Consider the following 72,089-nt stretch of genomic DNA (forward strand, 5'->3'; position numbering starts at 1 on the left):
TATATCCAATTTCTCTTAAGACTAAACTTCGTGATTGTCTTATATATTTATATTTTTTATTTGAAAATGTATTTACTAACCCATACGGATCATTACATTCATTTAAAAAAATAATATATACATTATTTATTCATACTCTGTTGTTCAAAATAATATTTTTTATATCTTTTGAAAAGTTTGTCTGAGTCTTTTGTTTAGTTTTGTCTGATAATTTATTGTATAATTTCAGTCCCTGGTTTATTAGTCTCGACTGTCCTTGTCTTGTTTTCGAAAGTTGTTTATGATATTTTTCTGATATTCTCGTATTATGTCCACGGTTATGCTACAATTTTTTAGAAGTTTCAGTTCTTTGTCTACAATTACATTAGTGGCTAATTTATGGATAAATTTTAATGATTCTAGTTGAAAGAGTTTAATTATATTTAATGCTTAGTTTGTTTAAAAAGTTCTCTAGTTGATAGTTCTCTAGTGAGATAGAAAAGGTCATATACTAACTTCAATATTTTATTTTGTTGTCTTTGAGTCTGTTTATATCATTTTGATATCCTGTAAAATAATATAATTTTTCATTGAGTACACTCCTTTCAAATAGGTATATTATATTTCTTACTATTGTGTGCTCGTGGAAATATTAGAATTAGGATTTTTCATTACTCGATGACACCATTATGGAGACGTCTTTCCCGTTGAGGAATGTAATAAAGCGATTCCTTCCAACCTTTCCCGCCAAATTCCTGAAATTTCTATGGAATTCTTGCATTTCTCCACGTTCCTATTGTTCTGTGTTCTGTACCTTGGTGTGAGTGTGTGAGAACTGAGAACCCAATTCAAATACGTGTGGTTGTAAATCTTGCTATCTTATAAAATGTTAGATAATAAAAAAAAAAATATTATGCAGGTCATGGCGCACACGTATATACTTCATATTGTATAGTTTTGTTTGACATAAGATCAAGTTTTTCATGCTGTTTTTCAAGGTTACGGAAAAATGAAAATCGAATTTGACAAACCGCCATCTTCTGCATTTTTTTGCTCTGCAGAGAGTTTGGCGTTTATGAAAGAAGAAGATAAGTATTTTTTTTTTCAAACCATTTTTTTCGCTTTATTTTTATGTTCTTATTTAAACCATTTTTTTATGTATATTATATTAGCATCGAATTATAATAGTCCAGAAACCGCGTACGCACATCAAACTGAAGCTGACTAAACTACTCATAAATGAGTAGTTTTACGTTTTGGACATTAGTTACTTTGTAGACGCCGCTAAGTAGGTACATAACTGCCGATTTAAATTCAATTACGCCGTATTGTGTCGTCAAAATACTGCTGGGATTAAAATGAAATTGGGTGGGATCACATTTCATGTGTAAGTAGCGAATTCACAATTAATATTAGTTAAGAATTCGATTATTTTACTGTCTGTCAGATCGTTCAACAAAACAAGGCGGACATTTTGTTAGTATTGCCCGGGTAGTCGATTTTTTTACACGGCTTTCTATTAATAAGGGTTAGTTTAATATTAAAGTGTATTAATTTGACTTAATTACTGAATGATTATTTTTTATACGTTCGCCTAATAAAAGAACCTGTTTTTTTATAGTCCAGTCAGTAAAATATTTTTTGTGGTAAAACTTATTTTTGTGTTATAATATATTGTTCGCGGCTTGGCAACATTACGCGGCCACTTCACGCTTGCGCGCATATCGTGCAGAGGGGTAATTTTTAGGGAATTTTCGGACACAGTGCGATGTATGCAAACTTGATTCTACGCGCCTTCTGGTATATAAGGTATTTTTCAAACCGGCGCAGCGCGGCGAAACGGGGCGGGGCATTTATGACGTTTTGCAAATGATTTTTTCTCGATTGATCTGGGTATTGTGATGTATAATTCATATGAAAAAGATAAGAATGCATCTTTTCCCAGAATTCTAAATTATTATAAGATGTATTTTCCGAAATCGATTTAAATCATATTTCCTCGCTCTAAACAACTATAAAGAAAATACTAGAACCTTAATTGCAAATAATAATTATAATTTAATCTAAATGTACCTACCTAATATTTTGTTTTTTCATAAACTTTGATATTGTAATTATTTTCTCTTCTTTGAAAGAAAGGAGGGAAGGCTGATCTGGGGTTACTCCGTGTGAATTCGCCGGCGAAAGGATTTTTTAAGACCGAGTAAACAAAAAACTTTTTCTTAATTTTTTTTTTTTTTTACGGGTGGAATGATGCGGAGTGGCTTCTTAAATATACGCTTTTTCTCTTTTTTTGACATTGTATTTAGTAATATATAGAAAACTATAATTTGCCTATAATTTTCGTTTATTTGTAAATATATAAATAAAAATGCATTGCCGATGCTGCTGTAGCTCAATCGTCTTCATCAAATCATGTCATAAAAAAATGGGAGTCATCTACACGAAAATCACCAATGCTCTAAGACAAACCACAATCTAGAGAGAGAATCTGAGATAATTTCATGATTTTTCATTTGATTGGGGTTCCAGTTAAAGCCAAGTAACTCTTGTATTCCTATTTTATGATGTCTTAAAAACATTTATTGTTTTTATATTTTCATATTTCAATTTTAGCTTTAGGGTTATGGGTTAGTGTTAGACTTTTTGGGCGTTGAATAATTAAATAAAGGTGATTAGTTTTTTTCTAAGAATGTTTCCATTAAATTATTAGATATGTTTGTTTTCATATGTTAAATTTTTACCTTGTATTCTAAGAAAACACAATTTAATTTCTCATTAAAAACCCCTAAAATCGACAAAAATTAGTATGGCAGTATTGTAATTAATACTATAATTTTAAAAAAATATTCTATTTATGAAACTAATACTTTTTTTAATTTAAATGTTTTTTCATTTTATTTATGTTTTATTAAAAATAATTTATGTTGTATTAAAAATAATTATTTCGTCAAACGTATTACCACCAATGCTACTCTAATTCCTACTTTTGTAAATCTGACTACAGTTTGTATCAAAACTTTATATACCAATTACTCGAAAAATAATAGTCTTATTTTGGTCCAAATCATATTATTGGCTTTCCAATACTCCAAACTATACGAAAAACATATAAAAAACTGAATTCCAAAAGGTTTTTTCTATGTTCTCCTCGATACCCAAATATGCACATTTCAAAGAATCACCCTTCTATAAAATAAATAATAAGGCATTGATTTGCTACCTCGATCATTTGTTAGATGAAGAGTAGTTTAGGACATCATCATTCCCTATACGCACCAATTGTATCCGCACCCAATAAAAGTTTTATGATGAAACATGTAATTGTATATGATTAATTGTGATATTGTTGACAGGATTGGAAATAGTATGCAATCATCTCTATTCGCTTTCTCCCCACTGTGCATTGTACTTTTTCAGATTGAAAGAACGAAGGCAGAATACAGAAGTATGGCTTAGATGTAAAATAAAAGAAACTTTATTTAAATATATTTTATTATTTTATTGGTTCACAACCTAGAAAATAAAAAATAAATAAAATGGAAAACTTATTTGAAAATATTAATTCGCCATTCACATCAACTTGAGGGACTCCATAGCGGCGTGTAATCTCTCCAGTTCTCCTTTGGACTGATTCACCTTCTCAATATTGGAGTTCTGCACTTCTGCAGGAACTTTGGTAGCGTAGTCCGGAACCTTCATAGCTTGCTCCAGTTTACTGATAGTTTGGTTAAGCTGTTCGCAACTCTTCTGCATCTTAGCTATTTCCTTAATCGGATCAATGAGTCCCTGTAACAAATATTAGGTAATTTTTTTAATATATGTATTTGATTATTTATTTATATGTAGGCTAGCGGCTATCACCGATAGTTACCTACTAGTTCATTTAAATTTTGTAAAAAAATATAACGGGGGTTGCTGGTTGACAGCTACATTTAATGTGGCTCCAACTTATCCCCATTCGCCATAGCGCGCATTAAAAAAAGATCTTTAAACCAGCGGCCCCTGTTATATTTTTCATTACAAAAACAAATTTATTAGCTTAAAATACTTTTTATTTTAAAACATCATAAAATATATTTTTTAACATCTGTTCTTTATTATTATACACATTCAAACAATACTAAAATAATTCAACAATGTTTCTAATATGCCCAAATGTTTGCAGACAGGCTGAATTTCCTCACTAGGGAGTTATTTAGATCTAAATAAAGAGTTGATGAAATGTGGATGTTTAAGCATAGGCATAATAGTGAATGTTACACAATGTGTAAAGTGGCCACTTAAACCAGACAATGACGGGTTATAAGTCCTGTAAATGCCTAGACTTCCATATTCCCTTTTAAAAAATGTTTTCCCTCTCTGTTGCAACAAATTTAGACTTAAATAATTATTTTCAGGAATTTAACTTTGAATGAGCTTTGATGTAAAACCAAACCAAACCAAAGCCGCAAATTGTTGGCTTTGTGTCAAAATGCATCAACACTTCTGCGGTTACGCTAACTGTTCATTAATTTATTCATTATTCCCTTTCCCCACCCAGTGGTGCATAGGGCACTGCATTGGTACACCAATCGCAGCGTATCTTGATAATTATTTTGTTACATGAAGGTAAGATGATCAGTCTTGCGCTTCAGGTACCAAGTCCAGGGAATATGAAATATTTTAGTGTGAAAACACCCTTTTATATAAATATTTCATATCAATGTCGGGAATCGGACCCAACACCTCTTGCATGGTAGGCAAACGCGCTGATCATTACACCACGAGGCCGATTACAGCCGTCTAAATCGTGTCTCTCATTCAGGAAATGATTGCTATAGCCGTCAGTCCAAAAGATATTGGTGGTGGAAAGACGGCAATAGCGTATGTGAAACTGGAGTAATTATATGTTAGGAGATATTATGCCTCTGTCAAAAACAATCAGCAAGAAAAATGTCTCAGTATGTTGGTCAAATAAGATTTACTTCAAACCATCAACTACGGTCCAATCAGAAATAAAATATTCCAACAAATACAAAAGCTATGACATTACTTGTCCATATAAGTGGATCCAAAGTGTCCATGAACGTGTTAAATCAAAATGTTGTCACTTCTGTCTCACCTGTAAGACGAGATGGACATCGATTTTATCTGAAATAGTCAGGATAGCGCATCCTGCAGGCGGGTTTTCCTTGCTCAGGTCACTATAGGCGAGGGAGGCCAGTCCTGACATGAGGCCGACCAGCTCAGCACTCTCTCCGCTGGAGAACTTGATATGTGCCACGGTCCTCTGCTTATTGGTGAGGTTATACATGGAGCGAGTTGATCTGATGGAGTGCACCATCTTCAGGACAACTTCTACGTCTCGCTCTAGCGGCTCGTTGCGCCATTTGCAGTCTTGCTCCTGTAGAATAAAAAAGACTCAATTTCTCAATTTTTTAAATTAAATAATGTGATTTTCCAAAAAAATAATAAGGATATTTTTAAAAGCACACCATAAAAAATGGTCCTCTGAAGTTTTGCAGTATGGCCCTGAAAAACCGTGTTTATATTGAAACATAGTAATTATTTTTTAAGTGATCACTTTAGACACTGTGACATTCAGCATTCTACTTAAGTTTAATCATCGATATTTCTTTAATCATTTCATCTATATACTTTTGCGAAGTATATTCACGCCAAAAAATAAATAAAATTTTTAGCTCTTTCACAAAAAAAATATTAGAATTAAGCGGTAGGTAGAGATCGAACATGAAATTAGAGTCCGCAACACTAAAATGGTACCGTATCTGTATTTAAAATTAAATGACGTAATATTATAATAATTCTTTTACACATCCGCTCCTAAGTGGAGCATTTGAGCATCACAGACGCCTCCAGGAGACCCTATCGCCAGCTAGCCTCCTTCCGCTTCAATCCTGTGTCCCGTTCACAGACAAAAAACTGTGCAGCTGTGAAGAAGAGGCAAAAGTTAAAGCTCTCCTGAGGCAGGTGGGCTGGGTCCACCGCCTCACCCTTAAGATGCTTGTTGTAAGAGGCTGCTGCGTCCATTCTAGAACTTCAATGTTGGTTATAAAATCAAACTATTTTATATATACCTAATATTTAACTCAAGCACTTTCTCTCAAAACTGAACTGAAAAGTTTAGTGTATTGAGTTTTGTGAAATAAAAATATTACTTACTTCTGGGTACGGTGCCACACATATTGAAGGTATGGAGGTGTCCTTTCTGGGAAGCCTCTGGTACAGTTCTTCAGTGATGAAAGGCATAAAGGGACTAAGGATTCGAAGGCCAAAGTCTAAACTTGTAAACAAAGTTCTCTTGGCATTCTTGATTTCCACTTCGTTACCACTAGCAAACACGGGTTTGAGATACTCCTGAGAACAAGCATTTACTTATTTATTTAAAAGGTATTTACAGAGTGGTATACATTATATAGTTCTTGTGATTCCGTAAGCGATGCTGTGACGACTGACTGATCTTCACTAGGCCAAAGAGAAAATGAAGGAGCTGAGCTTGTAAATATATATATAATTTTTTTTTGCACCACAACAGACCAGGAGGCCCAATTACAGTGGTGAATTACATCACAGAACACCCAGGCTTGATGAAAATCACGTTTAATTTATGTGTTCTCACCGGGAATCGAATCCGGAACCTTCCGTGTGTGAGTCAAGCGTCTTGACCACTACACCACGGAGGCCGCCAATATACTGTGTTACTTATATATACTAATAGAACCCTAATCGTGAACAATAATTGAGTTACCCATATATACTAAAAAAACCCACCTAAGGTAATAATACCTTGGTGTGGTAATCACAAAAAATAACTCAATTGTAATTAAGAACTCTACATATACTTAGTAAATCTAAAAAAATACAATGCAGTCAAAAAATAAAATAATTAAACTGTGATACAAAAGTATAGCTTTCATGTTCAAACCATTACAAAATCACAGTCTTCCAAAAAAGGGTGATCTACTGTCGGCACCCTAAGCCTACTTGTTTTCTTTAATCTGACAAACGGAACTAAGTTTCTGGAGATACTGCGTACATAAATATAATATATTATAAAATACGGATGCAATAAAATATGCAAGTTCTTACCAGATACACATCGCAGAGTTCGTAAAGCCACAAATTGTAGCAAGCGGTGGTTACAGAGGGGAAATCGTAAGTCTTAAACCCATTTCCAGCTATGGACACAGCATTGGCTACACGAGACAACATCCACTTATCCATAGCGGACAGACTGCTCGGCACTGTGGGCTCAATCACCTACAAAGAAATACCTTATCAATAACACATGATAAGTTAGGTAGTCACTTGATTCTTTATTTGCAGGGTTAAATGGTCAAAATGTTCATTTATTAAATATTTATTTAAAACATATAAATAAAGTTTTTACTATTACGTAAATAGTAACCCACGTGATGTGTTCGTTTTTATTTCTTATTTATAAATAAATATCATATGTGCATATTATTTCAAGCAGCATAAAAAACAATAGTATGAAGCATAGTAAAGAGATGGAGAACATTATAGAGAAGGAAGTCTAGGCATTTACTAGTTTGTTTAATATTTGGCTAGTTTAAAAAATAAAAATAAAACACATTAAAATTATTTAACAAAACATACATCATTATTGAGGGAAGTAAAATAATATTGAAATATATTTTTTTATTTTTTTTAAATTCTGGATAACCAACAGCTATATTTGTCTTAAATATAAAACAAAACAAATCACTAATAAGCCAATTACAGATTTTCACAAGTAGCATCACAGTAAGTTAAAAAAAGATTCTCGAACATAAAGTGAACAGTAATCTAATGTAAATCCAAAAGAAACTAAAAAATGCCTACTAGAAATTATTTCGAAAGCAAACGCCATTATGATTATTTGCAAAATAAATCTATATTTAATGATTTTGTTATTACATTAAAATTATTAAAAGTTTGCCATAAATATGAATTTTGCCTATAATTAGATGAAACATAAAGAATACTTTTTTAACATTTTCATACAAACTCTTATTAACAAAAAAACTAAAACTGTGAAAATCCTGTAAGAGCCTCTAACTAAAGAAGTTACTGATTGCTTTCCTCAGTGGAATTGGGCGCGGAGAGTTCGAGAGCTTGATAGCCTATACATGTTTTTGTATAAATAGCTTTTTTTTTAAATGCGTTTTTATAGTTCTTAATTATTTTTATTATGTAGGTAACAACTATTTTTTTTTATTTATTTTTTTATTGTTTTTTCATATACATAAAATATACAGTTAGATGAAATTAGATGGATCAAATCTGAGTTCCATCAAATTTGAGTTTGATGTTGTTATGGGTAGATAAAACAAATTGCTATGTTGTGTGTTAATAACAGAATAGCAGCCATTAAATTTTCTCCATAAATCGCAATATTATTGAATTGTATTGAGTATTGATTACAGATCAAAAATTTATATTCTTATAATAAACATTTTTACATAATAGTGAAACAGGTCCATATTTATTCTTTTGATTGTATTTTCTAATATAATCTAGCTTATTATGTATTTACTTTATGTTTCAACTACTTATTTAAATTGATTAATTTACTATCAAAATATGTTAAATGTTTGCAGTGAAAACACCTTGGCTTTTATTAAAGGTAAGTAACTCTAAACCTAAATATCTCTGGTTTAGGATTAATGAACTTGATCCATTAATACATATGCTTGGCTAGTAGGGTGATGTATTTTTGACTGTCTAAGAATGGGGTTATTTTCTTTTATTTATTTTAGTTATAAATTGATTAAATAAATAAATAACGAAACACAATAAGTAGTATATTACCTGGAATAATTCCCCTTCTCCAAGATACATCATAGCAAACTTGGTGGCGTTCCAGAGCTTATTACAGAAGAATCGATAACCCTGGACACGCAGGATGTCCAAGTTCAGGTCTCTTCCTTGTGCCATGGCGCAGAGTGCAAATCTACAAAGGATAACTTAATTAATTAAACTGGTTAAAATTAATTATTTTAGAGTCAATACACTGTTATTTTCACATATTAGTTTTATTATTTAAAAGTCAGTAGGTATAGAATGAAAATATAATAAATTAAACACAGAAGAACACAAATTGTCTATACATTAGATTCGTTGCTCGTAGAAAGGTGAACTCTTCCTTGGAGACCCAATGAGTGCTACCAAGAGAGTTTCCTGCTTCCAATCAAGAGATGTTAGCTTGTAGGCGGAAGGAAAATTACTCTACTTGTTCTAGGGGCAGCTCGAGCATATATAGCCCGAAACTGGAGTGGATTAGTTCATCCCTCGGTCGGTATTGTGAGCCGGGGGTTTCTGGGCCAATAGCCGTCGTACCAAATCTGAGGAGGATGGGGTCGTACGTTAGAGTAGTATTCGAGTCTGAGAGTCACGCTACATTCATATTTTTTAAAAATAGTAAAAAACGTGACATTGAAAGTATTGTCCATCGCTAGCAACTACTTTCTCAGTTCCTATTAGGCGGTCGCCCAGTACTGAATTTATGAGTTGAGATCTTCAGTAGCTCTGTGGAAGCAATTCTAAAAAACCAATACATGTTTATTTTGCATATACAATTAAGACTGTTGTATAACAAATTTAGAGCTTAAATCGGTTGACACAAAGGTATTATAATATTAAACTATGAAATATAACTCTTTTATCCTGAAATGATGTAAAAAAAATGCTTTTTAGTATATTTTAAAGCACTAGATTTAAATTATTGTGTTGGTAGTAGAACTATATTTTACATACACACGTAACTAAACTAAGGTATATGACTAGTACCAAGTGACTACTTCCCTAGTCAAAAACCTCACCACACACCACTGTTCCATATTTCCCGACTTACGAGTCTGTTAAAAGTATAAAATGGGATTTATATTCAATTTTTAATTATACCTTGATAAAGGAGCATGTGCACTTTGAAACCGATCAGTAATATATATTTTTAAATGGTTACAAATCAGGTGTTTTAATTTTAATTTTAGGTTTAATGTTAGTCTATTTTCATTCATCCTGTTTCCTATTTTCTCAATGCATCCATCAATTAAGTCAACAAGCATTCTCATCATCTCAACATTACCTCAGAGCGTCAGTCCCACACTCGGGTATCCCGTTGGGGTAGTCCTGCTTCTGTCCCTGGCTGGCGCGCTCCACCTCGCGCGGGTCGAGGTTGGAGTCCCGCAGCTGCGCGTGCAGCGCTTCCAGAGTGGCCCCCCGGATCACGTCCACCGGGTCGATCACGTTCCCCAGCGACTTGGACATCTTTCTGCCGTGGGCATCGCGTACCATCGGGTGGAGGTACACCTCCCTAAAAAAAGACATCAATATGATACAAACAAAACAGAAAAACTACCACACCACTTCGATCTGTCGAATACAGACTTTGCTTCCTTACACATGTATGCACGAGGATTATTTCGAATTTCGACTAGTTCATCTGCAAGTATTAATTGACTTTGGTCATGTCATGCCTTTATCACTCATTTTCTGTATCCATCAACATTCACATCGTAAATCCGTTTAGCCGTTTTTTCACTGTCCAATCGCTATACATGTAAAAACCAATGTAGCAATCCTTGATTATGTCAATAATACTTTTTTTATTTTTTAAAAAGAGAAATACTTGAGTTCTTACTATTTACTTAAATATTAAAAATTTCAGACCATTTCCTAAAAGTCGTAAATAACTTGTGCTGAAAAAATGGAAATCGAGTTTTGGTAGATTGGGATTTGAACCTCTCTTTGGCTTGTGAGTCCACAATACTACCACGAGACTACAACCCAGTTGTATATGTCTTTCTTAATTTATTTACTATTACATATGCAAGCTATTTCAGGGCCAGACTGCAAAACTTTAAAGGAACATTCCTCATAACCTTCTTTATTTTAAAAAATCTTTTTTTTTTTTTAAACTTTTTTTTTATAAAAAAAATATCATTATAATTTAAAAATGGAGAAAATCCTTAATATCTCAGACTATCATCTCTCCAACAAATGAAGACCTTTGTTACCAAGAATTGCAGGTCCTCTTTGTTGCTAGCAAGAAACGGTTATAGGGCCTCCTGGCCTCCTGGCCTCCTGTGGTGCAAAAAAACGCACTATCATCAGCATACAGTTATTGATGTATACATTACACATCACATATCAATATAACTTGATATTTATTGACCGTTATTCCATTTTATCGGCAATAATTTCATTTTTTAATTTTTGAATCACACATTTTCTATATGGAAACAATAGATAATCAAAACACCCAAATTACTGATGACAAATTGCTGACAGCCAGGGAAATAATATATGACCTCAAGTTCCCGCCAGGGGAGTAATTACAATCGGAAGTTAACAGAGTTATATTTGACTGTCTACAAAGTAAAATCAATATTTATGTACGAAAATGTGTATTTTTGTACAAAAATTTAAAGTATCTTCATTGGTAACCTGTAATTGAACATGTTTAGAAAAAAAAATTGTATACATATTCTACTTTTCATACAGAAAACTTAATTTTACTTTGTAGATAAAATTGAAGATAAATGTTAGCTTCCCATTGAAATACGGGCCGAGGAAGTAAAGTGAACACTGGACAATTACTATATAAAAGTGGTAGAATCCTTAGTTACACTGACAGTTCAGTTACGCAGATACTCTGTTTATTCAACATGTAATAAACACACATCAACGCATAACATCCTTTCCTTCAGTCAATCTCCAACTGGGGTAGGAGCTCCCATGCATATAATTCCTATAGAATATTATATAAAATTAAAAACAAAGTATGTAAGATTATGATAACTTGTGAAAGTTCTTACTTGAATGGAAGTTTCCCGAGGAGTTTCTTTCCGAGGAAAACCATTCTAGCAACCCAGAAGAATAAAATATCATGCCCAGTTTCCAGAAGTGAGCCGGGATAGAAAGCCTGAAATTCACAATGTTTAAGATTGAATTTTTTGTCAAGAGTGCTACGAGTCTGGAAGAGAGATGCATAAGTACAACAGCAGCATTAAGCTGATCCGTCTACCAGGGTCGAATCGTCCAAATAAGCTATTATGCACAGCTTACCATTATATTTGACTTTCATTTTTGGGAAAACAAATAAAATAACAGTTATTTATTATAAATCACCGCCACCGTTTATATCTTCCTACAAAAATAATATCTATAAAGTGCGCCCAACGCAGAGCCCGTTCTCAGTGAACGATGAAACTAGCCAATTACCCCAACTTATTCCTCCGTACAAAAAAGTATATGTACTACATTTTACATCTTTAACTCAGTTGCGGTTTTTTCATACTAAAACAAGCTTTTCTGGTCTACAAGATATTGCGTTTGCTTTTAAGTTCATGTTCTTAGTGGTGGAAGTCAGTGCTAAGCAAGCTCCTGATGTCACTGCGACCTGTGAAGATCTATTGTGACAGGTCCCTGTGAATAGTTCTCGCCCTCCAAATCCAGGTCGTTAAAGAGCCTGGCTGCTGTGTGGAAGGCGAGAGTTTACATTTTGCTAAATCTCCCACTCCAAGCCCATATTCGTAAAGTATCGGGCTATTAGGTACAGGGTGAGCTCTTTATCATCCTCGGTTTTAACCAGTGGTCTCCCGAGGATGAGACTCCTTTTATGATGTAAAGCATCACATTCACATAGAATGTGTATAGGTGTTTCCTCATCTGCACTGCAGAACCTACATCTAGAAGTTTCGGAAAGGTTCATTCTGGCAAGGTGTTTGTTTAATCTGCAGTGCCATGGGCGGGCTCTAGTGATAACCCTCACGATTTCGGCTGAGCTTTATTGGGTCAAAAGCAAAACTTTATGAGTACCCTTTTATCAGTTCCTTCGCATGTTGCAGACCAGGTACTTTTTGCCAGAGCATTACAAAACATTACAAAAATGGAATGTCAAGTACACAAAAATGGGCATTTTTGACACCTCTTTCTGTTTGCGTTTAATCGAGGGAATAAAGCCGCTCGCGATATTTGCACAGTGTACGGAGAAGATGCTATAAATTATTGACTAATTTGTTTCAAAATAATGAAGGAGAATACATTATTGACTAATTTATTATAATCTTTTTTCGTTGCGTCCTCTTGTTCTCTTCATTAGAACAAAAACGGACACAACTTATGTTAACATCCAATATATATTTGTTCGATCGATTGAAGTACCTTTAAATCATCGGTTTGATCTGGCCATCCGAATATGGAGAAGGGGAATAATCCTGAAGAGAACCATGTATCCAGGACATCTTGATCCTGTTGCAGCCGGATCTGGGACGGGCTAACATTGTACTTGGCGGCCGCTTTCTTTAATCCTTCTTCCTCCGATCTCGCTGATATCCAGTTGTCTTCATCGCTGGCCTGAAATTATAAACCAATAATATAGCGTCACTTGACAAAACTGCTATTTTAATCTGGAAATATTCTTCGAATTGAACATTTTTTTTCCCTTTGTCTCTTACAGCATTACGAATTTTCGCCAATGGCAATATTTTTGTATTCATTGTGCAACGTAAGAGACTATAAAATGATGAGTTCTTTTATTATAGAGTATGCATAATATAGACAAAGACTTTTTTTAATGATGAATTTTAGTAAACTGTGTAAAAAAAACAATTATGTACATACATTCAAAATAATTGTATTTTTAACTGCAAAAGTGAGACTTTATTACTTTTAAATCTCTCCTTTGATATGCTCAAACTCCAATGTATTTTTGTAACAATATTGCAAATGAGTGACGTGTGCAGTCAGACAAAAAAAAGTTGAAAAAAATTATGATTTCAACCCAGCAAATCGAAGAAAAGCTACAAGTAAATAAGACTATATATCAACTGAATGTAGTTATGCAAAAGCAGCCAGTCCACAACTTAGAAAAAATGAGATATTGGTGTTATCGGGTGTAGTAAGTCAATTCTATGTTTTGCTAAAAACAGCCAGGCCGCTTTCATACAAAAAACTGACTTAATCATGGCATTTCTCAATTTGCAAAAAACACCCACAGCACTATAAAAATCTGACGGTACTTTAAAAATCATTATATTCGGTCAAATACATAATTAGATTCTGGCTATAATATAAAAAAAAACTAATGTATTCATTCTCTATCATTTGGCAAAGTCATGAACATTCCAACTGCTGTGTAGATTTGATTATTCACTTGTTTCATAAAGGTGCTATTATCTCAGTGTCCCTTTACTTTGGCTGGCTGCTTTCTGCATTACTACTTTCAACTGTCCAATTCATTAGTAAGAAGAGTCCAAAAAAAATATTTTAGTTGCACTTTTATGAAAAAGTTTTTTCTGATTCAGATAATTGCAAAATGTCAGAAAAAAAAAATAATGACAACAGAATTATACGGTGATATTTCTCAGGTTATTTAAAAATCATTAATAAATATTCTACTAATAGAACGGACATTTAGACCAATGTACATAATAACTAAACTTTTCTTAGTCAGTATCTCATGACCGAGGATCGTGACTACTGTGTTGTATTCTAGAGACTGCCGTCCTCCACTTGTCTCGGCACCCCACATTTCTGAGAGCTGCCTATGCGATAAACAAAGTGCCTGTTGCAGTTTTCATATGGTCCGACGGCGTATGCGAGACCTCCTTCTTCCTCTTCTTTTCTCTATGCTGCCAACCACAAAAAGCTGCTCCACGCAATCTTCCTCTCTCCTTGCGAGGTAACCAAATATCGGAGAACTCATCCGAGGCATATGGTCGAGAGTCTGTCCATCAGCTTTAGTTCCTGGAGAATGGAGGCGTCGGTTCGTCTGGCGGTCCAAGGTATTCTTAGCATATAGCATATTCTTGGCTTATTTTTAGATCCAGCATCACATATTGTAACATATATGTATATTTCATCTTGCCCCGTTTTTGAGCACCGCGCAAATACTTACATTCCGACACTACAAAACACACTGTGCACGGTGCTCAAAAACGGGGCTAGATGAAATATATACATTACAACATGTGTTGCCAACACTACAAAATACACTGTCAGAAACGTAAGTATTTGCGCGGTGCTCAAAAACAGGGCAAGATGAAATATATACGTTACAATTTCCACAGCATCTATAATGTTGCATTCTTTTTACCTTATCGTCCACTATCACTAATCACTAAATATCAGTTGACAAAATTCAAACACAAATCAACAATATAACATTTTAGGTGACCATACAAATGCCTATTTTCTTTTTTTATCTTGATTTATTATTTGGAGATGTCTTACTAATGAACTGGACGATTGATATGCTATACACAATTATTAAACAAACAACAAACAAAATATTATATGGGAAAATTCATGGCAAAATAAAATAACAACATGCATGTTAACATAGCGTATAAATAATCAGTTGCTTGACAAAATTTGACAATTCAATTTGAACAAAGATTGAATAGTTTACTTGCAATCTCTTATTGTAAATCCAGACTGGCAAAGAAACTCATTTTTCATAGCTCCAAAACTGTTCAATGCATTTCTGATTAATTATTTGAATTTGTTTCAATTTAAATTATGGATAAAAAAAAGCAGATTTAAATAGCTTCTTTTTTTAATGAATAGAATATACTTTTACTATAATTTTCCCATCTTTAGCGGCAAAAAAATTGTGTTCTAATATAAGCACTCATTTTTTAACTTTTTGATATCCATCGTATTTTTTCAGTAGACTTTATTTCAATATAATGTATACCCTCACACAGGCCATGCCTTTGTGTATTTGTAACTTATTGTAAAATCCAAAGAAAAAATTATAGTAAATTTAAAAAAAGAACTAGAGTAAACAAAATACACGGTGCCAAAGGACAAAACATGCAGGTGGCTGATTACTGAATCTACAGTTCGGTGCTGGTAAACTACGACATACGGTTTTAGTTCTAGGAGTTCCCTTCCTCATACTCCTAAATCTCCTCTTCCTCGGACGGCTCACTTTAACTACAGCAGTAGGGTTTATCTGTCAGAAACACAACTATTACCATACATTTATTTTTCCATTATAGTTTATAATTACATTCATACATTCTTTTCAGATGGATACAGTTTTTGTCTTTGCGTAGATAAGTATATTGTGTGGTACAAATTGTCTACAATGGAAAATGTTTGACAATTTGATATTTTTATGCATAAACAATATATTTATTTTTACATGATAAACTGAACGTTTCTACCTCTAATGGAGCAGGATGCTAGTATTAAAGAGGGAGTTTATTTTACAATTTTCAGTAGAGATTTTTTTGTAACATCTCTAATTTTTTTTTAATTCAAAAATATATACTTTATTACAAGAATCAATGAATACAGCGTGGAAGTTGGGATGGAGTGGGTTTCATATTATTTTTTATTTTGATTTATTATTAATACATTTTATTAACACCTTTTATTATTAAAACATTTTATTCCGGAAGTAATTTTGTTGAATCGGGTTGTGGTCCCGTGGCTAGTGTTGCAGACTCACGGATCAGAGGTCCGAGGTTCGAACCCCACTCTACTCCAACTTGGTTTCCATTTTCTAATAGTGAGTTATTTACAACTCGTTGAAAATGGCCACCAAAATGGAAATATTTGGGTAAATTATAAGAACGCTAATATTTCTTTTTTATTAAAAAAAAAAAAAAAAAAAATTCCCACAAAAGGAATTATGATTTGTGCAACCTTTTGGTTTTTTATATTATCATACTGATCATCGTGGTTTCCGATGCGACAGGGTTGAATTTACATACTGTTTTACGTACATTTATTTATATTATATTTTTAAATAAAAAAAATGCGATTGATCGAATGCATTGATCAGTTGATCCCCTCAATGTAATATTTTCATAGGATTTTGGTTGTTGAGGGCTGGTGGAGCTCTTACTCCAGTTAGAGATTGACAGAAGACACGAGGTTGCTGTTTAATGCGTATTTATTGCATGACGAATAAGATACAGCTCTTGGTTGTATAACGCGAGCGTAGCGGCGATGATGGGTTGAAGAGACTGCACTTGAACTACATGCTGGAACTGAGTGACTGACTGACTGAACTTTACTGGACTGAACTGGGCGTTGACTGCTCCCTCTGGTCTCTTTATATGACACGTTCCTTTGTTCTTCATATCTCCATGGTAGGGACAATGTTAATGTACTGCAGGATGTTGATCTCGTGTTTCGCAGAATGTAATGAATTTAATTCAATAGAAAACGCTGACTAGCTTCTTGGAGTCATGACTCAATATTTCAGGTGAAATTATTTAGCACGTGTGTGTCATCAATCATGGACTATGAACCCCACATTTTATTGCTCCTGAACTAATACCTAAAGCGTAATATTGATCAATTTGCCTTCCATGTAATAAAATGATCTAGATACGCTGCAATTGGAGTACAAATGCAGTGCCCTATGCATCACTGGGTTGAGGTGGATAGGGAAATGATGATAATTCATTTATCAAAAAAAAATTTGGTAATTTCAGAAGAATAATATGTATAATTCATAGATTTAGACATGCCGTTAATATTGTTGAAATAAAAATTAAATTACCTGCACTTGACCGTCCGGTGACAGAACGGTGACCTGATACGCCGGTATGCGATGGCCCCACCATAGCTGGCGGGAGACGCACCAGTCCCGGATCCCGTCCATCCAGTGGTACCAGGTCCTCTCGTGAGACTCCGGAATGATCTTTAGCTCTCCGCTCTTCACGACCTTCACTGCTGATGCGGCCATTTCGTCACATTTTATATACCTAAAATGAGTAATGATTTTAAGCACGAGCATTTATTTACTCGCAAAGGAGATTTTAAGTGATAGATATTTCTTTTTAAATATTAGTTATATGTGCCCTAATATTAAAACGGAAAGTAAATGTCAAATATTAAGGAAGATATTTGGTGCTGCCAACCAAAACGGAGGCGCTGTATGGCAAACTCAACATTGCAGAGGCTGACCAGAAATAAGATGGCTGGATAATTTGGAATGTAACATAAGAGCAGTTGGCCCGACGAACTGGAGAAGAGCCACAGGATGCAGGGAGGAATGGAGACAGATTCCGGAGAAGGCTAGAACCCATAACAGGCTGTAGCCACTGATGATGTACCTAATATTTTTTAAATAAGTCAAATATACATGAAACGGAAAAAAAACAAAAAATTATTTGAATAATTAAGTCAGATGAATTTAAACTCACCATTGAGGTTTCATGAGAGGCTCCACCACATCTTTTGATCTGCTGCACAGTGGCACTACCATCGGGTTGTCTTTGGTGTCCCTGTACAGACCCAACTTCTGGAGTTCCTTCGTCAGTTCACGACGACAGTCAAACCGGAGCATGCCCTGAAATAAATAAAATAAAGTGATAAAAGATATTGTTTTTACTCCGCAGTATACTTTGAAAACAAATGATTTATTTATTTAATAATAAATAGATACGGTTAACCACTATATACATATATTATCTATACTTGGGCCACTAAATAATTGTTGGCAGAGATAATCAAACCAGAGAAACAGAAAGGACAAGTCTCAGTTGGGTGGCATTTGGCAAACTAAATTCCACATTTGAGAGCTGCATTCCAAACTCATGATTTAAGTATTTAACAATTGTATCCTACCAATCCTAACATGAATTTGATCAAGTAGTCTTCTCATAAGTTTCAAGCTGTACAAGGACACAGAATATAATTAATTATGTGTTGATTATGCTTGGAATAATATTTTATGATATGGAAAGAGATGAAATTAAGATACAGTTATATTATTTATTGTTTCAGAATTAACTTTGTGGTTTTATTGTTTCAGAATTTAAAAAGCATATATGTAAAGTGTTTTATATATAATACTGAAACATGCATTATCGACAGAATCAAGAAAGGGGTGCTGCGTTGGATTGGACATGTAGAGCGAATGGACAGCGAAAAACGGCTAAAAGGATCTACGATGCGATTGTTAATGGATGCAGAAATCGAAGAAGACCAAGAAAGACATGGCACGATTAAGTCCATCAGATACTTGAAGATGGACATGTCAAGAGTAGGAATAATCGGCATGCATGCATGAGAAGATGTATGAATGTAGAGGAACTGACGTCTATATGCAAAGACAGAGTGATATGGCGTTCGATCCTCTCTGCCTACCCCTACGAAGAAATGGCGTGATGGTTTGTTGTTGTTGTTGAATCTGTTTTTTACTGGGTGTTAGTATAAGAGGACAAGAGGACACAACAACAAATGAGTCAATATTGTATTCTCCTTCATTATTCTGCAGTAAATTAATCAATTATGTATTCTTCTCATTCAATTTATTCTCCTTGACTCCCTTGATTGAATGCGAACAGAAGAAGGTGTCTAAATTGCTCACTTTCGTCTGCTTGACATTCCATTTTTAAGGCTTGTAATCAAATAAAAAAATATATGTAAGGTAAAAGCAAACTCAAGATAAGACTCAGATTATGTGACCCAGCATAATCAGAGTCTTTTTCACACAGCAACAAATGTTCACGAATCCAGAACTGACCCTGATTAGCTTCTCTATAATAATGGGAAGAGGATAGTAGGAAAGAAGGAAGAGGAAGTTGACAGCTTTAAATACTCTGGAGTTTAGATAACTGAGGATGGAAGCATGTACAAAGAGCTGGCAACCCGCCTAGGAATTGCTGGAGCAACTTTTAATATGACGCGTGTTGTTCAACTCTAGTATAATGCCAGTGCTCTTATATAGGTGCGAATCTTGGCACCTTACCAAAGCTTAAAACACCAAACTTCTGAGTTTTGAAAGTAAGTGCTTGAGAAGAATATTAGGCATAAGATGGTTCAATTTCTTAACTAACATTAAAGTCCGAGACCGGATGCAGCAGCCTCGTATAATGAGCGTCTTGAGGATGCGACGGTGAACCTGGCTTGGACACATACTGCACATGCCTCAGGAGAACCTGACCACAAGTTGCCTTCTCTTTGCACCTACGGGCTCCCGCCGTGGAGGAAGGCCGTTGATGACGATCTTTCAGCTTTATACAACGGAACTAAGGGAGACGAGAGTGCTGGCTACGGATATGGTCTCCTGAAGGCGTCTGGTGATGTACACGTGCTCCACTTAGAAGCCAATGTGAAAATAAAGAATATAACCCTTTTCATTTAATTTTATTTATGGTGCTCATTTTTAAATTTGGAAAAAACAACAACTTATGCTAACACCACTGGCGGCTCCTGACCGAAAACATTGGCAGTGCATTTCTTTACATTTTGTCAACTTGTATATTATTAAGTTCAATAATATTATAATAATATGATAGGTCTGACGTGATACACGAGCAACAGTATGATAGCCCGCGCATCAGAACCAGAAATGCTAAATGCGCCCAACATAATACGCACGTTATAGTTAACTAAATTCGTACTAATATCATGTCATTACGCATGTTCAAAGTGACATTACAAACGAACTTCAAATCTGCGCATGCGTTGGCAATGCCCGGAATATGTATATTATCTTCTCCCTCTAACGCACAATTCATCGGTATGAAGCATTGTCTGTCTCGCTCAAATGACGATTTTAGGAGATATGATATATTTCTTACAAATTCAGGGTAAAAGATTGTGCAAAACAGAATATGCACTGGGTCGATTGCGCATGTGTAGACAAGATGAGAAAATCGTCCGCTAGAGTCGATTTCGCTAGATCTTTTGGCGCTAGTATTGAATATTATGATGTTTACGAGTATAATATTGCAACAAATCCCTGTTTCTTTCTACCTACTTATAACATATTTTTACTATCAGTAAAATTACTCATTTATTTACACAAATTTTAAATTGGCAGTGCACTGCACTTATGCACATACTAAGGAACCGCCTCTGGTTAACACCTTATAATTAAGATACAGATCGGATTCGCAGTTACACCAAAATATGTAATGTGGTGTAAAGGATTGATTGATTGGAGTGAAAATGGGCAGGCCATAAAGTGAGAATATCTGAAGATAGATGGACAAAGCGTGTTCTTAATGGAGGCCGAAGAATATGAGACACAAAGATCAACCACCAATGAGATGGTCGAATGATATTCAGAGTTTTGCCGGGAGACAGTGGATGAGGATGACACAGAACCAGGAGTAAAGGAGACAGGGGGAGGCCTATGTCCTGCAATAGACCAACATGGCTGATTATGGATTAAATAAATCACTTGTTTAATAAATAAAAAGTTGATTCTTTACTGTGAACTGTGCGCAGTCTCCAATGACACGTCCTTCTTCATCAAATATTGTAATGAAAGGAAGATTGTGTCTCTTGCCAACTTCGTAGTCATTGGGATCGTGAGCTGGTGTTATTTTAACAGCACCTGAAACATAGATGAGATTTTAATTTCGATGAAAACAAGTGGGATTTCTCGTATTTTACAAAGGCTCTTCCTATCAAAATACGGTCTTGTTAGAATCTGTTTTGTCAGTGTTTCGCAAATAATACTTTGTTGTATATATTAAGAAAGGAAATTGTTTTTCTTTTGCTTTTTGAGTGTTTTATATTTTGCAAATTCATTTATTTAGTTGCTTGTTTGTTTCAGTTTATAAGGATTTGTTCACATCCAATGGATCTGACAGATTTAAATGGGATCGTAAGCTTTTCAACGTATATCCAGCAACATGAGTATGTATTATTTTTTCATTTTCCTCTCCGAAATGAAGTCTAAAGAGGCATGGCTGCGGTCACAAACACTGTTCCTTTACTGTCATTCCTTTACAGGAAGAGAATAAGGTAAATTATCTTTCATAATTTGAAAAGAAAAATATAAAAAAATAATAGTGAATGTGTAGAACTGAGAAAGACAAATATTTTCGAGAAAGATCGAGTGCTTTAAATGTATACAAACAATATTCATTGAATAAATTGATTAACTAATTACCAGTTCCAAAGCCGAGTTCCACGAATTCGTCACACACAATGGGCAGCTTCCTCTTGCAGAAGGGGTGTTCTACAAACTTGCCGTGAAGATGTTTGTATCTCTCGTCATTAGGGTGGACCGCCACGGCTGTGTCTCCGAGCATGGTTTCTACTCTGGTGGTGGCCACGACAATCTCCTCGCCGCTGCCCTCCACCTTGTAGGCAAAGGTCACCAACACTCCGAATTCCACCTGTAAAAAAAAATTAAGGCCATGAAAATGTGCTGTAATAACTTAGTGTTAAAATAAATTTAGTGATAAAAAAATTATATTACTGTACTATTTAACTCCGACAAAATGTTTGTTTTAAAATGTTTAGCTATTTTTACACCATCTCATTAGGCAATATTGAAAAAATGTGATGTCACCACAGAGGTATTATTAGAGATGATGCTTCATACAACGCCAGGTTCAAATTATGCTCTGAAAATGAGCATTGTCACGTCATGCCACATCAACATTGCCGTGCGAGACGCGTAGTAGAGTAAAAAAGACAAACTGTTTATGCCGTGAATTTAAGCTGTATGTCGCGCCCTTTTACGCTGCTTCACATTTACTTACCGCTGCACGTAGAATACTAAATCCCACTAAATACCGGTCCAAGAGGGGTGATTAGTGCCGCATCCAGTGTATACATATATTTATATCAATAGATGTCACCGTATTTTTAACATATTTTGAAAAGTATTGTTTTATGAAGTGCACTTTGTATTGTGGGGACGTGTCACCTTGTCTTTTATTTTATTTTAGATGAATGCAAATGGATGATAAAATATACCTTATTTTTATATCCAGGAATGGAAAGCATTGTCCTTCCAGTGAGTTCCACTTTGTCCACTTCGATATCTGAGATGGCCGACTTTAGGGTACACGACCAATTGACGAGCCGGTTGGCTCGGTAAATGTCGCCACTCTCATGGAGACGCACAAAGGCTTCCGTCACGGCTCTACACATCGAAGGGTCCATAGTGAAGCGGGCGCGGGTCCAGTCGTACGAAGAACCGAGAGACCTGAGCTGCTCATAAATCCGAACTCCCTTTCTGAAAAAAAAACAAGAATTAAATTCCTTAGAGTTTCATTGCAGTTCAGATGCGAATTGCGTGTACCGTTTATACTTATATTATATGTATTTAATGGATGCATTTGTTCATTATTTAATTATTTTGTCTAATTACCTACTCTACTATGGAGGTATATTTTTTTCAAATACAGTGGTGAATTACAGCACAGAACACCCAGACATCTTTGTGAGAAAAATCACATAAAATTTTCAAACATTATATTTTTGACAATGTTTTGAGCATGTCCAAATGCTTGCAGCTGACTGGATTTTCTACATAGGGAGTCATTTATATTAAAACTTGTTGCAACAGAGAGGGAAAACATTTTTGAGAAGGGAATATGGAAGTCTAGGCATTTACAGGGCTTATGACCTGTCATTGGCTGGTTTAAGTGGCCACATTACACACTGTGTAACAAGTCAACAGACGGAACAGTTGAGGAAATGTGGATATTCAAACATAGGCAAAATGGTAAAAAAAAAAGGTAACCCTCCCTGAAGGACAAGATTCCCATCGCGATTGCCAAGCATCAAGAAGAGCATTTAAAGTCTTTTTTTTATATCGGATTGAGACATTCCTTCAATTGGGAGTAGACGGTGTATTTTAAAACACAGATAAAACTTACTCCTCCTTCCAGTTCAGCACGCGTTTGACAAACTCCTCTCGGCCAAGGTCGTGTCTGGTCTTCTGTTCCTCCCTCCAGAGCTTCTTCTCCACCACGACCTGCGTCGCGATGCCGGCGTGGTCGCAGCCGGGGTTCCACAGCACGGTGCGCCCGCTCATGCGGTGCCAGCGCGTGATGCAGTCCTCCACCGCGTTGGTGAGGGCATGCCCCAGGTGCAGGCTTCCCGTCACGTTGGGGGGAGGAATTACCATCATGAATGTCCCTTTCGGGTTCTTGTCCAACACTGATTTTCTCTAAAAATAAATAATCATCACAGTGGTGCATAGTACATCATATGGTACGCCAAACGCAGCATATCTCAACCTTCTGTTAAACAAAGATTGCATTATTAGTCTCACGCTTTAGATGCGAATCCAGGACCCGAGAAATATTTCAGTGTAAGATCTGGATGAAAATTAATAAAAGAACCTTTTGTAAATAATAATGCGATTGACGACGATTATTGTAAATGATGATGTATATGGCAATTATTGTGTAAAAAAAAACATGTTTTTATTATGTAAAATGAATATGGACAGCGTATGTTGGATTACATTGTTCCAAAAATATTTCATATGTTGCCACTTGACTTGAAAACATGTCATAATAAAAATAAAATTATGCTATTGTTATCAAAAACATTTTTCACTTTGTGGTATGACATTTTACACTTATTTGTTTATAAATTTGTACAAACCACTTAATTTTTTTAATTACACTTCGACCGGTTTCGAGGTTACTACCTCATCGTCAGGAATTTGACTCAAATATTTTAGCTTAAATTTAACTTAAATTCCTGACGATGAGGTAGTAACCTCGAAACCGGTCGAAGTGTAATTAAAAAAATTAAGTGGTTTATACAAATTTATAAACAAATAAGTATAAAATTATGCTTTTATTACGAAAGTGGTTAGTAGACTGAACGTTTCTATACTGATTTATTATTTACGTAAAACATTCATTTAAGAAACTTAGTATTTTAATCTCTTATTAAATACATTTTTACTATTTTTAAGCTTTTCTTTTGTTTTTTTCTTATTTTATTTACATACTTAAGATCTTCATTTAAATAGGTACTTTTAATTTTCAATATTTGTTTAGATGTAAAATTGAAATTTTTTATTTATTTTGTTCCATTATATATATTTTTTAATTCTGTCTTATTAATCGGCCTCATGGTGTAATGGTCAGTGCGTTTGCCTACCATGCAAGAGGTCTCGGGTTCAATTCCTGACATGGTTGATATGAAATATTTATTTAAAAGGGTATTTTCACACTAAAATATTTCATAGTCCATGGACTGGTATCTGAAGAGTATGGCTGATCAAAATGACCAAGATTCGCTGCGATTGCTATACCAACGCAGTGCTCTATGGACCATTAGGTGCAGAAAAGCAATAATGATGATCTTCTTAATACTATTTTTAATACTAAAATAATATATGTTCATTATTTTATGTGTACAAAATTATTACTGTACTCATTTACTTTTATTTGAATCTTAATTAAAACTAATGTCTGAGCACCCATTGACAAACTATTATTTAATATTTTATTGACAATTCTTGATGGAATTCCATTGTAAATTATTGAAGCATGTGTTGGCTGTGTGCTGGAAGAGAGGATTCTATTCTATGAAAATATTTATTGTTTTATTATAATGTAAATGTACTTAAGATAATTTTTAGTTTTATATAAATTATCCTTACACTGTATAATGTTTACCAGTCTGAAGATGCCCATTAGAGGGTGAAAGAGCTAATTGGTTGAAAAAATAAGTGGAAGTGTACCAAGTATTTTTAATTAGTAACTTATATGTAAATATAAGTTATTATATCATTATTATTTAATAGTTTATCGGGACAAAATGTATGTTTTCTTTTTATAATGTATTAATATTGTAATAATATGTGTATTTTAGTGAATAAAGACTATATTATTATATTATGGTTCACAAACAATAAATAATACATACAACATTGGTAAAATAATCACAATTTGTTATGTTTAGTCATTGTTCGTCGATTATATGTGAACACAACATGAATAAATAAGTTTTAAAAAATACATCATTATTTTTTTTAATTGTCAAGCTTAATTAAATTACATTAAGTATGAAACTTATAACAATAAATCATACTAACAGGAAATTACAATTTTACACAACTAAAATAGGGACTATTTGATTTTGAATGATGATGACTGATGATGTAAAGGGTGATTATTGTAAATGAAGATGCAAAAGGCGATTATTGTAAATGATGATGCAAAAGGTGATTATTGAAAATGATGATGCAAAAGGTGGTTATTGTAAATAATGATGCAAAAGGTGATAATTGTAAATGATGCAAATCTGAGATAGGTACAATTGATAAGATTAAGAAAGGGTCACTGAGATGGTTTGGTTATTTTTTTTTTTTTACATTTTATTTTTATAGTTTGATCATTATATTTTTATCATATAAAATACTTATAATACTTGTACCTACTATAAACTCAGTGTAAGTCCCTCTCCAAGCACAAGAGCTTCTCTTTTTTGGAGAGGAACAGCATTAAAATAACAAATTACTAAACTTATATATGATGATGAAAGAACTGATGAAAAATGACTTAACAGATAAAAGAATCGAAGGAATATAGATGTTATAGATGCAGAATGGTGAATGTTACACAGTGTGTAAAGTGGCCACTTAAACCAGCCATTGACAGGTCATAAGCCCTGTAGATGCCTAGACTTCTATATTACCTTCTCTTAAATGTTCATCATCGCTGTTGTAATATGTTAATTATATATATAATGTAATAAAAACTGTAATAAATGTAATTGTATGTAATACATTTAATAAATAAAAAATAATGTAGAATGAATGGATGACGAAAAAATTGTAAAACAGATGTATATGCTGAGAATGAATGGATGTGTAGGATGAGGATGACCAAGAAAGATGTGGCATGATCAGATAAATTAAAGTCTTAAGTCTGGTCATGTCAAAAGCAGACACAGCCAAAGGGCATGTATGACAGATACATGAATGTGGAACAAGCTAGGAATATATATTAGGATAGACGAGTGTCCACCCTTTCTGCCTACCCCTATGGAGAAATGGTATGACAGTAGCAGTAGTAGGAATGATTTAAATGGTAATTATTGTAAATGATGGTGTGAATGATGATGAAATGTGTAAATTATGTTGCAAATAGTGATAATAATTATTATTATTATTATGGATAACTTATATAGCGCCATTTTTGTAATATAATACCTCAAGAGTGCTTTACAAAGTGATTTTTCAGATAAATAAATTTAATTGAAGCTTTTAAATTTGTTGTTTTTTTTTTAATATTTGGTTTTCACATGCTACGGATTTATTCAAATGATTTAGAGAACAAGTGGGTTTTAAGTTTATTCCAAATCATCACTTTACTCTCACAGTCTCGCACCTCTGCTGGAAGAGAATTCCATGCCATAAGGCCTGCGACCGCAAATGAGTGTTCACCGAACTTAGTGCGCTGATTGCGTAGAGGTATAAAAACCTTTTCTGTCACCGTAGACGTAGCTGATCTAAGCGTAAGACGCCTGTCAGCTAGTTCATCTGGAATGCATAGTTGGAGTGATATGACTGAACTTAGAGATTCCGAAAACAAGTCTCGCTGCGGCATTTAATACAGACTGTAGGCGAGTCATTTTGTTCATTAGTAGACCTGCGTAGATAACATTACAATAATTGACTCTAGACACTATAAACGCATTTATTAATTGACGGGCGGCATCAACCGGCATTTTTTTGCGTATACATTTAATTTGTCTCAGCTAGTAGAAGCATGAACTTATCGTTCTACTAATTTGAGCGTCAAGAGAAAGGTCAGAATTAAGTAAGACTTCCAGTAGTTTAACAATGGGTAAAGCGGTACTCCCTACATCGGGTAAATGATTACGTAAACTGTGATTATTGTAAGAGATTATATAAACTGTGATTATTGTAAGTGATGGTGTGATGATTATTGTAAATGACAAAATGTTTTTTACTTTACAAAATGTAAAAACCCGTGCGGTGTTAATTTATTTAAATAATGATTATTTTAAGGACTTACTCCATATTCTGGTTTGAAGAATCCTTGCTTTTCCCACCAACTGTACCACGCTGCCTCCACATATTGTGGACTGTAAGCATCAGGCATCTGGCTTAAAACATCTTTTTTCTCCCCAGCTGTGGTGTCACTGGAGTATAAGGCAGTTTCTTTTACTTGCTTTGCTTTTTTCTAAAAAGGCAACATTAAAAGATTCAGCGCATAAACAATATAATTCATTCATATAGTTTTACTTCTAAAAAACATAATACAAATGATAACGTATAAAACTATATTTCGATAAAAAAAAATAAGACTCCATTATTACATTTTGCTACTTGAAACTATTATTATGGATAACTTATGTAGTGCCATTTTTGTAATATAATACCTCAAGGGCGATGTGATGAATGTTTTTATATTCAGAACATTTAACAAATATTGCTTGTTCTCTTGTTTTTCTTTTTTCCGTAAGTCAGAACTATGTATCAGTTTTGCTGATGAAAGCTTTTCTATAAGTCTTTCTTATTTTTACTACATGCGATTTACAAAAATATTCTAAGAATACTGAATTAAATTTAACTTCAAATTTCAGTAAAACAATTTCTTTTGTGATCATGCTATGGATTTATTCATATGATTTAGAGAATGGGTGGATTTTAGGTTTTTCCACCCTGTTTTCTGCTGTTGAGAGCATTTCACGCCAATTGGCCTGCACTGCAAATGCACGTTCATCGAATTTAATGCGCTGTCTGCGTACAAGTAAAAAAACTTTTCATATCGCTGTAGATGTGCCTGATCTAAGCATAAGACATCTATCGTCTGGATTATCTCACCATTATTCCCTTTCCGCACCTAACGGTGCATAGGCCACTGCATTGGAACACCAATCGCAGAGTATCTTGATCATTTTTCTAAATGAAGATAAGATGATCAGTCTTACGCTTCAGGTACCAGTCGAGGGACTATGAAATATTCCAGTGTAAAAACACCTTTCTAAATAAATATTTCATGTCAACCATGTCGAGAATCGAACCTGAGACCTCTGCATGGAGGCAAACGCGCTGACCACTACACCACGAGGCTAGCAAATTATCTTGAATGAAAATTATTTTCTAAAAATCTAAAATACGTTTATATAATAAAGCAATGATTGCATCACTATTACAATAACAGTGGCAAATTTATTTTGATGATTTTATTTTAAATCAACTTGAATTTTATAAAAAGATTATTTTCAACTATTCCTAGACTAGTTATAACAACTTAATGAATTCCGGCATGTATTAATTTGATAATGTAAAACCACAAATTGCACAAATTTTATAAAAGTTGCATATGTGTGTATAAATCATAATTTTGTTGGTTTATGAAATACATAATAGTATACAGTAATAGTGGTTTCTATCATATGAAACACAAAAAATATCATTATTTTAACTGATGCAACACTATTACTGTTGTTAGAAAGGGTAAAAAAGGTATTTTTACTTTCACCAATAATTTAAGGTTAGTACATACGTCAGATTTTTCTTTAGGAGCAGCCGGAGCGGCTTCTTTTTTGTCCAACTTCTGCTTTAGTTTTTCTAGTTTTGCCGCCTTTTTGGCTTCCTTCTCCAACTGCTTTGCCGTTTTGGGCTGCCCGTCTTCGCCTAAAACGGTTGACACCTCATCAGCCATGCTTCAGATCAATCTCGACAATAAAATAAAAATTTTAAACCGTGCCACAACATATAATGACACTGACAGATATTTTGTATTGCCAGCTGCCATTGATATAAAATACATTTTAACTTATCGAGCGGAACCTACGTGACTTTTTAAAAATTAATCTCAAAATATTTTATTTATATCGAGAAATTCCCTGCTTCAATGCTTTTGACCGTAGAGTTATAATTACAGTTAAATGCTTTTGAGAAACAAAAAACGTGTGTTATACCAACACCGACGTTCATCTAGTAGGTATTGGTTATACATATTGATCATATTGATTTAATGCACACAGTATTAAAAAAAATCATTTAGAAATGCGAGTATGATATACAGGGTGACTGGAACTGAACCCGCCACAGCAAATTCGCATATGGAGGAGGTCATTTGCTAATTATTGGACCTTACTTTCTGTAGCTAAATTTTATAGTTTGAGAGATATGTCAATTTTTATACTTTATTGAGATTTTTACAAAATTTGACCTTTGAGTATTTAGAACTTAATTTTTTTTATTATTTGTTGGTAGTTATAAACATTTGTGATAAACAAGGGTTAAAAAATAAAATATTACGCTTTAAAAAAAAGTGACGAACTAGAACTATCTTCAAGTAGAATAAATTATTGAAACACCACAGTTTTTTTTTTATTTCGGGTTGAATTTGATCGTAAATTTTTTTATGAGTATTATTTTTTAATCCTGGTTTAAGGAAAGTTCCAAAGTATTTTCATCACAAATGTTTATGACTACCGACAAGTAATAAAAAAATAACGAAAAAACTTATAGTTCTGAATGCTTGAAGGTCAAATTTTGGAAAAATCTTATTAAATATAAAAATTTACACATCTCTCAAACTATTAAAACTTTAGCTAGGGAAATGTAGATCCAATAATTAGCAAAAAGCCTCCTCTATGTGCGAATTTTATATGATGGGTTCAATTCCAGTCACCTGTATAAAAAACTTTATGCATATATTTAAAGAATGTTTTTATATTTGTACCCCGCAAATAAATAAATTACTGTAATACCTACTGAAATTCAAAATCAAAGTTTGATATTGAGACATTGATCTCCGGAACATTATATTATAATATTGGACTATATTATGTGTCAATTTGTAGCAACACCCCCCTATATAGTTTATACGTAGACCTAAATCTATGTGGTATTATTTATAGTTCCCGGATTTGTTAATCTTACGGAAAATAACCATCTTTTAGTTCAATGCTCCTACACAGGATGGAAAAGCTACTGCCAAAAATCATTATTATGATTTGCTACACTCGGCATCTGCATTATTTAAAATTTATCCAGACACGATCGTATGGTCGTTATTAGTGATACCTCCATGCTAGGTAGGAAATATCTCATAGTAGGACCAACAATCGTGGGGATTCTTGGTCTAAGTAGTATTTATGAAAATGGGTGGAAACTCATTGAATTGGCTACTCTAAACGAATTACTATTACTATTGACAATATTCTGTTTCCCCAGGAGAATGTTTATACCGTAGTATTTTTTAAAGAAATATTGGTATTCTCATAATTTATCCTAATATTGCAAATAACTCACCATTCAAAAATGAAAATCAAGTTTGGATAGAGTGGAATTCGAACCTCGCACCTCCGATTTGTAAGTCCACAACACATCTTCTTAAGTATTTTAAAAATCAGATTTTCATTTTTTTCAGTAGCTCCATCCCTATCTTATTTCAAAAAAATAATAAGATTTTAAAATCACCCGGAAATAACAAGTGCAAGCGCAACTAATGAACCCTTTTATTATATTATTTTTGTTTTAATGTTTTTCAAAACTTATATTGTTGTTATTTTTGTACTATTGTCAATGGCCTTTTTCGATTTTGTTGTTTTTAATATTAATACCTGCAAATGCTTTTAAATTTTTATTGTATTTTGGCCAATATTATTGAATAATATTATTATCATGTTTCGGTAAAAGCTACAGCGTTACCTACTATCGCCACATCAAATAATGATTATCGTCGTCTGTTCGTGGTCTGTTCCATGGTTTATAGTTTCTGAGTTTGTTTATGATTTATGATTATCGCGTCGCTCATCGCTGAAAAATCTATGACATTTCACTTTGATTTTTGTTTTCGTGCGCTGTTTTCGCGAGACAGTTTTCCGCTTTTCGGTTTTGCGGGACGGTGGTATTCGATAATTTTTCTAAATTAGTTCATCAAATATTCGCGCATAAATATTATTTCAGCGATGTCCAATTCCCCCCAGTCTAGCCCGAGTTTACTGAACAATCTCAGACAATACCGTTTTCAGAAGGCTCCTAGTTTGGCCGCCGCCAACAACGGAACTTCGGGAATAAATGGATTATCCAACACTCTTGCTTGTAAGTTGTTGGCCATAATCTAGATAGTGTTCGGAAGGTTGATCTAAACACGTGTTTTTGACATTAGTTATTGCCGTACTATATTGTATTATACCGCAGTAGAGATATAAATACGGCGGTGGGCTCTCTCAGCTGATTGCTTGGACCGACGTCTGTTAGCAATTCTCAGTATTCCCTTGCAAGTTGCGACATGTGGAATACTATTGCCGGTATTAAATTTATCTTATTCTATGTTTTTGTTTCTGTGTTTTACTACTTAAATATACATTGAAACATGTTTTACAGTGTGGGCATAAAAAAGGCAACCTCACCTGTCAGTAAGCTCACCAACTTAAATCGTCGAATAGTTGATGATTTACCATTTTAATGCAGTTTATTTCAATAAAACTAATTGAGAACTGCCTATTTGATATATCGTTGATAAAATTAATTGTGTTTAATATCAGCCTGACCTTCACATATTTTATATCATTCCTTACAATGTGCTCATTTTCTTTTCGTTCAATGAAACGTTAATTATTTCAATGAGCTCTTAAAGTATTTTTTTCTAGATAGGGAAAAAGTTTACTTAACCATATGTGGAAATTGTAAAAAGTAACTACATACTAAACTTAACACATTTCAAAAATTAACCTTACCTTACAAGATTTCATGAAACCATAATTGTATGTACTAAACACTATTTTTAAGATTTTAAATAATATAAGGTACATGTTTCATTATAAATACACCTGTAATTATAAAAATCCATACTTGAAAACACCTAGATATTCCTTATAATAATATAATTACATTTAAGTAGGTATATTTAAAAATATATATAAATATATTTTTATTCTTAATCTTGTCTGCTGTACGGTGTGGTGGTTAGCATGTTGGGGTTCTATTCACAGTGTTCTAGGTTTGATTCCCTGCAAAGTTATGTTGCGATGAGACCTGTACACCATAATCTGCAGACGAGGAAACGTGTTATTGGTCGCTTTGCATTTATATTTTCCTAAAATATAATCATAATCATTCCCTCTCTGAACCTAATGGTGCATAGGCCACTGCATTGGTAAACTAACCGCAGCGTATCTCGATCATTTTTGTCACGTGAAGGTAAGATGATCAGGCCTACTCTTCAGGTGCCAATCCAGGGATTATGAAATGTTCTGGTTTAAAAGCATCTTTGTCCCGTAACAGTGTCAGGAATCGAATCTGAGACTTGTGGCATGGTAGGCAAATGCACTTGACATTTTACCATGAGACATCCTAAAAACATATTAGTAGGTATGCTTAACTAGCCAATCTTATATTGCCCTATAAAACATAAACCATACTACCAAAGCTCTAAAGCCCAAACCAACGCAACACTCCTTTCTTGATTTTGTCAATAATGCTAGTCTAAGCCTTAACATGATGCCCGGATCTTGACATTTGTACATTTATCATACATCGTTTTACTACCCATTCGCCTGAGACACACCACACTTTCGACAGCATTCAACCTACTTTCATTATTATTTTTCCAACCCCATACTTCACTCCCAAACACAAGGGCCGGCACCAAAACTCCATTGTGAACTGCTGGTTTTGCCTCCTGCGACAAACATTTGTTTGCCAAGGTAGATTTAAGTGGACCGTTCACCCTGTTCACAGCACCCACCCTCCCTTCAATATCTTGCTCAGTCTTCCCATACCTATAGTCCTTAAAATATAGCTAGATTAGAATAACAGTTGTCAGCAAAAGTGACGACATAACTTTGTAGTGATGTCTAAGGAGTGATTTATATTGACACACGAAAAATCATTCGTATCTGGCATGTTATATAATGCTTGACATATAAATCAACATAAATCCATAAAATCAGCTTTAAAACTAAAAAAAACTAAAATTAACCTAATTATTAACGACGTTCTTTCAAGATTACATCATTTTGCAAAAAAGTTAGAGATAAGACAAATTGATCAATGTATATGATTGAATAAAAAAATAATTCATTTGATGTTGTTCATGAAAAAAAGATTAATGTCTTATTTTTTGGTGAATAATTGTCTTAAATACACTATAATAGGCTTGCTTTTGCGTTTTTATATCAATTTTCGGAAACAGAGTTTCATGTTTGCATGAAAAAACTGATAAAATCAATTTGATCGGTACATGATCAGTGATCAGTAATTTCCCATCACTATTGACATTAGTTTGGCAGCTGTCATTTTAATCAAGCTAAATTTTAAGGACTATAGTAAACATACTTCCCAGATAAACAAATTCTTCTTCTGGATTCAGAACATCTTTAGGTGCCAGTACAAGGACAGTGAAATATTGCAGTGTAAAACCGACTACATAATATAAATATTTCATGTTGACCCTCCGGAGAATCGAACCCAGAACCTCGAGCATGTTAGCAACCACTGCACCACTACAAGGCTGACTTTTAACCACTCGATTTCCTTTTTTCTGGATTTTTACCTGAGAATAGTCTTGAATTATTATCAATTGTTTGCAGCCTCTTCGTCATCAGCCTCAGCGCCATTGCGGGGCCCTACTACCTACAAGAGAATTCGTCCCATGGACTCGGAATCGGAGAATGAGACTTCTCCTGTGAAGAAAATCCCAGCAGTGGCTCCTGTGATAGACAAGTCCTTACAAGACAGAAGATTAAATAACATGATTCTCATGTTTCCCGATATAAGTTCATTGGTAAGTAGGATTGATGATGTTTTAATGAAAAATGTACCTCTGTAGCAGAGTAGATGTAGTAGTCTCCGGGGTGCTATTCTGAACCACTCTCGGGGCACGAGAAAACAGTTTTTTCCAAACAAAATACACGAGATAACATGGCCGCGAGTGCGTTCGGAATACCAGCCCTGGTAGCAAAAAGCCGTGTTGTAATAGGTGTATGGCTTCGCTTCCGCTGTTTTATTCCAAAATTTATTAAATATTTAAAAAACTGGTTATATATTCATGATTCAAAGTAATGTCCATCGCTGGCCACTACTTTCTCCTATTCAGGCAGTTTACAAATCACGCCTTAAAAAACTGGTCATCTTTTGAAGTAATGCACAAATCGATTTTTTTTTTACTTCTTCATAAGACCGGAAGTGCTGGTCAGCCAGGCCACGTACCACTAATCGAAACAAGTGATATTCAGAGGGAGCGACGTCTGGAGAATACGGCGGGTGGGGTAGGGCAACAAACGCTGTTCAGCATCTCTTGTTTTCAACGCGTACGGCACCCAATTTCCTTGCTTCTGAATTATTCCCAAAGTTTTGAAATTGCTTGTTTAGTCACTCCCAATGATCGTGCCAATTCTTCTTGACTTTGAATGCTGTCTTTGATGTGAAAATCACCATTGTTAAAGTGTTTAAACCACTCATGATACAATCTTTCTCTCACCATAACGGATCAATGAGTGGATCAAGCCAAATAGGTAAAATGTGTGTACTGTTTATGAATTTTATTTTATTGGTCTATATAAATTGGTTATGTTTTTTATGAATATTTTAGTTTTTTATTGTTTATTTTGTTAATTATAATTAGGTTAATTGGATTAATTATGTTTTTTTAAATTATTATTATGTTAACTTTGTTAAATAGCTAATCTTAGGCATGTTTCACATTTTGTAAAATGTTTCCCTCGGCACGGGACACCCCACCCCAGTGAGGGAACATTATTCTGTATAAAAAAAAGAATACAAACAATGTGAAAGTATAAATAAATAAGTATTTGAGAGCATTAGATGAGCCTCAGCCGCAGATTTCTTCATATTGAAGCAGAAAATTAAAACCTCCTGCAGCTAGAATTTGGCTCGTAAACTGACATTTTCAATCGAGAATAACTTGATGATGCCGACACAAATCAACTAATGTGGTTATATTGATAGATGCCCAAGTTTATTGCATGATGTATATGATCAGGATGCAGGGAGGAATGGAGACAGATTCTGCGGAGGCCAGGGCCCACAACGGGCTGTAGAGTCACTAATGATGATAATTCCCAAAAAATTCATTCCTTTGTAGCCTATTCTCACTTGCCTTCAATTGTTTACTTACAGATAATCAAATCAGTCCTCATAAAGCACAACTGGAACGAAGAGCGCTCCCGTGATGAACTGCTCTCCCTGGACCCTGAGGAAGCGGAGATCAGCAAGAGTGTCAACAGCCAAAACAAGTTCCAGAATGAGTACATCAACATGGTGAGGAATGGGAATGCGCAGATCAACAGCCGACTAAATATGGCCATCAAATATTCCAATGTCAAGAAGAAAGTGCCAAAGCGGAGAGGCAGTGACGCTGGATCAGACAGTGATTTCGATTCTCGGGGACATAAAGATGAGAAGGTCTTCAACAGGTTTGTAAAACTCTGTAATTACACAGAACCATAATTTTTTATTGTAAAAACTAAGGAACACGGGATTGACGTGGAAGGAGGCGAGAGTTCTGGCTAGGGATAATGTCCACATGTTCCACCTAGGAGCGGATGTAAAAAAAGAAAATAAATATTTTCTATGAAGTATTATGTGATTGGATATGTTCAAAAAAGGATTTGATGTGGGATTTTTTCTAATATTTTGAGTATGTACAAATATTTGTAGAATAATACTGGGATTCAACCCTCTTAGGATTCATATAAAAAGATCAATATCTTAACTGAGATAAAGGAATTCTTTATCTCTCTTGAGATATTGGTCTATAAATGTTTATTTATTTATATATTTTAAACGGCTTTAGCGGCGGCTTTTACACTTAAGAAAATTGACACATAAAAAGTTTATGTTTGTACATATTTGTAAACATCGAATAGATATAGGTACCATATAAAATAAACAAATATAAAAATAAAAGAAACAATAATACTAATAAAACATGCATTACCAATTATTAGTTACACGTGAACAATGTAAATCACATTTTGAACACTGTACAGTCTTCCTAAGAACAGGTTTCCCTAGTGAGTAGGACTCTTACTAATTTAGAATAAAAAAGTATTTTATATGGTAATTCACAATTCATTAATTTATCTCGGTCTTAAACTCTGATGTTTCTTGATGATAATTGTGCATTTTTTCTAGCGATGAGGACTCAGATAATGAGATAACTAATGATTTATTGGGAGACAAGAAAAAAGTGTTTGAGTTCTTGAACACGGCCAAAGAGTCGGAACTACAGCAGTTGCAAGGGTGTTCAAAGAAAAAGGCCGAAGTTATTATGTCCCTAAGGCCCTTTAAGGCATGGATAGACCTGGTAAATTGATATTTCGTTTTACTTAAAACATTTGTGTCCAAAGTATTTGCATAACAATGATCTCTTACTACATCTAAATCAACTACATCTTCTGCGATAGGAAAAGTCATAGATTGTTCGTTCAATGGCACAGTACATTGCGCTGTTGCCAAAAGACGAAATATTGTTATTTTAATATATTTATTTTACACATGTTTTTTTTATACACGATATCCTGTGGAATGTATTCACCACGTAAAACTAGAGCCCGGTGTATGCAAATGAGATAGATAGATCTTCACAGGTCGCAGTGATGTCAGGAGCTTGAATAGCACTGACCCTCACCTCTAAGAATAATGCAAATAATGATCTTATGAAATAACTTAATAAAGCGTAAATAATAAAATGATTGTTTTAAATGTTTATTTCTAATAGAAAAAAATAATATTAGCGTTCTTATGATTTACCCAAATAATTTCAATTTTGGTGATAATTTTTTATGAGTTGTAAATAACTTAATATTAGAAAATTGGGGATAGAGAGGGTTTCAAACCTCGGACCTCTGATCCGCGAGTCTGCAACACAGCCACGGGACCACAACCCGATTATGACTAAAAAAATTCCTTTCCTTCTCAGGTCGATAAGTTCCAAGAGAGCAAGTACCTGAACACCGACATCCTAAACTCCACTCAGGAGCTGCTGGTCACCAGAAACAACATCCAGAAGTTGATGAAGAAGTGCACCAGCCTCGCCACTCAGCTGGAGACAGCTGTTGCGGCCGGAGCTGGAGTGAAGCAGCAACCGTCCATTCTCGAACCCAAGTAATTTCACTTATGTTGTATTTTTTAATAAAATTTACATCTGTATTTATATCATTTCCTTTAATTGCATTTTTGGTTAGAAAAATTTCTTTGGATTATGTACTGTACTGTCTGCTTAATTAGATTTCAAGGCAGATTATTTACTCGAGTGATACTTTAATCCACAAATTTGGAATATCCAGTGACCGGTTTCATCGCTTTCGCGACATCTTCGAGACTGGTATCTTTATTAAGGAGTTCAATGTATTTATACAAAACAGAGGTAAAGATAGAGAATTCAAAATTATATGAAAGTAAATAAAATAAAGTTATTTTTATCTTAAGGATCGTTATCAACATTTTTCAGGTCAACTAATGAGTTGATCTAATGCTATTTTAACGAGTTTAAGTATTTTATTTTTAGTGTCCCATCCTTCTTGAGTGTGATTTTTGTCAATTATGATTTCTGAAAAACAAAGGGTAAAAAGTCATTAGTAAAAATATATTACAATGGGTATAGTAATGGAGAATGCACACGTGTTATCTGTTTATTAAGTAATTCTACGTCGGGTTTATTTTTCAATCTATTAATTTCGAGAATTTCTAGTTTGTCAAGTTTATGGCCTTTAGGTGCAATGTGAATTATTTTTACATTATTTTTTAAATCAAAGGAATGTTTATTTTCTATTAAATTATTGGCAAAATTAGAATTATCTTTGTTATTAGTCTATGATTGTATGTGCTCTTTTATGCGTGTTTTAAAGGCTCTACCCGTTTGGCCTACGTAGCATGTATTTTTACAGTCATTTCAATTAAGAAAGTAAGTTCCTGAGTTGGAAAACTTATCTTTTTTGTTATTAGTACTAACCAACAAATTAGCTAAGGAGTTATTATTGTAAAAGGCTGCGGTGCATTTATTTTTATTTATTATTTGTCCAATTTTATCACTAGTTTTTCCAAAATACGAAAGTTTTGCCCAACGCTTTCGGTCTTTATTATTATTATTTGTTGTCAAACTTTGGGTTAATTTATTATTTAGGAGACGCTTTTGTTTCTTTCTTATTAGGTTATCAACTAATGTATTATTATATTCATTATTTACCGCGATAGATTTAATTATGTTCAACTCATTGTTATAATTATGTTTGTTAAGCGGTACCAATAACAGTATATAAATTAAGGAATGAAATACAGACAATTTATGTGAAATATGATGTCAAGAATTATTATGTTTAATGTTATCACTATACGTTGGTTTCATAAAAATATTAATATGTATTTTGTTTGATTCTATATTTAATGTTAAGTCTAAGAAGTTGATTTTTTTCCCTCCTAACTCCATTGTAAATTGGATTGACTTATTAACTGAGTTTACCAACCCACAAAATAATTATATCATCAACATATCGACGATAGAATTTAACATATTGAAATGATTTTAGATTTACTATTTTATTTTCAATAAAGTCCATAAAAAAATCTGCAAGCACGGGCGAGATCGGGCTCGCCATCGATAATCCACAAGGTTATATATAAAATTTATCATTAAATTTGAAAAAGTTTTGGTCTATACAAAGTTCTAAAATATTTTTAATCGAAGATGTCGCGAAAGTGATAAAACCAGTCACTGGATATTCCAAATTTGTGGATTAAAGTATCACTCGTCTTTTATTTATATTATAAATTACAACGAACTTCCATCAAGATTTTTCACTTACAAACTTAAATGTTTTGCATAGGTTGTTTAAATCTAAAGTGGAAAAATCCTATGTTTTCCTGTAGTAATTCCAGTTTTAAATTAAATTTTATATAAAAATTGGCAACATCCGTACCGTGTTTTATTTCAAAACCAGGAAGATCCGATGTGGCCAATTACAGGTGTATTTTTCTCAATATGGTCGCTAGTTTGCATTTGATTTGTTGCTTTTTAAAATTTTTTATTTAATTTTTCTTTTAGGTTAAATATAATTTTATTTCATTTTTATAGATATATTAAAAGTGGTGATAACCGTTACATAGACAATAATAAATGACTGATAAAATCAAAATTGGTTACATCCATTTATGAATTTCTTAAAAACTAGTTAAATCCAATTCATTATATCAAACTCAGTTAAATCCATAATAAATATTTATTTTAAATGAATGCCCTTTAATCTATTATTATTTTATTTATATCATTTACATACATTTAAATCGCTCTTAAGATCTAGATCTTGTTTGTCTTTGCTAAATAGTTTTATGTTCTTTTTGTTCAGTTTCTTGCATTTATGTTTCTTCATGTAACTGTTGTAATTGGCTTAGGCCGTATATACAATAAATAAATCTCCTTTTAATAAATTAATTGAATTGTGGTAATCTGTCATAGAATAATGTTGTTTTTTTTACATTAACAGACACAAAAATTTACTCATATATTTTGCTTGGCAGTGCTCTTTTTTTACACAGATACTATATTTATTTTATATAAGAAAATGCCTTTGATTTTCAGTCTTACGCTAGCCGCATACCAGTTGGTGGGGCTGAACTGGCTAGCTGTGCTCCATGCGCAGAAGGTAAACGGTATCCTGGCTGATGAAATGGGACTCGGGAAGACGGTGCAGGTCATTGCCTTCCTAGCGCACCTCAAGGAAACCAAGCAAGCCCAAGGGACCCACCTCATTGTTGTACCATCCTCTACATTAGGTAACTTTAAAGTTTTGTATTTTTACACGAGATAGAAATTGAGCAATGAAATTTTAAAAGTGTCTCATCTCTTTGAAAAAATTATTACTATTAAATGAAGACCAGATAGTTTTCAGCTGATATGCACCTCTTATCTTTCTAGTCTCTTAAGAGTATTGATTTTAATTTGACTTAAATTTTAAGTAAATCATTTTAGTGAAATAATTTATTTTGACGTCTCATGTTATGGGTTTATTCAAATGATTTAGAAAACAGGTGGGCTTTAAGTTATTTCTGAAATATCACTTCACCCTCACAGTTTCGCACTTCTGCTGCGAGAGCATTCCATGCCATAAGGTCTGCGACTACAAACCCGTGGTCATTGAATTCTTTGCGCTGGCTGCGTACAAGTATAATGACATTTCCTATCGCTGTAGATGTACTTGATCTAAGCGTAAGATGTCTGGCAGCTAGTTCATCTGAAATGTACAGATTTATTCTGGAATAGTGTTGTGCAGTTACTTTTACATAAACTAACAGAGTTTATATTCCACCCTTTGTGATGCGCACCGCCAGTGTCATTCTATATGACTGAACATAGAGATTCCAAAAATAAATCTATCTGCAGTGTTTGATACAAGCTGTAGGCACACCATTTTATTCATTTGTAGACCTGCGTAGATAGTATTACAATAATTAATCCACTCTAGACATCAAGGACCAATTGTTTTATCTGGCACACACATTTTTTTAGTTGTAGTATTTAACATCAATTTGAATTAACACGGTCTAAACGGATAAATCATTAAATTACAAAATTCTTCAAATGTCTTTTAATGTATGTTCATATAATTAAATTAGTTTTTAAACTTGCCTTGAATATCCAAAACAAACAAGCCAGCCAGAATCCAGCTATCAATCTAAAAACTGACTATTCTGTGTAATGCCGTCTACCAACTTAAGCAGATTTTTTTTTTGTGTTTATGGATAACACTAATTTAAAAATAATTCGGTAGCTATGGGAGTAAATAAATCATTAAATTTGCATATATTTTAAATTGAACAAAAATCCCCAAAGGTGACGCAAAAAGTTTCACAGGAGTCTGGTTGCGATTTGTAATTTAAGTTATCAAATGTTTTCATACAGCTTTGACATTTTGATTTGGTTTTCTTTTCTAGATAATTGGAATTTAGAATTTGCCCGTTGGTGTCCCTCCCTCAGGGTCGCCATGTATTACGGTAACCAGGATGAGAGGAGAATGCACCGAGTTTCTTGGGCTCGAGGGGGCCTCAGTGAAGTAGATGTCATTCTCACCACGTAACTATTTTAATTATATTACATTTATTACGAACATTAAAATATATAAATTTGATAAATAATTAGAAATATCAGAGTTTCGAAGTTCAAAAAAATGATGGCAGGTGACCCATGACCCAGAATAATAAAGTGGAGACTGTGGGCAAACAAAATAAGTGTTGGAAGGCCACAGAAAAGATGGGTCGATGACATTGCCTCGATAGCCAGGAAAACGTGGACGATAAAGCGGGTGATAGGAAGGAATGGAGACGTTTGGAAGAGGCCTTTATCCATCAGTGGAGAGAATAAGGCCGGAGGAGAAGATCAGAGTTCAGATTTGAGTTTTGGTTCACTTTTTAGAAAACAAAAACCAGTTTTTAATCAAATAACAGCCTTGACTTAGGGGATGGAAGAGCGAGACGTATATTCTATATAAGTTTGACCTCAAGTAAAATTGAAAATTAGAAAACCAAAAAATTACATATGCTTCTGCCATCTGACTATCGACTTCTACTATTACTATACTATTCGGTTCAAATAAAAAGATCTGTTCACGGTGTCAACAGTGTCACACAAAAATGGCATGTGATATTTTTCATTCTAATTTCAAGAAAAAACTTTTAAACATATGAAATTATCTTCAAACATGTAAAACAAGGTCTTTATTTATTTATTTAATAAACGCCCAGAGGGCTCTTATAATATACAGTTAAAAGTACATATAAAATATCATAGAAAATAACGCTGTGCAACACTTGAATAAACTAGCAGTTCACAACGGAGTTCTAGTTCCAACTCTAATGTATGGGAGCGAAGTATGGAATTGGAAAAATAATGATGAAAGTAGGTTGAATACTGTTGAAATGCGATCCATCAGGCGAATGTGTGGTAAAACGATGTATGATAGGTGCACAAATGTCGAGATCCGTGAAGTGTGTAAGGCTGAGACATGCATTATTGACAGAATCAGGAACGGGGTGCTGCGTTGGTTTGGACATGTAGAGCGAATGGACAGTGAAAGAACGGCTAAAAGGATCTACGATGCAAATGTTGATGGATGCAGAAAACGAGGAAGACCGAGAAAGACATGGTACGATCAAGTCCATCAAATACTTGAAGATGGACATGTCAAAAGTAGGAATAATCGGCGTGCGTGCATGAGAAGATGTATGAATGTAGAGGAAGCGAGGTCTGTATGCCAAGATAGAGTGTTATGGCGTTCTATCCTCTCTGCCTACCCCTACAGAGAAACGGTGTGATTGTTTGTTGTTGTTGTGTTAGAAAATAACAAAAATAAACTGACAACTATTACACTTAACATGTAATTCATTCTAAAAAAAAAAAAAAAGTAAAAGTTTATAAAGTGAAGATGAATGGAGAAACACATTAAATAGGGGAGAATTGAGGGGATGGCCATTCGATGGATAGGATAGCTAATTTGATAGCAGCAGCAGTGGTGTGGAGCAAGTCCAACAGCTCAGCATAATTATTAGCTGTTCTGTGGATGCTTACTAGGGCAGGGGAGAATGGTGGGTGGAGTTTGTCCTATTGTACTCACACTGGAACATGTGTCGAAGTCTGGTGGTCCTTGTGGGTACACGAAAGTTTAACAGAGACGGTAATTTTGGGCAATCTATTATGGTGCATATCACTTTGTGCAATGTCTGCCAACAAACATACCAGTCTTGATTTCATTAATAACAAGTTGTCTTCTTTCATAAGATCACTGAATCAAATCAAATTATAACCACCTCTCTCCCGCTTCCACTCCCACCAAGTCTACTATATACCATTGTGTCTTTCTACTTTCTTTAATAATAATTTTCTATGCATACATATGTCCTTAAAAATGCCTATTGGGCGTATATATAAATAAATAAAACAAGGAAAATAATGTAGATTGCAACTATTTCACATTTCCTTAATCTTTTAATTACCAAATTACTGGTATTCGATCTGGCGTCAAGTTCTAACTTGTCAATATTTAAACTGACAGTCATGGGCTACGGGACATCACCATGTTTTGTGTGTGAGCGAAAAATATAGCTAAATTATCGTTCTTCTTTATCACTTGAGCCACACATTACATCTAGTTTATATTATCATAGATTTTGTAGTTGTCACTTAAAACGGACACAGACGCTTTAAGGGTTAAGAAATGTTTTAAACTATTTTATATATCGATACATATTGTCATTGAAACCTTTACAATAATTATTATCAAATGTTATTTTTCAGTTACAATTTAGTTAGCAGTAGTCCCGAAGAGCGTAAAATGTTCCGTGTCACGCAGATGCATTACGTCGTGTTTGACGAAGCTCACATGTTGAAGAATATGTCCACACAGAGATATGAAAACCTTATACGTATCAAAGTAAGAAAACTTTTTTTCACCACATGTCAACATTGCAAGAATTTTAATTTTCTAAAATACATATTTAAATTTTTAAGGCATTTTCAACTTGTAATTAACTGTATCCAATTTTAAGTAACATTTCCCATTCTGCCTATGTTTGAACATGCATATTTCTTCAATTCTTCCATCTGTTAATTTTTCTAAAGGTGAGCTGAAACCTTTATAGGTTTAGGTAAAATTCATCTGACTGAATTATTTCAATTGAAGAAATATGGATGTTACACACTCTGTAAAGTGTCTACTCAACCCAGCCATTGACATGGCATAAATGCTTAGACATATATTATTTTCTCTAAAATGATCTCCATATCTGTCCATATGTTAAACTTCATTAAAAAATAATCAAAATATACTTGAATTATTGTATGAATGTATGAATGTAGTGTCCTGTGTACAATATGTATACGAAAATGCAGTTGATTTTTAATAAAAATACCATTAACCCTTACGCTGCTACGCAGTTTTTCAAGAATCTAATCAGAAATCTTATTATTAATACATTTTAAAAATATTTTATCGAATACGTTGTTTCCAAACACACTACTGTTTTAAAAATTAATAGCAATTCCAAGAAAAATCTTCCATTTCATAAATATCTAATTCAAGCCCAGTGGAGTGAGCAAGATGGACAACTCGTGCCGCCCGCAACACATTCTCGTACAGCGGTTGTAAACCCTTTCTTAATGGAAAATAAAAACAAACAAAAATGATCGCGCGCAGCAATCTCAAGGCGCATTGTTTTAATAGTTATTATTGAAACGACAGTACTATGGTGGTTTTTGTTGTTGATTGCGGGGCAAAGTGCCCTTATTATCAAACCTACCACTTCCATCAATGCATGCTAAACAAAATTTGAGTAAAATATATCTTGAAATTTGTTGCAACAGAGAGGGAACACATTTTTGCAAAGGGAATATAGAAGTCTAGGCATTTACAGGACTTATGATCTGTAATTGGCTGTTTTAAATGGCCACTTTACACACTGCGAAATATTCACCATTCACGATTATTTTTACATTACCTCAACTCTTGCATCTGTTGACTTTTGCAAACTAAAAGAGCTGAAACCTTTATTGAATTCGGCGAGTTTCATCTGGATAAATTATTTCACCTCCTAGGTAATGCCTAAAAATACTTAAAAAATATTTTTCTTATGCAAATTATTTCGATCAACAATATTTTGAGTATGTCCAAATGTTTGTATGGAGTTATTTAGATTGAAACTTCGTGATAACGGGTAAATGTACTAAGAAGTGATGTTATTTCTTGGTAGATGTTATAATATAATTTTAATTTAAAAAATAATGTTTTCGTACAACTGTCTCACAAATTGATATCACTTCCAAGAAAAATATTCCGTTTCACTAATAGCTAGTTCACGCATAATGGATTGAGCGAGATAGACAACAGTTGCTGAAATTACAAACAGCTGTGGTAAATTACATATTGTGTACATTTATATATATTTTTAATCTTACTTTATTACTCCAACTGACAAGTTAACTCTGCAAAGGGTCCTTTTTATTGTGAATAAATGTACAAAGTATATCATTTAAAATGATAACGGATATTAAAAGTGATATAGAAATAATAATACCTCACCTAGAAACTCGAAAGCTTAGCAGCTCAACCTATTCCGAAAGTGAATTCGACAATAACGATCAACTTCTAAGTGATAGTGATGATAGTTTATATGACTCTTATGAAGAGCTCAAAATCGAAGAAGCATTTCTGAAATATTTTTGGATCAAGATCGAGCTGATATACTTTATTTACCACAATTACGTTTTGTTTGTAGAATAGTTTCTAGAATAGAGTTTGTATAGTAATAATTACGTTTTGTTTGTAGAGTAATAATTACTACCTAATGAAAAGCTAAAACATTAAAATTTCACATTACTGTAGGTACCCATTATAATAAATCAACAAATGATTTTTTAATATTCAAACGTCCTAATTGACAATCATTTAGGTTCCATGGTGAATTAATTCTATATTTTATGGCTCTTTACTTATTTGTTTATATTCTTAATTACGGAGTTTTCCGGTGATATAGGGACCTTACTAGATAAGAGTTATTATATTAAAGGTAAAGTATTCAATTAGTTATTAATTACGGAAATACATCAATATTTTTGTAATCACTGGATCGGGTATAATAGCAGGGAAGACACAGAATATAATTATTTTTCTCAAATATCATATAAGTGATTAAAAATTCTAAATATTAAAATGATTTATTTTTTATTTCACTGTTTTTGCAATGTAAAAAATTCCCAGTTTCCGTTCCCGGCTAGCTAGAAGTTTCCTGTGTTTAGTCGTTTCTCTTTTTTAAAAACACTGCAAATTTAAACATCATAAATAAATGTATAATGAGGAAATTTAGTTGTTTAAAAAAATATATATATTTGTTAATAAACTACTAAACAAAGCTTTTTTTCAATTTTTATGTATCGTATTATCAGCGCTACGATTTTTTAAAGTTTTGTATTTCCGAAATTAATCCGCGTGTGACGTCGCAAGTTCTCTTTCGCTTCTTCTTGATTTGTTCTGTTGATTGCTCCATTGACGATTAGCAAACCGGAAATCTTCCACAACCCTCTTATCATTGGTTGATTCATATAAACAAGTGACGTCGTTCAAAGTAGTTCATTTTTATTAAAATATTTTATATTATTTTTTATTAATTTTCAAGAAACTTTGCTGTACAATTTAATGCTCGAATTTTCACCGCGCGTAAGAAAACATTTTTTGTATTAAATTTTCCGTAGGGCTGAAATAGGTACGAAACTGAATAATAACCCGTCGAATAAGTAATTTTTATGTTTTGAAAATGTTTTATACCACTGACGGTTAAGTGCAACAAGCAGTTCCCGAATTCATTTACCATTTTGGGGATTATGACGTCAGCATCAGTCTAGTTAGAACTTTATGATAGGGATTAACAACAACGATATATCGTTGTTTAGCAGTCTAAGGGTTAATATGTTAATTTAGGTTATTAGGAAAATATCTGGGAAACATTCTTATATTTTTACCATCTTATTTAAGATTTCTTAACATAGTTTTTATTTATTTTTAGGCCGCTCACAGAATTCTGTTAACCGGAACTCCTTTACAGAACAACCTTCTAGAATTAATGTCCCTGCTGTGTTTTGTGATGCCGCACTTATTTGCTAACAATACCGAAGACCTCAAAAGTTTATTTCAAAAAAATTCCGTAAGTTTCATTTACTAAACATTGTCTTAATCATCTCCCAAACATCGTCATCATCATTTTCTTATCCGCACACAGTGGTGCATAGGGCACTCCAACTGCACACCATTGGATGCGGATAGATAGGGATATGATAATGATTATAAAAAGCCCAGATTTTAAGACCCAAAAGATCAATGAATCGAAAACATAAAACAAAATTTCTTTTAATGTTACTATTATTTTTTCCGAAGAAAACAACGAAAAAGGCGTCTGAAAAGAGTGAAGAAGTGGACGACACTCCGCCATTTGAACAGACTCAGATCCTCCAAGCCAAAAGGATCATGAAGCCCTTTGTACTCAGGAGACTGAAGAGAGATGTTCTTAAAGACCTTCCCACCAAGTCGGACCAACTGGTCAGATGTCCCATGTTACCCTCGCAGCACACCAGCTACAAGCAGCTTATCCATTCCTTCTCTGCGTCCGATGGACAGGTATGAACGGTGCAATGAGGAAGTTCAGTGGTTTTTATATATTATTATCATCGCTATGATTTTTTAAAGTTTTGTATTTTGAAAATCCCCACCGAAAATTAAAAATTACACCGCCCGCGATGTCACAAATTTTGGTCGGTGAGTGTTTCTGACATTTAAAATTTGTGAAACCTGTACAAATTATTTGTTAAATCAGTTTTTGTTTTCCACAACAACATAACAACTCTGTAATTTATTGATTATTGCACCAATTTTTAGCATGTGTAAGAAAATATTTTTTAGATCCTATTTGCCGTAGCACGAACATCCTCTTTACTGTAAAAAAAATGGATCGCAATTGTAACTATTCTCTTAGTTTAATTTTTTCAATATGTTTTATAAATGAAACGAGAAAGAAAATAAAATAAGGCTGCGATTTCATAAAAAGTCAAAAACACAGAACTCGCTGATGCATCTTTAATATTACCAATAGAAATAAGAGAAGAAAAAAATACAAGTTGAAAAAATATGCCTTTGCAAATGAGTTAGTTCTTAAAAAGTGTATTGTGTATAGTTCACTGATAATTAGATTTATGTTAAAATTAGGACATTCATAATTATGTACGTACTATTTCAAGATGAAATAAATCAATCCCAATCAAAGCCAAATATTTTTAACATTAAATGTTATCCTTCAGAGGTGTTCTAACCTGCAATCTTTACGCCCAGATCCTCGCTACAAACGAGAACAGCGGCATGTCCATGATGATGGACATGCGGAAGCTCGCCAACCATCCCCTGCTGCTGCGCTACTTCTACGACGAGACCCGGCTCAAGCGCATGGCCGACTACCTGGCCGCCGATACCCTGTTCAAGGACAACAACCCCGTCTACATCCTGCAAGACTTGCTGTGCATGTCCGACTTTCAAATCCACCAGCTCACCTTCCAGTACAAGGTTCGTAACAATTTCTATTGGTATTGTTTTCTTGTACAGTATAAACTCATTTTTACGTTCCTCAATTTTACATTTTCCCGCTTTTTACACAGAAATATTTAGGTCCCGCTTTTTATAACCCCGGTTTTACATTGAATATTTTTCAAAACTCATTTGATCTGTCAAAAGACAACGAGCCGCGCGCCGCCGCGTGTATGGAGAAAAAAAATTGAGGTAAATAATAAAATGTGTAAATTATTGTCTCAAACAAAATTCAAAGCAGGTGCAGTGATATTGACCATTTTGTTTAAGTGTCTAATTTGAACATTTACCAAATAGTGGCACGCAGTTGACGTATGTTTAGGAAGAATAAAGTCTTTATATCAATAAATTACGATGCAGAAAGATTAAAAATTTGGCAATAGGCTCTTTTTGATTTTTATTCATCTTTACTTATTTCCTTTTTCTTTTCTGTTTTATAATTAACATATTAGTAAAATAATACTGATCGTTAAGTACCTACATAAAATTATTTAAACATGTTTTTTTTTAAATTTAAAAAAAAAACTCATTGTGGTATTGCTTAAAAAAATACAAAATATTTTTAATTATATCATTGGTAAATATGAATAATCCCCAATTATGACAGTTCTTACAATTTTTCTGCAGTATATTTAGTGTAGTCTAGTACAATAAATATATTTTGATGTGATTTCATTTTTTCCATACATTTTTAATTTCATCACTTGAGCGTTTTCCTCGGTTTTACACTTTTTTGTTACACCCTAGAAAACATAAAACAGGGGATTTACTGTATATTATTTTCTAGCCTAAAACCAGTTTGGGATGCTTCTTATCCTCAGTGGTGGGTATATGAATGCATATTTGAAGAGTGCATAATATGGTATTTGTATGAAAGCATTTGTAGAAAAAATGCCACATCCACTATAATTTCTTCATTTTACACTGAAAATTTTTACGTTTATATTTTTTTTGCAGAGCATAGTAAACATGAAGGTTCCAGACGAGCTGATCATCCGCTCCGGCAAGTTCAGCAAGCTGGACGAGATGCTCCCCAAGCTGAAGAGCGAAGGTCACCGCGTGCTCATCTTCAGCCAGTTCACCATGATGCTGGACATCCTGGAGCCGTACCTGCAGATACGCGGCCACCACTACCTGCGCCTGGACGGGAGTACGGCGGTCACGCTGAGGTAACACTTCCTTCACTCGACTGATCACCAAATTTCATCAAGATTTTATTTTTTTTACTTGTTGATGTAGGGAGCTTCTACCCTGGTTGGAGATGACTAAAGAAAAAAAAATATCTTGATTTGATGTGTATTTATTACATGTTGGATAAAATACGGAATTTGGTTACGAAGCGTAAAAGTAACGGCGATAACTGAATTGAACTCGTTCATGTCTGAACTCAACTCTATTGACTAGTGGTACCTAAAAGTGCTACTGCTTTTATAGTAGCTGTCCATAGTGTTCTCTTTGTTTCGGAGTGAGGAATCGAGATCATCTTTTATTTCCCTTTCTGTCAGCAATTTGACATCCGTGCTAGGTAATCAGTATTTTGGGTGTTTTTATTTTTACACAAAGGAAATGCGCAATTCACCTTCTGCACTGTCCTTAGGATGATAGTAGATCAGGCGCAGTAGACGTTGGTTTCCGGGTGAGTCCCACAATACCCTTATTTGGTATATTGAACACAGTCCAGGGACAATGAAATATTGCAGTGTGAAACCACTTTTCGAACCAATACTTAAAGTCGACCATTTACATTACATGAACCAGGAATCTAATCCATCATCGCACAGTAGGCGAACACGCCAACCATTATTACACTATGAAATAAAATTATTTCTATATTTTCTTTTTTTATATTTATCTCATTACGCTTTCCATCCTTACAAGACTGTAAGGCTTGATTTATTTGCTCCATAAGTAATATTATGTAAACATTGATCAAATAAAATAGGATAGAATTCATTAGTTAATTATGCCTTGATAAAGAAGCTTATGTAGCTTTGAAACCGGTCGGTAGGAAAAGAAAGTGGTTGAAAACTAAGCAACAGTATTTTAAGTTTGTCCAAATATTTGTAGACAAAATATTGGATTTCACACCCTAGGGTAGGGTGACCGGGTTAACAGTGAATCAGTGGTACACAGTGAACCACTTTACCTACAGACAAAACTATTCATATATTGTAGCTGAAAATTTGTACTTTACACCACATCAAGCACAAAAAGTTTTAAATCAGTCTGCTCTTGTCAGTGTTGTCGAATGATTGTGTCACCTGCGAGTTATTAAAATTCATCTGTCGCCAACTTTTATTCACGTAAGTATTTTTGGATTATTTTTCCCGCAGTGGATATGTTAGATATTTTATTTCAATCCAATTATGCTAAATCATTATTTGGCTATGGATGAGGGCCTTTAAAATGTTAATTACGGCTTTTTTTTTTTTTTGTGTCTCTGTGAAAACAATATGACACCATGGTACACAGTGAACCGGAACATAATGTACTATGCTAATAACACTATGTTTTTTTATGGCGTAAATATTTATAGCTGATTAATACTGAATTTTATATTCCTAAAACTAGTTTTAGAAAAAGGTGGGATTTAAACTGAATTTTTTTCCTGTTTTATAGTAAAAGTCAATACCCGAGTGCGTAAGTGTTTTTTTAATACAATTTCTTTTATGTTTTATAAACTTTGCTATTTGTCTAATTGAATAAAATTAAATTTGTTTTTCATATGTTTTATATTATTTCAAAGTATCAATGCTCATCATTTTCTATGAATTACATACTATGATTAAGTTGTTGGCCGATATGGTTCACTGTTCACCATGGGCTTGGTTCACTGTGTACCATACCAGTACACAGTGAACCAAAAGACTTTTTTTAGAAAAATAGTACATAACATTTTAATCCTCTCAAGTATTGAAGTAAGTATAATGCAAAAAGCAACTTCAGTAAACACTCAGTATTTTAATAAAAATTTGAGGTAACTGCGATTTTTACTGCAGACACAGTGTGATACAGAAAAAAGGGTGGTTCACTGTTGACCCGGTCACCCTATATTGAACGATCTAGAGTAACAAATTACAACAGAAATGGAGAACACTTTAAAAAAGGAAATATTGAAGTCTAGGCATTTACAGGGCTTATGACCTGTCGTTGGCTGGTTTAAGTGGCCACTTCACACACTATACAACATTCACCATTTTGCCTATGTTTGAACATCCATATTTCTTCAATGAAAAAGCAGCTGCCACAGACAAAGTAAACAATGAATACAGCTGAAAATTTTAGCATACTTCAGGGGTATATATACCAACATAATATTTTGATAATCGGACTCTCCAAACCTGCAAAATTTAAAAATTCCTGTTAATTTCTGAACACACCTCGTATATGATATTTTCGTATTGTGTCCATACTGTGCAACTCGGTTATTATTACCCTGTCTGCATAATCTATAAGTGAGAAAGCGCTACAATTAATGATATCGATGCTGGAAAGGCTATTTACTTTAAGCGACATTTTGCAAACTTTACAGGAGAGCCAATTGAAAATTTAAAAAAATAAATCTCATAAATTCCTTCATTCAGAACATCATCTATAAACGGGGTTGTTCCGAACACGCTAATAACGAAAGATGTATTCACCTATTTATTGAAAATATTTTACAAGTCCCATGTCGCTTAATGTAATTAGTTTTGTCGTTATTAAAACTGCGATGTCGCTTAAAGTAAATAGCCTTTCCAGCGTCGATATGAATCATAAATGTATCTTTACTACATTTTTTTATAGTTTTATTTCTTCGTCTACGATTTATCAGTGTATTTTTATTATTATTAGACAGTTATAGGCAGGCAGACTTTGCTGATGCGCCTATATCTCGTGACAACATTTATGAATAAATTTTAAGGATTCTAGTTGGAAGAGTTCAGATATATTTCATTGTTCAGTTCAAATGTTATATTTCTTTGTTTGCAGACAAGATCTTATCGACCAATATAACCAGGCATCAGAAATCTTCATATTCCTTCTATCCACGAAAGCGGGTGGGCTGGGGATAAACCTCACTGCGGCTGATACCGTCATTATACACGACATAGACTTTAATCCGTACAATGATAAGCAAGCGGAAGACAGGTGAGAATCACTCTTCAAGTCACTTCACTTGTGTTACCACAAGCAAAAGATGGAATATTCTATAAGTTCAGACATTTGAAAAAAAAAACATTTAGATCTGCCCTGTTGTAGCAAAATTAATTAAAAATCATAAATTTTATGTGTGCCCCCATTACTGTCAATAACTGACTGAATCTTCACACAAAAACTGGCCACAGAAAAGCGTCTCTGTCTTCCTTGTTACGAGTTCTATCGTGCTCTCTCTTATACAGATTTAATGCTGTATTCATTCTTCGCGTAGCAAGGATAAATATTTTTTGTAGTAAAGTCCATCATCACATTTTACTTTCCAAATCTGGTGTGAAAATGTCCATTTGAAGATTACAAAAAATACAGCTTCATCATTTAAAAAAATAAGAGAGATATATCAAATCGTATGTAGACTGGTGTGGCATCAATGCCACAAAAGAGTTATACATCTATTCCATTGTCCTTAAAGATAATTAGTCAGTCTTCAATTACTAAATTGCTATCATAAAATGGAATGGAAACGGGTTGCACATGGATCGATTAGTGGATCAATCCAAATAGGTAAAAATGTATTTTTTTATTTATAAGTGTTTCTGTTTGTAAGTTTTATAGGAGTTTATTATGTTTAATATATATTTAAGGCATGTTTCACTCAGCACAAGACAGTGAGGAGACATTATCTTGAATGTTAAAAAATTATACTAAAATTGTGAAAGAATAATAATAAACATGAATATTAAAATATTGAATAACAATATTGTTTTGTTTAGATGTCACCGCATGGGGCAGAAGCGTCCCGTCACCATCTACAGGTTTGTGAGTCAGGGAACTATAGAGGAGGGCATATATCAAGTGGCACAGGAGAAACTCTCGCTCGAGAGGGACATCACTAACAGCAATGGTGAGAATTTACCTACCTAATGTATCATTTGGCAATACAGTTAAACCTCGTTTTTACATTTCTCGATTTTACGTTTTCCCGCTTTTTACACCGAAATGTCAGGACCCATTTTTCTTCATACATTCTCGCACAAATATTCCCCCAATCAACGTCTTTATTCTACATTCGCGTGCCATCGCGTGTGCCACGCGAATGTAGAATAAAAACAGGTAAACAACTGATAAAGGATAAATTATTGTCTTAACCTAAATTCAAAGCAGGTGCAGTGTAATTGACCTTTTTGTTTAAGTGTCTTCCTTTAGGATTAGTTTTAGTTTTCATTGGAACAAAAACGTCATATTGACTTATACAAATCATGATACGCAGTTGACAAACGCTTGCGAATCAATAAATTGCGATGTTTAAAACATAACAAAAGAAATATTTTAAGTTATAAAAAAGATGGTTCAAAAAATTGTCATACAAGTGTGAAACAATTTAGCAGCGATCTATATGACAGTTGTTTTTGGTAATGCCATAGAAAAAAAAGTGATACTGTATAAATGGACATTTAGGGGAAAAAATACTCTATGATATTTTACGCAAATTCAAAATTTTATTTTTGTTATTTTTTATTTACACATAAAATAATTTTAACATGCCGTTTTAAAATCAAATAAAAAAAAACAGATTTCATAATATTGTTTTAAAACGTACAAAATAAAAATACATTTTTAGTGAAATCATTGAAAATAGTTAAAAGAAAAAACGATCCCCAATTACCACCGTTCTTACAACTTTTCTGGAAGTATATGCAAACTATAATAGTGTAGAAAATTAATTTCATTTATATATTATACTTAGATCATATTTTTTCCATACATTTTTTATTTCCTCACTTGAGCGTTTTTCTCAGTTTCACACGTTTTTTTTCTTGCTACCTTGAAAAATTTTAAAAGGGGGTTTATTGTATTTGCATTCGGCAATAACATTTGAATAAAGACTTCCGGTACAAATCGTGTTGATAAGTTACATTTTTATTTCAGCATGACCAATGCTGGTTACCATGCTCTTTGCCAGTTATATTTTCAACCTATTAGATAAGTCTGACTCGTAGTAAATAACCGAATTCAAATGTATGAACTAAGAGTTGCACTCATATGAACTTAATTCATTTGTAAAAATAAAATTAAAACAAATTTTATGGACAACTTTGTTTTATCATTCATTGTTTTTTTCCAAATTTAAAAATGATCCCCTCTTTCCGTTCTCATTCAATTGAGGGAATAATGCTGCTAAATTTATGTAAACACCTAATATATTGTACTTTAAAATATTATACGAAATTATAATTACTGAAATATTTTATTTATAAATTTGTGTTCTTTCATCTTTTTAATGAGCGTAAAATAAACGCAGCGCTAAGTCTTGAATATTCAAAAAAATTAAAGGCTAAAAATATTTATTTATTTTCATTTTACATTTAATACACAATAAAATTAAATCTGTACTTTTTAAATAGGAATAAAATAATAATAATGTTTTATAAATAAACTGAACCGAGATATTTTGGTCATTTACATGTGTTTATTGTACACAGTAAAACGTCGCCTTTACACTGTTATAGTAAAGGTATGATTAGAGTATTTTATTAATAATAGAAACCATAAGTACTTCAACATTCTAACCGCGTTGTGTGGTTGACGTGCATACAATATGGCCACGCTTCCCGTCAGTTCTTCCACCGCGTGACCAGTTGTTCTAATTTCATCCGCTAGTGGCACCGGGAGCGCTCTAGCTAGTACCACGTGATCTGTAGCATCAGCGTTCACCGCAAGATGCTCGTAATAACACTTTGTTTGGTTACCAGGACCCCTCGGGCATCGGTAGTCGCTTTCATCTTTTCGTGAACAATAATACAATATGTGAAAACAGTGCTTTATTTATTTGGTTCTTTATTGTTTACTTTTTATCATAAACACTTGGCTAACTTACTACTCTGCTAATGTATATTTTTTATGTAAATCTTTGTCATAAACTCTCAAATTATTTCAAACTTAAAATCCATTTATATGGTTTAGGATTCCAACCGTTTATGCGCTCAGAAGCTGCAGAATGTGTAGTAATCCAGCTCTTATTTATTAACTTGAAAATAATTAGTAAAATCAAATTTAATTTTTAAAATCATGCGAATGGGGGCTAAGCTTCATACCGTCCATGCGCTCTGTAGCTGCTAGACATGATGTAATCTAGCTAATCTATCTGTTATTAAATTAAATTATAATTCAATAAATTATATTAATTAATTATCAGGTTGTGGTATATAGTTTCGATTTCAATTAGTATTTTTAAAAAAATCAGAATAATTATTCGTCTATTAAAAAAAATCGAACCAAACGGTTATATTTTAAACCAATTATTGAGACGCTCATTTAGAAACAAAGCAAAAAAAAATTAATTGAGTTGTGGTCCTGTGGCAAGTGTCTCGAACTCACGGTTTAAAGGTCCGTGGTTCGAATCCCACTCTACCCCAACTTGATTCCCATTTTCTAATAGTGAGTTACTTACAACTCATTGAAAATGGCCCTCAAAATTAAATATTTGGGTATATCAAAAGAACGCAAATATTTATTTTTATATTTAAAAAAACGAGGAACTCCTAACCGTCAATGCGCTATGTAGCTGCAAAACGTGTTTCGATATTTATTGTAGAGCGCCCTTGAGGTGATTTTCACAAAAATGGCGCCATATAATTTATCCACCATAATAAAAAAAAATATTAAAAAAACTGTATCAAATTGTAGAAAGTACGAAATTAAGAAAACAGCAAATAATTCTTACTATTGTTTCAGAAAACGAACCCCAGGAGATGAAGAACGTGGTCCGCTTGCTAAACTCCGCCCTCGGGTTAATATCACCCACGAAATAGTGTCTGTTTTCCTAGAACCAAATATGTCTGTACTGCCCTGGATTTCCAATAAGTTATACATATATTCCTTATGATAAATGTGATGCGACGGCAGTGTTCACTTGGTGATATTAACCGGTTTAAAATATTATTTTACACCCTAGAAATTAACACATAGTAAATATAGCATTAAGTTAACTGCTTAGTTATATTTTTTGTATTTTATATTCCTTCCATAACTGACAGTTATGTTTTAGTAAAATTCCACAGATCAAAACATATTCTTCCGATTGAAATATGTTTTTAATAAGTAGGCGCCCTGCGATGGTGTCGTGAAATGAGGTTCCATACGCCTAGATTTATTTACTTTCCACAACTGGTTTGTGTAAAACTGTACTTTAGCCCTGGCCATTATTTAAAACCATATATTGCCTGGTTTCAAATATGGCTGGGTATATTATATAAGAAAAACTGGTCTATTATTTAGCAAATGTAACCGATCCCCTTAAATCTATATAAAATTAAGGTGTTTTAACATCATTTTATTTATTTATTAGTAATCAGATTCATACAGATATATCCATACCTGTACGTATAAATAGAGCAAATTTAAAAAAGCTGATAGTACGAGTACATCTACGAATAGCGGGCTCTGCCTTCAACAGAATGAAGGCTGTCTGGAAATCAGATATTTACTCAGTGAAAACCGAATGCTACCTAATACCACTTGCATTATACGTGTTCTCTGCGGATGAAACGTAGCACGTCACTGGGGGCCAAAACAGCAAAATAGTGAATTTTGAGAACAGGTTTCTAAGAGAAATTTTACGGTGTGCGTCAGTTTGATTTTGTGAGGAATGAAGATAAAAAGTCACGGCGACTTCCGGTGACAACTGTCATCAAACGAAGATGATACGGTTGGTTGGGCCATGTACTGCGGATACCTCCCGAGATCCTTGGCCACGTCTGCCTTCTTTACGAGGCATCAGGTTCCCAACGTCCTGGACATTTACTGCCGACTGTTTGTCGCGAACCTGACTCGGAAGAATGCTCAGGAACTGGCAGTTAATGCTGCCAGTTCCTGGAGGCTGTGGACGCCATGTGCTCCAACTAGTGGACATGGAATGATAATTTTATTTAACACTTTACTTACATATAAGGGCGGGCATATTGCCTTAAGGCAATTTTTTCCTACCTACCCAAACCGTTCAGTTTGAGAAAATTACAAGTACATGGACATATTCTAGATAATTATGCAGAATCTTACAATTTTATACATCAATTTAAAACAAAAATTGACTAAAAATTTACACTATACCATGAAGAGAGGAAAGGAGAGGTGATGGAAAGGAAAGAAGAAGGAGAAATGATGTACGATAATGATAAATAGCACAACTTTTTTGAAAAACTAAGGGGATTACAGTACTAGCTCATTAATTTAATTTAATATTATATTAATCTCAATTACAGTAAACTTATTACCTCACGTGAATTTTTTAACACTTTTAAATATTGATTACTATACTTTTAAAAGCGTCTTCGGGGTTTGTAGTTTAAATGAAAAAGAAACTACATTTTTTTTATTCATGTGAATGTCAAAAATTCGAGTCGGGTTGTGATCCTATCATTTGGATATTATAGATCAGTGTTTTTTGACCTTTTTGAATAAGCTGAGGTCTGAGAAATTACTCATTTGACCAAATTTTTTTTTATCATGGTTATTTTAAGGATCATTATTTAATTATATATATTATTGTAACTATAAATTAATCATTTTAATGAAATAATTAAACGTATTTGATTATTTCCATTTCTGTTTGGATGCAGAAATTCATTTAAATTATTTTTTGAGTACTTCTTAATCGTTTGCTCTTGGCGGAGGAGTTGTGGTCACGTTGGCAATTATACTATGTTAACCAAACATTTATATAATCAAATTCCTCCAACCTTACATAAAATTAATTAATTTTATCATTTTAACCATGAAACGCTATTCATTTGATTAATTTAATATTTTTTGCAATCATAAAAACTATTACATTGTAAAAAAAAAACCTTTGTGAATATGTACAAGAAAAACATTTCTATTTTTATCTACAATAAGTCAAATATGTTTTTTTGTTCATGTCACAATATGAGTATTATTAATTGCCACTACATCCTTATTATTTTGAGCATACACATTTGATTTGGTTGATAATTATTTTTGTAAAAAATATGATTACAAAATACGCAATAAATAACGAAGACTGCTCAAATATAATATGTAACCAATAGGTAACACGTTTAATTCACAGTTTACGTATCTTAAAAATAAACTACAAATTAATAATTATTTATCTTTAAAGTTGGTTGTTTTAAAAAATAAATGTTTTGTTTGTGAAGAAATATAAATCTGTCATTTTGGATTCTTCTAAAACAGTTTTTCTATAAAGGTTTTCATTTTTATACCGACAATAAAAAGTTTATGTGACTGACACTACAGCGAAAATTGAGTTATGTTATGTACAACTTTTCTCAGAATTTATGCTGCGTCCTATGAGCCGACAACCATAAATATGGATTAACTTACTATTAATTATTTTATTAATGCTGGGTTATTAACTTAAATGTTGGTATTTACATAAAAAAATTACCTTGTATGACGTTCATAAAATCGACAGATTTATATCACTAAATTGGACATACTTTTATGAATTGAGGTTTAGATTTATATGAAAGTCTTTTCGTCGTATTTACCCTAATATTCTTACTTACATTGTTTTGTGTTCTGTCAGCCTTCGTGGTTTAGTTGCCAAGATGATTTGCTAAAATTATTTTTTGAAACTGATTCCCTTGTGTTAAATCCGTTTTACTAGGACAACATCAATAAACTTATTTCCTCTGGGAAAAGGTAGAGAGATTGGAACACCAGACATTTGTATCTTGCTGTATAATCTTGGCTTCTTCAACTTTCGTTGATCTATTGACGCATGTCCTTAGATCGTGCCAACACTGGCATGACAAGATTTATGTTATACATTATAGATTATGTACATATACAATTTTATGCTTACGATTTTGTATCCCACAATGTATATAATTATTTATTGTAAATAGTAATTAAAATTGAGATTAATTTTCATTCAGTAAACAAGATATCACAAATATGTTTCGTTTACCTAATACAATACAATATTAAAGTTTGTTAGTGTAAATTTTTGGTGGAAATTCATTGTAATTTATCGTACAAATAAAAGATAAGTGAAATCTACAAATTGATAAAAGAAGAGCCATAACATTATATAAGGTGGCGCGAAAGTCATCACCCTATCGGAAGATGCCATAACTTTTGCAAATGTCCGTCGTCCGACACCAACCGGATAAGCACTACAGCGTTTAGCCACTCGCCTAAAAGTGTATGGAACAACAAGAGATGTTGCCAGGTCTGGCCGGCCCTGAAGCAGCTGTTCTGCTGAGAATATCCCGGCTGTGGCTGAAAATGTCGCAGAGGATCCCGGAGTATCGACCAGACTACTTGTCACATAATTGGGCATCAATCGGCGGTCTTTACATAGAATTTTGGGATTGGAGAACATGTGGTTCCAATAGGATGGATCAACGGTGCATACTGCACGAGCCTCAACCAATATTCTGAGGGCTGTATTTCCGGGTCGCTTAATCTCTCGTTTTAGTGATTTGCCCTGGCCGGCAAGATCACCTGATTTAACCGTTGCTGCCTTTTTTTGTGGGGCTTCTTGAAATCGAGAGTCTATGTTAACAAGTCTCGGGCTCTTGAAGCCCTCAAAGAGAATATTGAGAAGGAAAATTCCATAAATTGGGCCCGTATGGTCATCAATTCTGGCGGCGGTCTCTTGACCAATATCATTTTCTCGACTTAATGGAAAAAAAGTTAAGATATCAAATAAACACAATCCAAATGCAGAATCAAAATTTTTCATTCATAAAAAAATTACAGTGAAAGAACATCGGGTGAAATCTTTTGCGCCACCTTGTATAAACTCGTGTATTTATTTTATTTTGCATATGGAACCATTGCACGTGAAGTGAACCAACTGACAAAACGGTCAAACTTTTGTATTCAACATTTTAGCTTTAAGTTTTTTGCCTATTTTTTTTTTACTAAACTGTTTTGATAATTTTTAATAGATTTAATTTAACAATCAAGAAAAAAAGGTTTTTGGATTATAATGTGGAGGACCGACCGCGACCCAGCGAACACTATAAGGTTGTCAGCACTGTAGCATTCAGCGGTTGGCAGGACCGGTGCGAACCTAACTTCAAACTGCCCTACGGACTTTACACACAAACTTTGACAGCTCTTGGAATTCTGCACAAAGCGACTATCTCGTCCACACGGTTTTTTCCCAGTGTCATTACAGTAAATTTCCTTTGAATAATGCGCTGTTCTAGTGTGTGACTTCATAGAATAAATACTTTAAATGCAATCCGGGTTTATCTTTCAAATACATGACTTACCTAGTGAAGATAGACAGTATCTAACATGTTTGCTAATAACTTAATTTGATAATACGGAAATATCTCGTTTTATTTTTAAAGTAATAAAGATCTATGAAATACTGTCCGGTAAAAAAAAATTTTTTGCTAATTATTAGTAGCATAAATAATATTTTTAAATTTGTACTTTTGAATTCCCACAAAAACGATCATTCCATTGGCCACGCCCCTAATACATCACAGTTCATATTTATTTGTTCCTGTCCATTCAAATTTGTTTAAAACATTGTCACGAATCTTGAAGTCACAACTATCAAGGCCAAACATGACTCATTTTTTTAGCAACGTATTTTTATTAAATTTCTTTTTTACATTTATGTATGAAAACATTTCTCCACAATATCCATACTGATTTTGAAAATACAATAAATGTTTCTAGATCCATTTCATATATTTTTATCGGTATTCGTATTATGTCATATTTCTCTTTTGTACTACATCTAATTTTACTTGTTCACTTTTTCACTGTTTGCAAACAAAATACATTGTATTATTTACTATAATAAACACTGAATTTCGGCACTTAACTGAAATCAGTGTTCACAACCTGATATTGTTCACTGAGTTATGTTCGGTCCTCCACAATGCTGATAACAAATATGTAATATAAGTAATGAGTTTACATCACCTGTAAAATTGAATTTAGAAAAAATATACTAAAAAAGAACAATAGTGGATATAAAAATTTAAAAAAAACATTTCAAAATTTTCAAAATATTTGAGTTGTTTACCATTTATTGTGTCTTAATTTTATATTAAAATATAACATGCCAACAATATACTTTAAAATAATCATATCAATGATTATTCACTGTCACCCTTCCTTTGCGCATACCTCTCTGCGCCTAGTAAATAAAAGAGCGATGTTGGAAATTCAAATAACGAATACTATAATAATGGTCATATTACTATTACGCATTGTCAAAGAAATATATATATTTTTTTCATTTCATTTTTCTACTGTGTTATTTCGAAACCTAGTAAAAAAGGTTCCGGTGTATTGCGTTTTATCTGACTTTTTTCATGATTTACAAAAACGCAACAATACATGTTTGACTTACAACTTTTTTGGTGCAGCTGACACTTTGTCAAATTGTAAATATTTTTTTATGATTCTGAATCATCTAATTCTTTAAGGAATGTCGAATGCATCTATCTCGACACAGAACCCTAACTAATGAGTAGTATTTTAAACGTATAATTTTAAATGTATACTATCGAAGGTTTTTAAAATAATTTTCCATGCGCTAATATTTCGTGTACTTGCATTAATTTAAGCTTTGATCACAATTCTCTTTTAAGAAGTTAATTTTGATAATAGATTATATTGGTCCGGGATAGTTAAAATTATTTTATGTTTCATAAGTTAATTAAGTTAAGTAAATAAAATCCTATATTTAAAATGAAATCGGCCCTTAAAATGGACCCTCCAATGCTGTCTAAATCATCAGCGAGAATCACATGCTGTAATAAGCCTGGAAACGTCATCAAAATCTGAATGGCCGTATAGCAAATGAATCATTTGTCTAAATGTCTAATAAATAAAAAAAATCCATCTATTTGTTTGAAATACGTAATCTATAATTGCATTTTTCATCTTAGTTTAGTTTTACTGTTTATTTAATTTCTGCTCGTTATTTATTATGTCTTTGTTTTTTATTAAATAGTACTTATTTTAGACAAATTGTACAGAATTGTATTGCATACTACTTAAGTCTTTTATCAATAAAAAAAACTATTCATTTTTACTTGCCGTGTTTTCTTTCACATATTTATTTTATTTATTGTAGAAATTATACAGTCCTTAATAAAAAATGTAAAGTATAAAGGTAACAGTTGAAAAAAATAATATCAACTCCAGATTCCTCAGTTATGGTTTTTTTAAAGAAATATTTGCGTTTTGTACTCAAATATTTCATTTTCGCATTCTTACGATTAATCTAATAAGGAAGAATATCCTTACCCTATTAACATATCATCACTCCTCTCCATCCTTGATGCTGAAATTATCCACCAGATAGGAAACTTCCTGTCACAAAATGAGGAAAATTTTTAGGTTTTCTTGGCTTTAATTTTTACTAAATCACATTCCTAATGCCATGTTTATATTCTTACGCGCGGTAAATATTAGAGCATTGAATTCTACGGCAAGGTTTCTTGAAAATGTATAAAAATTATTTTAATAAAAACGAACTACTATGAATGACGTCACTGGTTCTTCCGAATTGACCAATGATAAGAGAGTTCAAAGATTTCCGGTTTAGGGTAAATCAACAGACCAATCGGCAGAACTGACCGAGAAGAAACGGAAGAAAACTTGAAATGTCATAAGTGGAGTAATTTAAAAAATACCAAACTTTTAAAAATGATTGCGCTGATAATACGGATACATAAAAATATTTATTAGCAAAAAAATAAAAAATAATAGAACTACTGAACACTCTAGTTAAACACTCTGTATCCCGTAAACACGTGATTATAATATATAACCACGCATTGTGTCCCCGTCCCATGTTTCCACGTGGTTTACCAGCTGTCTAAAAAAGTGCATTTTATTAACATCTAGTGACTTATTAGTACTTTTTCGCTGCTGGTAAACCACGTGAAAACACGGGACCGGGACACAACGCATGGTTATTATATTATTATTATTATGGATAACTTATATAGCGCCATTTTCGTAACAAAATACCTCAAGGGCCCTTTACATACTGATTCTTTTAAATTTGTAATTTAATTAAAATAATTTATTTTGTTGTCACATGCTACGGATTTATTTAAATGATTTAGAGAACAAGTGGGTTGTAAGTTTTTTCCGAAACATCACTTCACTTTCACAGCCTCGCATTATAATCACGTGTTCACATGGCTCCGGGATACAAAGCACAATAAAAGGAGTGAGATCCTGTATACGTGCGAACATTGCAATGTGGCTCTCCATAAAGGCCAACGTTGGCTAAACTATCACACAAAAGTGACTTATCAAATTGTTTCAAATAAATATGAGAAGTTTCAATTGATTTAACTCAGTATTTTCATAACTACTACACTTTTAAGAAACCCTTCAATGTGTATTTGGCCGGTGCCAAAGTGTTAAAAAAAACATTTGAAATTCGGGTAACTTTACGAGGGAAAAAATTTAACTCCAAAAGTCAGAGAAAAATTCGTCAACCCTTTCAGACCTGAATTAATTCCCATGGATACAAAAAAAAATATTTTATTCATGTGTACTAAAGGGATTACACCTATGGACAAAAAAATGTTCGCATTTACCTGCTATCCCTAGAGCTTGTCCAGAAGGGGTGAATTCGCCGCGAAATGTTAGCGAGATACTAGGCGCCAATATATCGCGTCCACAAGCATCGCGCGAATTCAAAATACGCGTGTAAATCGCGTGCACTTTGCCAGACTCGACTCGCGCTTGATTCGCGATTACGTATTTACGCACGAGAGAATCGCGGCGAATTTGCCCTTTCTGGACAAGCTCTAACTCTTACGTTTACCTGTCCCTATTTCTTAGAAATTATTTTATTAATTAACAATTGCTTCTGTGTATTGTTTAGAACTATATTGGGTATACATTTAAAGTTATTACATTTGTAAAAGCTACATCAGTCTTTTATAAGCTACGTCTAAAGAAACATTGCCACGAAAATAGAGAGTTTGAGTCAAATATCCATCGTGATAAAATCGAAAATTATTACTCCGTCACAAGAAAATATTTCGAATCGTGAAATTTCTCGTAGAATCGGTTTCTCCGAGTGTTCTGTGAAAACGAAAAAAAAAATTTCATGAAACCGGCTCTCTGGAGCAAAAAAAGGAAAGTGGTCGGCAACGCATGACACGAATTGATTAAAATCATCTACCATGTTTGAGAATATAAGATACCATTGGATATTATAAATAATTTATATGTCAATGCCAAAAATAATTTCTTAAGCAATTAATAGCAAATTTGAAATAACAAAATATCAAAATACCGTTAAACCCGAAAAATCAGTTTTGATTTTTTATTCCTCTTTTGAGATTTATCTTTTAGTATTTGCATGTTGGTATAGTGAGTGTCCTGACGAAGAGACGGGTACGTCTCGAAACCGGTAGACTAAAAACAAGACGGTAAGTGGTTATATACTAACATTTGTTTTATTCCTGTGTTTAAAATATAAGTCTGTTTACCCTTTGCAAAAATCCATTAAGCAAATGTAATTGTTTGCCAGGGCTGGTATTCTGAACGGAATTGCGCGCGAAGATATCGCTCTGTTAGCGTGTATTTAGTACTAAATAGTGTTAAAGTGCGTTTTCTATGCGCGCTTTAGTTTATGCTGAACGCAATTATAGCACAGTATAGCGCGTTTTTGCATACTAAATACGCTTTATAGCGCGCTGTAAATGCGTTCGGAATACTAGCCCTATGGTGATATTCCAAACACTCTCGCGGCCATAGAAAAGGCTTTTATCTCGCGTATTTACATACAAAGTACGCGAGATAAAAGTGCATTTTTTTCTTATGTGTTATGGTTTACTCTTTATATCTTTATTACTATTATTTTTTTTTTGTTTAAACAAAAATGTAGGGAAAGCATACGGGGCATAATATCGAGCCATATAAGAAACATTATTTATTTATTTATTTTTATTTGGGAAAAAAACAACAGTTTTTACATATATTGAATACAGAAAATAAAAATATATATAAACGAAAATTGTGAAAATAGTCGATATAAATTTTTCACAGTGGTGTAAGCTATTAAGTACATTATCGGTATCAAAATAAAAGCATTCTTAGGCACTTAGAAGTTGCAATTAAAATAAAATTACCTGTATTTATATACAGTAATAAAAAAAAGTAAATACAAATAAAATAAATTTTAATTTAAAGAATAAGAAAAGAAAAAAGTTATATAAAAATAATGTAAAAGGTACAAAATATAATAATGAAAATGAATATTATAAGGTCTAAAAAAGTCATGTTCATCAGCGGTGATATTCTGAACCCGAGGGATGTTAAAGGTTAAATTTTAAATAAAATACATATTTATTCTGGCGCACCAGCAAAGGCTGCCTGACTAAAACGAAGAATAATATATATGTATAATTTTGTTGTAACCCAACTCAACACAGGGCTCTCAGCCTCATATATACGTTATTATTTATTTTTTAATATTTACGTTTTTTTTACGAATAAAATAAATGAATTTTTTTTTTTTTTTTTTTTAATATATTTTTATGAAAGAAGCTAAAACATGAACAGAAAATATAAAACGAAAAATTATGAAACCCACTAAACCGCGAAACCGGCTTGTCGGCAGGTTTCTTAATTTTCCTTTACAAAGAGAAACGTTAGAGAAATTATATAAATTTAAAATGTAATATAAACATTATTAAGAACTAAAAGCATACCTATTTTTCACACAAAAATTATTTACAAAAATTAATATAGATGACATAAAATAATAATTAATATAAAGCCTTGTTACATATTAGCCATTTAATTATTTTTTTCTTAAAATCTTTGTCAACATTTTCTTTTAAAATCATCTTAGGAATCTTATTAAAAATTTTAGTAATTGTATGATAAAGTGTTCTTTGGCCAAACTTGTTTACAAACCTCAGTACTGACAAGCTTTCACGTTGTGCTAGCCTTGTATTATGTGAATGTAAATACTTTTACTGGTATCAAATCGAAATCTAATTACAAATTTGAGCCATAGAATAGCATTTACGGATAGGCACCCATGCTCTTTCTTATCAATTCTAGGTGATCTGTTAATTAATTTAAAAGCTGAGGTTTGCAAAGATTGAATTTTTTTATGTTGGTTTTACAAGAAAGGCCCGAAAAATGAAACATATTTTGCATGTTAAGCATATTGCAGTTATACCAGGCGCATAATTTGTTTATTGTTTTATAACACGTTGACGACTTGTAATATTTTTTAATTAGCTAGGTATGCGTCCAACAGTCAACCTTCACCGGCAAAATATTAAATATACACGTGTTTATACGGCGCTGTTCAAAATTCCATGTTTATTTACTGCTAGCATTGATTCAGCTGATGATATTTTATTTGTATTGAAATCGAACGCCTAATAAAGCGAAACGATTATTTGTGGGCGTTGCTCAATAGGACGGCGAGCGGTTTCAGATACGTCACTGTACTAAAGTCGACAAATCAGAGGTTCCTAAGTATTATTTTATTTGAATTTTTAGTGTGCCTGTTTTTGTATTCAAATGCTGATTTAAAAATAAATATATTTGGGGGCTTGTCGCAGGTAGGAAAGAGAGAGTATGGAAGGAAGTTATGAAAAATACACTAATTGAGATAAAATCTTTCTTGGATTTTTTCCTTGTAATCGAACCCGCGACGCCAGTTTCACAGTTGGCCGTCTGCGACCATAATCAACTGCGCCACAACGCCTGTTTAAGGATTGATTTTATCAAGATAGAAATATCTTTGTACATTTTTTGGAGAAAATAAAATGAAGCCATGTCAGTCTAAGCATTTATGTCTTATAATTTATGACTTTTCATTGACTGTCTAAAAAAAGTACTGTGATAATTCTCAAAAATCTGTCTAGCACAATATATTTTTTTTAAACTATGTTTTTATTATTCATAAAATGCTTGTTGTGTTGTATTATTGTACAGTAACTAAATAATTGTTATAATTTTTTTAATTTTATTTTTTATATATTTATTGGGGATATCAACAGTAATATATGTAACAAAAATATAACAAATAAAATATACAGAGAATAAAACCAATGACAGATATCCACAGAAATACATTAAATGCACGTACAATACATACGAGTTTGTTTGTGTGAGTGTAAGTGAGTGAGAGGGTGGGTGAGTGGGTGTTATATTGGAATGAAGGTGGACATGTGTGTAAATATTGCAGTGTCAAGTGTCAAAAATATAAATATATTTGAAATATAAAGAATTAGATATAACATAAAATAAAATAAGATAAAATAAGACTTTATTATTGAAACTAAGTATAAGACAAAAAATTATGTTTTAAGACGCGAATTTAAAATGTATTTTTTTTTAATCAAATGGATCAGAAAGTTCAAATTGTATTCACGAACAAAACGTATAAGTGGAGAGTTCTGAGCATAGTTCGTACGAACTGCTGGCACATGAAATAGAGAGCTCGACGTGCTCGATTTAAAGAGCAAGTTACGCAATTTCGTTTGCCTATGCATACATTCTGACACGTTCATATAAAAAATGTTTACTGCGTAAAATTACGATTGTTGATTGAAATTAAAAGGAAATTTTGTGGTGGACATTTGGATTTTTTGCGATTGACGAAATAGGATAAACCTTTACTATGTTAAAAACAAATACTCATAATGAAAATGTCTATTAAAACCTTTAATGTTTTTTTCCTAGCTGACAAGTTAAGTAGCGATGTTGAAACGGCTGTGGTAGACAGTGTGAAGTGTGATTCATAATCATAGAATGCGTACATTTTGCCTCGGTAAATATCTACGAAACCAATTGGCTCATTAATCGGTATTCAAATAAGGCTGAAAACACGGAATTCACCGGCATTTTACACAAATAACATCACTCCGATGTTTTCTAACTGCGTATTTCATGTTACGAAAATCGGTAAGCTTATTAGAACGTATCGGATATTCTTTACAATAAATCGCATTCTGATCTTATTAAGATTGTGATCCTTATAACTCATCCGCTGCATTGAGATACCGCGTTTGAATGAATCACGAATCTCGAGTGTGCGTCGGAAAAGGAAAAACAATGCGCAATGGAAAGGGAAAAATGGATAAGTAGGAGATATAATTACTTATGGCTGGTATTGATGCGTTTTCACGCGGCGCCGCCGGCTTCTGTCGCCGATCGCGCGGTGCGGATCGCTCGGTTTGCGCGGGAGGCGCTGCGCACGGCGCGAGTGCGCACTGACGCCACTGCCGATCGGCAGGCGCGAACGACGCACGGTCTCCGCGGGCGCTGATCAAACCTCCCAAGTTGCGAAAACTCGGAAAATCTCGTCCGTGAACGGAAACGGAAAACCTCCATTCCGGCGGGAAATCAAACGAAAAATTCGACAGCGCCCAACGCAACCTGGTAAGGACTCCGCCATTTTTAAGTGCGATTTTCAAAGTTTGTGTATACAATAGTATGCGCGCAGACATTGACTGTAGGTTATTTCCTCTTTCGCTAATTTTAGACCCCGGTTGTACGAAGAACATTATTTTAGTTAGCTTTCCGATGCGCCTCTCTCAGATCCGAATATTCCGTCGTATTATCGCGATTTTCACAAATCCTAATGTGTGCCCCGCTTTCTGATTCCAGTGATTTACGAATTAAACGAAAAGGTTTAGCAAACGCCAGGATATCTTTCCCAAAGACGAACACGGCTCACGGACTTATCTATGAAGGTAAAATAATCAGCTATTTTATAAATTTGCAAAAGTATTTGCATAATGATATCATACGCAATATGTCAACAACCTGTTTCTTGTAGATACCGAACGTAAATATTTAATCAGTTGATTCGTTTATTTTCCTCATTATGCAGCCGAATTTTACATTTTCCGATATGCCCGGAATTTTCTTATGAAGAAACTAATGTCGCTCTTACAGAGCAAACATTTGAAAATGAACAACTTAATAAAAGATTATCTAATATTTCTAAATAAGTAGGTTTAAAACGTTTAAATTTTTTTTCCTGTCAAAAATATCACAAAGTGCATCCTACAATAATTTTATAAATATTTTTTTTCAAATATCGCGATAGGATAAAAAAGATAACGCACAAAATATTTTTTTAATGTTTCAAGTACTTGAAATAATATTTTATATATTTTCCATTGACAAACCAGTTCAAATCTAACTCGAAGCCAAAGGGCTTCAAAGGAAAAAATAATAAAAATGATCTAATAATCCTTATTTTCTATGAATATTTCATGTTTTATTTTATTTTATTTATTATGGTTCACAAACGATAAATACGAAATTGGTAAAATATTTATTGCGTTTCGATATTGTTCATCAACCTGAATTCAACCAACACGTACAAATAAGTAAAAAAAATCTTGAAAAGCACAAGTTTCATTGAATTATTTATTTATATTTTTTATTTTATTTATTATGGTTCACAAACAACAACAACAATACATACTACATTGGTATAATAATCACAATTTGTTATGTTTATATGAATATTATGAAGTTATCTACTTCCACAATAATTATTTCAATTTTACCTAATTAACAAAAGGGCTAATTTAATTTTTTTATTTATAATTATCATCATTCCATTCCCGCACCTAATAGCGCATATGGCACTACATTGGTACACCAATCGCAGCGTATCTTGATCATTTTTGTTACATGAAGGTAAGATGATCAGTCTTACGCTTCAGGTACCAGCCGGGGACTACGAAATATTCTAATGTGAAAACACCCTTTTAAATAATTATTTCATATCAACAATGTCGGGAATCGAACCCGAGACCTCTTGCATGGCAGGCTAACGCGCTGACCATTACACCACGAGGCCGATTATTAATTTATTTTGTTTTTTTTACAATATGCATAAGAGGTAAAATATAGTATTAAAAAAATAATAATTACATAGCAATGAAATACATTTTAACAGTAAGAATAGTAAACATAAAATTCCACAAAGGTATGGCCTGTGTTTAATTTTATAAATTCAGTAACAGTTCTCTTATATTTATTTAAAATATCGTTTAACACTTTGTATCCCAAAGCCGTGTAAACACTTGATTATATAACCATGCATTATGTCCCGGTCCCGTGTTTTCACGTTGTTTACCAGCTGCCTAAAAAAGTGCATTTTATTTACATCTAGTGACTTTTATTAGTACTTTTTTGCTGCTGGTAAACCACGTGAAAACACGGGACCGGGACACAACGCGTGGTTCTTATAATCACGTGTTTACACGGCTCCGGGATACAAAATACAAAAAAGGAGTGAGACCCTGCATATGTGCAAACATTGCAATGAGCAATGTGGCTCTCCATAAAGCCAATGTTGGCAAAACTATCATACAAAAATGACTTACTTAATTATTACAAATAAATCTGAGAAGTTTCAATTGATTTAACCTAGTATTTTCATAATTATGACACTTTGAAGAAACCTAAAGGTATAAAGCATGAAATTTCACAAAAATGGGCCGAGCACAGGGTAAATTCTATGTGTATTCGGCCGGTGCTCAAAGTTCAAATTTGAGCATTAGTTTCTGCATAATGATATAATCTTAACAAACGCGATAATGCGTGATATTGAAGTAGGTATACAATTTATAATATAAATTGATCCAAAATGCAAAGCTTATGACACCAACCTCCGCGATGATGGAGACAATTTCAATTAGCGACGGTAATTTGCACTTTGCTTTGAAATTCCAAGGTGCGTCCATGATACGTGTGTGTTCAGCGTCACATACGATATTCCAGTGTACTGCGGTCCTCTAGTCATGATGTGGTATGGTACGATAATATGTTTCATAGTAGCCGACCGATACTCGTGAAAGCCGAGTGCAGTTGCTCTTTTCGCCTGTTTACTCAGCGGTGACGAGCGCCCAATATTTATATAATACTTGTCATCGCCTCCGCGAATGTTTTTCGACGCGAGATTTCAAGATAAATATATTCATTTCATAATCAAACGCGAAGGCGTCAGGGAACACCTTCAACAAACACAATTGAAGGAACTAGAAACAACACCAATCTACATAACTATTTTTAGTTTCAACTGCCTATAATTGAATTTGTGTTCACGAAGCAGTTTCAGACAAAACTAAATAAGATTAACCTCAAATCCAAATGTCTTGTTTGTT

The 72,089-nt window shown here is 33.3% G+C and overlaps 3 protein-coding genes across 8 annotated transcripts in view; 2 read left to right on the forward strand and 1 right to left on the reverse strand.

Moving 5' to 3' along the window:
• Positions 1 to 3,456: 3,456 nt before the first annotated feature.
• On the reverse strand, positions 3,457 to 29,446 carry ValRS (Valyl-tRNA synthetase). Of its 2 annotated transcripts, XM_088230839.1 has the most exons (17): positions 29,217 to 29,428; positions 27,720 to 27,887; positions 23,589 to 23,881; positions 22,681 to 22,942; positions 21,866 to 22,094; positions 21,180 to 21,304; positions 18,159 to 18,304; positions 17,513 to 17,717; positions 15,863 to 15,949; positions 13,153 to 13,344; positions 11,805 to 11,911; positions 10,073 to 10,300; positions 8,797 to 8,938; positions 7,072 to 7,242; positions 6,145 to 6,339; positions 5,084 to 5,365; positions 3,457 to 3,768 (listed from the first exon to the last, which is right to left on the reverse strand). In XM_088230839.1, exons 1-17 carry the CDS (start codon positions 29,373 to 29,375, stop codon positions 3,553 to 3,555), a joined length of 3,207 nt encoding a protein of 1,068 aa, XP_088086965.1. In that variant the 5' UTR covers positions 29,376 to 29,428; the 3' UTR covers positions 3,457 to 3,552. The 2 variants fall into 2 exon arrangements, with proteins under 2 accessions (XP_088086965.1, XP_088086966.1); XM_088230840.1 differs by lacking the exon at positions 15,863 to 15,949 and having other exon boundaries at positions 29,217 to 29,446.
• Positions 29,447 to 31,479: 2,033 nt separating this feature from the next.
• Positions 31,480 to 58,083, forward strand: LOC148278827 (SWI/SNF-related matrix-associated actin-dependent regulator of chromatin subfamily A containing DEAD/H box 1 homolog). Of its 2 annotated transcripts, none has more exons than XM_088230833.1 (15): positions 31,480 to 31,768; positions 34,261 to 34,454; positions 35,810 to 36,105; positions 36,827 to 36,998; positions 37,614 to 37,798; positions 40,269 to 40,462; positions 41,621 to 41,759; positions 43,977 to 44,112; positions 47,237 to 47,374; positions 47,605 to 47,844; positions 48,553 to 48,780; positions 49,759 to 49,970; positions 52,774 to 52,932; positions 53,712 to 53,842; positions 56,674 to 58,083. In XM_088230833.1, exons 1-15 carry the CDS (start codon positions 31,636 to 31,638, stop codon positions 56,748 to 56,750), a joined length of 2,634 nt encoding a protein of 877 aa, XP_088086959.1. In that variant the 5' UTR covers positions 31,480 to 31,635; the 3' UTR covers positions 56,751 to 58,083. The 2 variants fall into 2 exon arrangements, with proteins under 2 accessions (XP_088086959.1, XP_088086960.1); XM_088230834.1 differs by having other exon boundaries at positions 31,501 to 31,977.
• An 11,098-nt stretch (positions 58,084 to 69,181) lies between these two features.
• LOC148278828 (uncharacterized) overlaps positions 69,182 to 72,089 on the forward strand; it is a 47,980-nt gene continuing 45,072 nt past the window's right edge. For all 4 annotated transcript variants that reach the window (XM_088230846.1, XM_088230847.1, XM_088230848.1 and 1 more), the window contains exons 1-2: positions 69,182 to 69,342; positions 69,571 to 69,656. The gene's annotated coding sequence lies outside the window, so the exon portion shown is untranslated. The remainder of the gene's footprint in view (positions 69,343 to 69,570; positions 69,657 to 72,089) is intronic.

This window comes from Micrasema longulum, unplaced genomic scaffold (genome assembly GCF_059751315.1).
Source record: "Micrasema longulum isolate JH-2025_06_02 unplaced genomic scaffold, ASM5975131v1 h1tg000823l, whole genome shotgun sequence".
In the NCBI taxonomy this organism is placed as follows: Eukaryota; Metazoa; Arthropoda; class Insecta; order Trichoptera; family Brachycentridae; genus Micrasema; species Micrasema longulum.

What these genes read in the sequence shown, in the direction of transcription:
- ValRS (XM_088230839.1), bottom strand. Translation starts at nt 29,375, where the DNA reads ATGGCTGATGAGGTGTCAACCGTTTTAGGCGAAGACGGGCAGCCCAAA. An exon ending in GGAACTCGGCTTTGGAACTG is followed by an intron (nt 21,305 to 21,865) that starts GTAATTAGTTAA and finishes TCTATGTTTCAG; the next exon opens with GTGCTGTTAAAATAACACCA. An exon ending in ATCAAACCGATGATTTAAAG is followed by an intron (nt 11,912 to 13,152) that starts GTACTTCAATCG and finishes TGTGAATTTCAG; the next exon opens with GCTTTCTATCCCGGCTCACT.
- LOC148278827 (XM_088230833.1), top strand. Translation starts at nt 31,636, where the DNA reads ATGTCCAATTCCCCCCAGTCTAGCCCGAGTTTACTGAACAATCTCAGA. An exon ending in GATAAGCAAGCGGAAGACAG is followed by an intron (nt 52,933 to 53,711) that starts GTGAGAATCACT and finishes TGTTTTGTTTAG; the next exon opens with ATGTCACCGCATGGGGCAGA. An exon ending in GGACATCACTAACAGCAATG is followed by an intron (nt 53,843 to 56,673) that starts GTGAGAATTTAC and finishes CTATTGTTTCAG; the next exon opens with AAAACGAACCCCAGGAGATG.